The sequence below is a fragment of the Centroberyx affinis genome, unplaced genomic scaffold (assembly GCF_046629955.1).
Source record: "Centroberyx affinis isolate AG114_WGS23_722 - 3 ecotype Tasmania unplaced genomic scaffold, CSIRO-AGI_Caff_v1 ptg003542l_1, whole genome shotgun sequence".
In the NCBI taxonomy this organism is placed as follows: Eukaryota; Metazoa; Chordata; class Actinopteri; order Beryciformes; family Berycidae; genus Centroberyx; species Centroberyx affinis.
The window spans coordinates 51,928-123,663 of NW_027281482.1; the positions used below are offsets into that span (position 1 = coordinate 51,928).

The 71,736-nt window shown below is 41.5% G+C and overlaps 4 protein-coding genes, 1 long non-coding RNA gene and 1 other non-coding gene across 9 annotated transcripts in view; 5 read left to right on the top strand and 1 right to left on the bottom strand.

Moving 5' to 3' along the window:
• Positions 1-15,093: 15,093 nt before the first annotated feature.
• LOC139661526 (cilia-and flagella-associated protein 96-like) lies at positions 15,094-23,701 on the top strand. Its single transcript, XM_071539982.1, has 7 exons — positions 15,094-15,193; positions 17,275-17,494; positions 18,651-18,788; positions 19,538-19,613; positions 20,263-20,448; positions 21,661-21,827; positions 23,647-23,701. The coding sequence occupies exons 1-7, from the start codon at positions 15,094-15,096 to the stop codon at positions 23,699-23,701; spliced, it is 942 nt and encodes a 313-aa protein (XP_071396083.1).
• A 2,594-nt stretch (positions 23,702-26,295) lies between these two features.
• LOC139661525 (uncharacterized) lies at positions 26,296-29,847 on the top strand. The gene is made up of 5 exons (XR_011696596.1): positions 26,296-26,349; positions 27,438-27,528; positions 28,466-28,526; positions 28,722-29,298; positions 29,629-29,847. It is a non-coding gene; the product is annotated as an uncharacterized lncRNA (long non-coding RNA).
• Positions 27,703-27,904, top strand: LOC139661532 (small nucleolar RNA SNORA74). The gene has a single exon (XR_011696597.1). It is a non-coding gene; the product is annotated as a small nucleolar RNA SNORA74 (small nucleolar RNA).
• A 3,269-nt stretch (positions 29,848-33,116) lies between the features above and the next one.
• On the top strand, positions 33,117-55,050 carry LOC139661527 (NLR family CARD domain-containing protein 3-like). Its single transcript, XM_071539983.1, has 13 exons — positions 33,117-33,141; positions 33,250-33,358; positions 33,459-33,569; positions 33,665-33,775; positions 35,623-35,736; positions 35,981-36,059; positions 36,204-36,444; positions 36,853-38,656; positions 38,773-38,946; positions 44,638-44,811; positions 45,269-45,441; positions 46,546-46,593; positions 54,524-55,050. Exons 1-13 carry the CDS (start codon positions 33,117-33,119, stop codon positions 55,048-55,050), a joined length of 3,690 nt encoding a protein of 1,229 aa, XP_071396084.1.
• An 8,553-nt stretch (positions 55,051-63,603) lies between these two features.
• Positions 63,604-70,500, top strand: LOC139661531 (voltage-gated hydrogen channel 1-like). 4 transcript variants are annotated; one of them, XM_071539986.1, is made up of 7 exons: positions 63,604-63,655; positions 65,171-65,221; positions 66,338-66,565; positions 67,492-67,596; positions 67,700-67,931; positions 69,456-69,568; positions 69,886-70,500. In XM_071539986.1, exons 3-7 carry the CDS (start codon positions 66,392-66,394, stop codon positions 69,940-69,942), a joined length of 681 nt encoding a protein of 226 aa, XP_071396087.1. In that variant the 5' UTR covers positions 63,604-63,655; positions 65,171-65,221; positions 66,338-66,391; the 3' UTR covers positions 69,943-70,500. The 4 variants fall into 4 exon arrangements, with proteins under 4 accessions (XP_071396087.1, XP_071396090.1, XP_071396088.1 ...); XM_071539989.1 differs by having other exon boundaries at positions 66,343-66,565; XM_071539987.1 differs by having other exon boundaries at positions 63,640-63,655; positions 65,171-65,209.
• A 561-nt stretch (positions 70,501-71,061) lies between these two features.
• The window catches only part of LOC139661529 (tectonic-1-like), a 10,415-nt gene continuing 9,740 nt past the window's right edge, over positions 71,062-71,736 (bottom strand). The window contains exons 12-13 of the mRNA XM_071539984.1: positions 71,346-71,477; positions 71,062-71,208 (exon numbers count right to left, since the gene is read on the bottom strand). Coding sequence (XP_071396085.1) covers positions 71,062-71,208; positions 71,346-71,477 — 279 coding nt within the window. The remainder of the gene's footprint in view (positions 71,209-71,345; positions 71,478-71,736) is intronic.

Below are 71,736 nucleotides of genomic sequence, written 5' to 3' on the forward strand. Positions count from 1 at the left end.
GAGCTGTACTTTCTAACTACCTGCCAACTGTACCAAGACATCAAAGACACATCACCTCCCACAGATTACAAACATGACTAATAACAAGTAATAACAAAACTTCCATATCTGCTGGGTGAAGTGCAGCAATGTGGAAACCCCTCAGACTGTCAATCACCTGTCAATCATCTGTGTATTCCTGCACTATCTGCACCGTGCTGATCTCTGTACATAGACATACTGTACATACAAACAGAACAGATACCTTTTAAATACATTTGTAAACAAAACAAAAAAATTGTTGCAGTGTTTACACAGTTCTCACTTATTTGTATTTATATTTTTTAACTGCAATGTCCACATTTTTCTATTTTAAGTTATCTTTACTTATCTGTGTGTATATATATATATATATATATTTTTTTTTTTTAACAGCAAAATCTCAATTTTTCTGTTTGTATTTTTAAGTTAATTTTACCTACTCTTATTTATATATTTAATTGCAACGTTGCAATGTTACACAGCTCTGTTTACACATTTCTTTATTCTAGTATATCTTTAATTGTACGTACATTTTTTGTTTTTATTTCACACTTTTCTCCTATGACCACCGTATTTCCACAATTGAAAGCCGGTACTCCACTAATTTAGCGGTGCAAGTCACTGAATTTTCTACAACACGGTCCTGCAAATATTTAACAATAGAAGCCTTGTGTTAACAAATGAAGGGATTCTGTCCAGAAACGCTAGAGGGCTTTTAATTTGAAACGGAAACAGAAAGTGTTTGGTAAAAAAAAAAATATATATTTTTTTTCCATGTCTGTGACATTCTACAGATATAGACATTGAAACTGTACTGAAAGGTGTAATGTTGCTGGTATGATGTCAATATGACTACCAACAGATCATTTTCCCTGTCTATTTTTGCTGAGAACCGCGCGCGTCACGTGGAAGAAATAGGCGAGACGCCGAATCTTCTTGTTATTAGTCATGTTTGTAATCTGTGGGAGGTGATGTGTCTGATGTCTTGGCAGTTGGCAGGTAGTTAGAAAGTGCGCACTTTCGGTTTAGGCTAAAGCTAGAGAACGGCTCAATATCTGTAAAACTGATCCCCCGACACTTTATGGTCTGGTCTGTATGGAATGTAAGCTGCTGTCTGTACCATTTAAATGCCAATAAAGAAAATAAACATGGTCACACTGTATGCTTTATTATCCAATTACACCCACTTCACTTTACAGGAGCCTGCATGTCCCAGAGGAAGGTTAAGCTTTGGCATAGAGCTGATTAGATCTGCCCCCAGTAACTGAATTTAATTCCAATAAGCAACCAGTATCATGTTCAATTTCGCACGTTTGTAACAAACCAATTTTCATGAAAATCGGTTCAGAATTAAGCGAGTTACCGTCGATTTTGTAGAGAAGTCTGCATCTCTCAATACACATTGCATTTGTTTATTAGCGGAGTGGCGACATACAGCAGTGGCTGTGCTCAATGTGGGCGGAGTCAAACGTTTGACTCCGCACATATATGACTGCACATATTATTATTTTCCAGGTGAGTCAAGTGTCACCAAGCACCTACATGTACACTGTAATAAGTGCTACATCCATCATATAGGTTTAATATACTTTAAATAGTTGTGATCTACTTTATTTTATTTGTTTTATCCTAAAAAGTATCAATATACTTTCCCTTTACTTAAAATGTGTCAGTATATATACACAACAATATATTTTAAATAAAACTATCACAATTTATGACTTGAGAGGTCCCGTTCGGCAGCTAACGTTAGCTAAGCAAATCTGTAGCTAGCTGCCCTGCACATATGACAAGCTACGTTAGCTGCCTGGTGCTCTGTCACCGTATTTAACGCAACCTAACATTACACTTGAGGAAAACAGAAACCCGAAGCGAAGCCTGTAAAATCTAATGTAGGCTAAGCCAAGCCGATTTAAGTGAGATTCAATACAGACAGGCTACAGACATGCTAGCTAAAGTATGCCTTATTAGCTAAGTTAGCTATCACGTTTCAGTCAGAGTGAATTTTATGCACTTGTGCTGTTCATTATGTCTGCCATCTCGCTTCCCTTGTTTTGCCTCCAAGCAGGAAACTTGGTGTGTGGCCGTACACAAAATTAGAACCATAAACGGTTAGATAAAACCCCTAGACAAAAGACGCTAATGCTAACGGTAGTTAATGCTAACGGTAGTTAATGCTAACGCTAGCTAATGTCAACTTACTGTAAGTTAGCTGTAGTTGACTGTCTGATATCGAGTGTTGTGGGTTTTGGGCAGGCAATAGTTGTTTTTTGGCTGGACCGCAACAGCGGGGCCAGCCCTACAAACGCGAATGTCTGTCACTGACTGACTGACTGACTGAGTGACTGAGTGATCAAGTTACACCATTGGTCGGCCGTGGCACATCATAGGAGCCAGAAATTTCAGTTTCGTTTTCTCCGCCGTCTAGTTTCTCCGCTGAGATCAGGAGCCCGTTTCTCCCACACAGTAAGCAGGCTGACCAATATCATGCATGTAAGCTGAAGCTAAAGTAGAATCTATACAATTATATCATCTCACCATTTATGTCGATGCATATGCGTGAACTCAGTCCACCTGAAGCCCCTCTGTTCTGAGAGAGACACAAACAAGCATGGAGGTTTCATCACGCCGAGGGCTTATTTCCGACCTTCCCGAAGTTTCCCGGGGCCACGGTTCCGGCCGGTGGCACACTCATACACGGTCCAGCCATATACTAGGTTTTGACCTAGTTTTCTCAAAAATCTAATCCAAATATAGACACAGTAAGTTTTTTTTTTTTTTCCTCTCCACATGCCCGTGGTAGCACGAGTTGAGAACCACAGCTTTAAAGAATGCTTGGTCTATTATACTGCAACTGAATGAATAGTTGAAATACAGAGGGTGTATAGTTTGTGCTGGTGTCATCAGGCAGTGAATTTTGAACAGGTTTTACTTTTTGATAGGATCCATCTGCCTCTGTGGAGAAAAGGAGAGAAGTGCTCCTGAGATGCCTGATCGAGTGGGGGAGAGAAAGAAGAACTCATCAGTGACCACCAAGTATGTGTTAGGCTTAAAGCTACGTATCTATCTGTCTGATCAACAGTCTAACTGGTCCCCTGTTTTTGATCAGTATTTTTAAGTGAATGTCTTAATGTGTTGATATTGTGATGATATTATAGGGATGATTATCATTGCTCTCAAAAGATATTTACACACTGTAGATTAGTGATGAACAGTCATTAGTAATGTGATGACCAAGCAGGTAGAGGCAAAGAACAGAAAATCGCATCCCTTTATTGTAATGCAGCCTTTAAAACCAGGAAAAGACAACACTTATGCCAGATAACGATAGTACAATACCCACACTCCATGCCATTGTCATGGCAAAGTAAGATTGGCCAACACAGCAGGCATACTTACAGATGCTGTTTGCCAATGCTATAGTACTTAGGTCCATGGCTTGGAATTCCAGATTGGAGCACTGGAAACCAACTTGAAAATTGACTTGGGTGTGTAGCTTACAGGTGACTGGGACACTGGTAATGGGGTCTTCAATTTTGGTGACTCAGACTTGAAAGCAAAGGAATTGAAACTAAACTTAAGATCCAGTGATCCAAGAACATAACTGCAATTTGGTGTTGTTAACATTACACTGACAGTAAGTGCTATATGAGATTGATTTTGACATATGCTGTCAACTAGTGTAACTGTAATGAAGTATCCGTCACCTTTAGCAACAATGGTATACAATTTTGATTTTGTGTCTGATCTATCTTATTACCTGTCTGATCTGTTTATCTCATTACCTGTTTCTCTGACCAAACTCTTTATTCTTCTTTGTCTCCACCAATAGAGTCGTGATGAAACCGAGGTGCACGCCAAGCTCAGCAGTTGCCTGATGAAAATGTACGTGTGCCATCAGCCCGATGCCATTGGCGTCATCAAAGAAGGACATCCAGTGGTCAGAGGTCTGACCAACCTGTCAAAAGCATGCTGCCTTCTCTTTGGACTTACCTATGCCCTGGAACTTAAGTATCTACCAAAACTGGCGTGTTACATGTGTTGAAAATAATTTGTCTTTTGGCAAGTTACTCATGTAATAGAATTTCAGTTGGCATTTTCCTTTTGTGTTCATTCTAATGTGCCTTAAATGAAAATGGACTTAACTGTGTTCTGTACCATCATTGTCATTACCTCATGAGGTAGATATTCAGTATTGTGTGTAGGGCTGGGTATCGTTCAAACATTTTCGATACCAGTACCGGTACCGATACCTTGACTTCGATACCGGTTCCTGAACGATACTTTTTTCGGTACTTTACTCTCTCTGTAATAATAAAAATGTAATTTCAGTTGTAAAAAATAAGTCCAAATTTCTCAATTTCAACGTTGTTATTTATTTAGAAAATTTTACACACCACACAAAATAAAACCCCTCCCTCCCCCTTTAACAATGAACGTGGTCACTGCCCTGTGGCACTCACTGACTCTCTGGCGGGGTAACGACGTCTTCTGCACCAGGGTGAAGGGTGTAACCTCTGCGGCTCTCAATGTGACACGAGGGCGGGTTGAGAGTGGGACAGGGTGACCTGTCGATGAGCGCAAGAGTGTAAACAACACAACTCACGAGCTGATGATAGTGACAACGCTAGTAAAAACGCTAAGCTAACGTCAGCCAAGACAATGAAAAAAGCCCAGTTATCTCCAACAACAACTTATCCAACTAGCTAATTAATTACCTGAACATGTCGATGAAGTTGTCGATGCCTCACTTAAAGTTTCCTCGTCCGTGGAGGGTTCAACTTCTTCGGCGCTGGCTGCAGGCGGGCTGCTAACGTTAGCTGCAGCTGCTGCGGGGGACTTGGCTAGACTAGGCTATCAAATACAGTAGGCTACACTCTTCAGCTTTTAGAAATATTTGGTGTTTGACCAGGCGTTTCCTCAGGTTAGACATGTTCTTAGGGCTGGGCGATATGGACCAAAAATCATATCTCGGTATTTTTAGGCTGAATGGCGATACACGATATATGTCTCGGTATTTTCTACGAAGTGGGCTAGTTGTAAGTCAAAGCCACATGTGAGATGTCACAAGCACTTTCATTAAAACAAGACTGTGATCAAAATAAAATGCAAAGACAGGGTTTCCTTCCCTGTTTTAGAACAGTCTGGTAAGTTCAGAAAATGACATCACTTTATTGTAATGCAGCCTTTAAAACCAGGAAAAGACACTTATGCCATATCACGATATTACGATATCCAAAATCTAAGACGATATCTAGTCTCATATCACGATATCGATATAATATCGATATATCGCCCAGCCCTACGTGTTCCCATGGCCAGCTTTGCATTTCGCATCACAAACATTGCAGCGAGCGTTGTCTGCGTCAAGTTTTGAAAAGCGTAACCACACTTGGGGCCGCTTTCGGCTCGCCATCGCCCTGACAACAAGCAACAAGCTGCAGGGGTGACGTAATCTCGCTCTCAGAGTCTCGCTCTCTCTCTTTCTCTCTACTCTCTCACCCAGATGCGCTCTCAGGTACCGAAATTTGACACCGATTGATTTTACGTGAATCGGTACTCGGTAGTACCGACGTAATTCGGTCGGTGCCATAAAAGTATCGAAGTTCGGTACCCAGCCGTAATTGTGTGCGCAATTCAGCAGTTATGGTCTGTTTTGCAATCTATGGCACCGTTAGAAGTGAAACCTTTGAAACAGTGGGTTGTGAAGAGTTAATATAATATAATATAAATGTTATAATCTTAAATCTGTCTTTCCATCTTGTTCTTCTTAATTTGAAATTGTTATTGTTATTGACAGGAAAGTCTATTTATGTAAAGTTAATCAAAACGTAGTGCTTGGGATATAGAAATTATAACAACAAAACCTTTAGAGAAATTAATGTAGCATAATTTATTCACCAGAGGTTGTAGCCTGGACTCAATTTAATGGAGTTCATTCACATGTGTGATTAGGTTAATTTTACTATTTTACATTTTATCTGCAAGTAACCTGTACTCATTTTTAATTAAGTTCAATATCATGTGCAAGTGAGTTACCTTTACCAAGAAAATTAAGTTTCTAACTAACTAAGTAATATCAGTAGTATTAGTTAACTCAACCTGATTTTACTGGGTTCATGTTAAGTAATGTTACAGTGTTCATTCTACTTGAAAAAGCCTTGAAGTTGACTCAACTCCAAAAGTCCAATGCAACCACTTACCTTACTTTTTATAAGTTAAAGATAAAGAAAGGCATTACTTTTTAGAGTGTATCCATAGTAATGTAGGTACGCTAACCATCGGACGCCTGGCGGGGGGGGGGGGGGGTGATGTCCTCTCCCAGAAAACAAATGTAATTTAAAACAAATTTCCTGCATTTCTCACCCCACCACCTAACCTCTTGGATTAAGTCAAGAAACAGCCAAACTGAGTACAATTAGCTGATAATTAGCCTGATCAGCCACCGTCAGTAATCAATACAAACACACATTATTAATCCATTAATCAAACCAATAACTAACAGCAGTCAACGTCAGACAACCTTATCACACTTAAGCAGTTACCTAGTGTTTCTATAGTGGCAACAAAATGTAAAAAAAAAAAAAAATTAGCCTACATTAGCAGTTTGAATTGAACTGAAACTCCCTGCGCTCTCCGGGGAAAACATCATGCCAAACTCCTTTTAAGAAATATGACATATTACCAATTCATTACGTGTCCGTAAAAACACATACCTCCAGAAACACAAGATAAAAGGCATCATATGTAGACAGTCTTCTTGTCAATTCGGCATCAATATAATCCATAAAGATAAACTGTATTTCCGTACAAACTTTACATTTTGGATTTTGTCAACTGGCTACCAGCCTCCGTTGGTTAGCTGCGCTATTTTAATGGGAGAAGACCGTGGGAATGAGAGGCAAACGGTTTCAAAAATTAGATTTCTCACTGAAATAAGTGATGGTTGGAGGATCAGAAACACGCCGAATTAAACACCGACTCATAACACTGTTAATTCACTGTCTATCATGTGTGTGTGACGATATTTGAGGAGTTTTTTCGGCCGTTACCAAAGTAACTACCCGGTTTGCTGCTTGCTGTTTGGTGCTGGAGAGAGCGCACCTACCTTCCGATAACATTGAACATGCTTGATTGACTGGCAAAATTAGCTGACGTTGACTCGCAAATCGGTTCGGCATTTCGGCGACAGTACAATCCTACTTTTGGCTAGTTTAAAGTTTGGCTGGAGTCAGTGGGCCAAGCAGGTTCATTCAACATACGCTAGCCTGACTTTTCCTGTGTTCCATTTTCAGTCAATGATCACAGTTAAGCTAAATGGCATGTTTCTTACCTTTGTAACAGACTTCTGTGTGGATTCATTGACAGACTGTGATTGACAGCCAAAGCATGCTGTGGCAAACGATCAGCAACGAGTTCGACTGAACCAACTCAAAGGGCGGTCCAAAAATGTGTGATTTTTTTATTAGTACTTGTTTTTGTCAGTTGCTGAAAATAGTAAAATGATCATTGATATAGGCTGCTTAAATATAATCACCTGACTGCGGGGACTGTATGATGATACGTTTATTTTTAAAAAGACAAAAAGTGGGGTAGCAAAACCATAACTTTGCTCCAACTAATTGAATAATGGGGATGCATTTGCTCCACTTGCGCCATTGCTCAGGCGCCTATGGGGGTGAGTAGATAATGACTGAATTTTCATTTTTGGGTGAACTATTCCTTTAAACTCTAAACTCTTCACTTAAACTTTAAACTCTGGGTCAGTTAACTGACTGCGAACCTAACCTGCTCGCTGGCAGGTTTTCTTCAACAAACTCTGAGGTTCTCTGTCTCCGTCTTACAGAGCCAGACACGCGGTTTCATTTCCTCATTCATTCAATCCGTATCAAAGCGCATTCATTAGCGGAGTTCTACTGTATGTCAGAATCAAAATCCTGGTTGGATATTAGTTTGTTACTCAAGGACTATCTAAAGTTACCGCTCTTATGCGCATCAGTCATTTCTTTGAACAGCGGTTTTTGCCTTCACATTCAAATATCAGCCCACACAGCGTGAATTCACCCTCAGCTCAGAATAAAACCTCTGCGCGTGGAAGTTCTTTTTTTTGTTTTTTTTTTTTTTTATAACACTGCACACAAGACCGCTGACAGTTTGTTAGACCAGGGGCCTGTACTACGAAGCAGGATTTGGGGTTAGCGAGGTAACCTCAGGTTTAACCCTGGGTTTTCAGTCTCACGAAGGTGGTTCACTTCTTACCGGGGTAGATCACCATGGCAACTTATGCTGCACGGCTAACCTGCTCCGGAGCAGGTTAGGTTCAGGGTGTCGGATCCAAATATATGAAAGGCCTTCTGACCAATCAGCTCTCTGGAAACAGGGAGTCACCATTCCTACTGGATCCCGATATGGACAAATATACAGATCGAAATCACAATAAAAAACGGAAAACTGTTAGGCTATTTTCGAATTAACATACAGTAAAGTGCTGTTAGCAGGGCGACGTGTTTACAGACCAGTAGAATGACGTTGTTTTCCATGATAACTTATTCGGAGATATAGCAGGTAGGCTACTTAATTCACAATATTATTAATGGAAGTTACTGTTGCATATATTAATTGCGCTGACTTTATTTAATTGGGTTCCCGACAGTGTTTGGTTCAGTGTCGGCTATTTCATATTCCATTACCAGCCCCGAAGACTTTATGAATAGAAAATCTTTTTACAGCCTCAGTGTGCCACAAACTATTTTATCAATGAAAAATATTCCCACTGTGTCCTAATGACGGGGCAGTTCCTCCAGTAATCCTCTCTAGCCTTGGAAGCAGAAACAACTTTTACTTTTCGCGGTTATGTTTTGTAATGCTGACAGCTATTCATTATAAGAATTTGTTCTTCTTGAGAGAAGAACCCAATGTTAGTTGCTATCCATTTCTTTCCGATTGAAAATGTCAGCAGGAAATATTAGGGCTTATATCCTCCTATAATTAGGTCTATTCTCTATGGCTTTTATTGTTTGATTAGCCTATTTTATTATTTTCGCCTATTTTTATACTATTATTTTATAGTTTTGCGCTTATAGGCCTATTCTATGTCCTTTTCCCCGCTGAATCATATTACTTTTGCTGTGCAACAATCTAATTTCCCCACGGGGATCAATAGTTTCATCTTATCTTATCCGAATTGTCTGATCTAGATCTGTCCATGTTGCATGTGATTGGCTATTCGTTACAAACCCCGCCTCTTTCATGTGCACGCGCCCATAGCTGGATAGGTAAATCCTGGGTTGACAGAGCCAGTTGATAACCAGCTACGTGAGACCGGTTATCAGGATCGTCAATGTTAGGTTTAGTGAAGCCGGCTAACTCAAAGACACCCTGACTTTGTTGAACTTGCTTCGTAGTATAGGCCCCAGATCCTACACTGAAATGTTTATTGCACATAATGTGTAATCTCAGTTTAAATTTACAAAATCGGTATGAGGCTTTAGACACGTAGGATCAAGGAATAATTATCTCTATCACTCATGATGTGATTGGTCACACTGATGGAACATCATTCCTATAGCCTAATATTGGTGATTATATGTTAATATTGCTGAGTGAGCAGGATCGTGGTGCGGCTGCAGAATGTAGTTTGAAAGTGAGTTTTTTTAAACAGGGTGCATAGTCTTAACGTGTTTTAACAGCATTTCAGTGACAATGTTTGAATTTACTACATTTGTTGAAGTAGCTGAAATAAAGTCACTGAATGCTGTTGGGCCAAGATACAAATAGATGTCTAAAAATTTTAAATATACTGTATTTTAACCTCGACGCCTTTTCAATTGCAAATTTTTAATAATGTGTTTGATACTGGATCAGATTGTGAGCGTACAATCATGTCTCTATGTCTTTGATCTATATATTTTTTTAAATCTTTAACTAGATTTTTCATCTTCAGTTGCTGACCCCTGTGTTTTGTCCCCGTCAGATTAAAGCTGACTAAATATATTTAAAATGTAATGTAGGCTATATGTAATGTAGGCCTAATACACAGTCAGATTCCACCACTTTATCATCCATTAAGGAAATGTAAGTCTGGTAAAAAAAAAAAAAAAAAATGAATCAATGGACAACACTGAATAATACTTTATTGTGTTAACTTATTGACACTTTTCCCCACTCTGACTCAGGCAAGATAAATGTGCACCGTCCGCATACACATGCATTAATATCTCTACGTCCACTGGATTAAAATGGAGGCTCTGCCTTTTATTTACCTGTTGCCATGGTGAATCGTAGTATCAGAGCTCCATTGATGATGGCTTTTTATTGTCGTCAACCGAAAACCTCCTCTCAGGAGTTCAGGGTTAGAGTTTGTTGAACCTGCTTTCCTGATATGACTACGTTTCTACATGACCCGTCATATCCACGCCTCCCACTCGTGTTCTATGTAAGCAGCCGTGTATTTTTTGAGGTTGCAAATCAGGGGCGTCCAGACTTACAAAAATGTCAGCTTTTTCAACCTGTCTCCTCCCCTCTTAGAGGGTAGCTCATGACATAGAGAAACTGTTCAACAGTAAAAGCAAAATGACTAAACACTAAGACTAAGAAAGAAAAAACAGCTTTGGATGATTTAGCCAAAAGAGAAGACACTGTGATAAAACGTGCCGATAAAGGAGGTTCTTATGGCAAAAAAACAAAATACATAACAACAACTTGAAGACCATACATACTACAAGAAACTAAGAACTAATCCTATAGAAGATACGGAAAGCGAACTGAACAACTTATTAAATGAAGCAAAAGATAATACCTGGATTGATGAAGCAGAATGCAATTTGCTATTTTCCTCTAACTCTACATTGCCATGCTTCTATATGCTACCTAAAGTACATAAAGATCTACTCAACCCCCCGGGCAGACCCATAATCTCTGGGAATGGATCTTTGACAGAACCTATCTCTAAATATATAGACTTCTTCATTAAACCTTTTGTGTCCCACCTTCCCTCATTTATACAAGACACTACTCATATCCTAAATAAACTTAATAACCTAGATGACCTCACTAATTGCTATCTGGTTACAATGGATGCAGAAGCCTTATATACCAACATAGACCACACTGAAGGCCTGCATGCACTCTCTCATTATTTAAGTCAACATCCAACAGGAAGCATGCCACCTACTGGGTTTCTACAAAAATTAACTGAATGGACTCTGAAGAACAATGTCTTCTTGTTTCAAGATGAACTATATCAACAAAGGAAAGGCACAGCCGTGGGAGCTTGCTATGCACCAAGCCTTGGGTCTATGGGAGGAGTTTATATACTCATGTCAAATTCTATGGTAGATATATAAATGACCTTATCTTCATTTTTTCAGGCAAAGAACAAGAACTGCAAGAATTCCATACATATCTAAATACTACCAATAAGAATTTTAAATTGAGTCTACAGTATGATTTCAACCGGATAGATTTTTTTGGATTTGACCGTATTTAAAGATGACGATGGGCGACTACATACCACAGTTTTTCGCAAAGAGACTGATAGAAACACATTACTTCGGGCTGAAAGTTTTCATCCTCAGAAATTGAAAAACTATGAAAGCCGAGAACGGCCGTGCTTGCAATTATTTTTTTAATGCGTTATCTCAAGATCACGAGTTACTTATTTTGTTATCTCGAGATAACAAACCTCGTTTTCTCGAGATAACGGGTTCATTTATCTCGTTAGCTCGTGAAAACAAAAGGCAGATTTCTCGAGATAACGAGATAATTTCACGAGATAATTATGGAGAACTCGAAAATGAGTGTCTGGTTCATTTGATCACACCTGGCAGCCTTCAAGATCACTGTCATGACTGTCGGGGAGGATTCATAACTGAAGTCAAGGCATAAATGTGTGGTTTTGTTTGCTGCAGTTATGGGTTTCAGCTTAATTCAGTTGCTACAGTTGTCAAGACGCCATCTTACATGCTGGCATGGCACTCCTGATCTCTGATGAGTAATAATAGGAAACAACATTTTGTTGGCTGGACCGCAACAGCGGGGCCAGCCCTACAAACGCGAATGGCACATCATAGGATCACAGAGCCAGAAATTTCAGTTTCGTTTTCTCCGCCGTCTAGTTTCTCCGCTGAGATCAGGAGCCCATTTCTCCCACACAGTAAGCAGGCTGACCAATATCATGCATGTAAGCTGAAGCTAAAGTAGAATCTATACAATTATATCATATCACCGTTTATGTCGATGCATATGCGCGAGCTCAGTCCACCTGAAGTGCTCTGTTCTGAGAGAGACACAAACAAGCATGGAGGTTTCATCACGCCGAGGGCTTATTGCCGACCTTCCCGAAGTTCCCCGGGGCCACGGTTCCGGCCGGTGCCACTAGCTGGGCGCCGCTTTGTTCCCGATGGTCCGGACGAGATTTCGGCCGGGGTCCCGACGACGATGCGCCCCCCGGTGTCCGGCGAACAGCGTTTTCAGCACCGACGGGTAACAGAGCGCCTGGCGCTTGGATCGGCAGGATCGGCAGGATCAATGCGGGCCGTGGGCGCGGTGGAGACAACAGCGGTGGAGAGAGAGACGGGACGCGCTGGAACGATCAGTATGGATGTATGGACTATTATTCTGTATTAGCAGTCTACAGCGGAGTTAGTTACACCATTGGTCGGCCGTGGCATGTGACACACTCATACACGGTCCAGCCATATACTAGGTTTTGACCTAGTCTTGTTTTTGTCATGATAACGGGTTGATTATGTCGTTATCTCGAGATAACAAAGCTTGTTTTGTCGAGATAACGAGATAATTCACTTGTGATCTCGAGATAACGGCATTAAAAAGAAAAATTGCAAGCATGGCCGTACTTGGCTTCCTTAAAAAACAATATCCCTTACGGACAGTTCCAGCGCCTTAAAAGGATCTGTGACCAAGAGTCAGAATTTGAAGATAAGGCAAAAGACATGCGTAACAGGTTTCATAATAGAGGATATGAAACAAATACCATTAATGAAGCCTACAATAAAGCAAAACACGTTAAAAGACAAGATCTCTTTAAGCAGAACCTAAAGGAACCAGATGAACAGCAAAAACTATACTTTGTGACACAATATAATACTAAAGCGAACAAAATCAAACGGATCATCAATTATAATTGGGAAATCATAGAAAGTGCCAATGTCCCTTATCTGTAACTTGTATATGTATATTCTCTCTCTCTCTCTCTCTCTCTCTCTGTCTCTCTCTCTCTCTCTCTCTCTCTCTGTGTGTGTGTGTACTTTGCAGCCCCCTTTATCTACAGGTGTGAACTTTCTCCAGTTTAGATGGAATTTTTCCTAAGGATTTTTCTGATATTTTGAATAATGGTTGTGAGATGTTTTTTGTGAACTGCAGCTCTATTTGCTTTATTTGCTTTACACATTTTAACAGATGAGTGTCAGTGAATATCCACCCACTTTTCTGCTGCTGATTGAGCCACACCTGGTGCCAATTTTGTTATCACTAGGTAGCTCTATATAAGTAAGCCCTTCTACTTGGCTCTATATGCCCCAATCTCGGAACCCATCGTCTATCGGTCTGACGACGATTAGACTCTGGGGGCGACGGCCAATATTTTGGGGTTTCCGGTGTAGCCAGAGGACATCCGGGCCAAGACTTCCTCTTCCATGCGCCGGTCATTGTTTACAGTCCGATTAGCAACTTGAGACGCGAGAATGGAGTCGGAGTTGAGAGACGACATCTACGACCGGTAGTTTTTTAGGTCCAGACGACATTTCGGCTAATCTCTATAACAGATATATACCGGGCATCTGGCAACCCTCATGAAATATAAAAATTGTAACCTTAAGTATAACCGTCCTTGAGGTAGTCTTTCACCAGGAAATAAAACACTACTACTACTGTTTCTACTAGAATTACTACTGCTGCTACTACCCAACTACTACAAATAGTAGCCCAAAAGCAACACATTTTACGCTTTTATTTTGAAGGTAAAACCGCCTCACTTCCAGTATTTATCTTTCTAACTCTGGCTAACTTGACAGTTTGTCCACGCCCACTTCTCCAAGGTAACCATCAGTATACACAGACAGAGAATATACAGTATTCCCCACAGCCTTAGAATAAGATAGATAGATAGATAGAACCACACTATAATGAAATAGTAATCTAGAAGTACAACCTCCAACAAGTCCTTTACTGCTACACCTCGACCACAGGTATGCTACTGGATAGAACTTTGTGTGTGTGTGTGTGTGGGGGGGGGGGGGGGGGGTTAATTTAATATTTTCCTATAAATGATATTTTGATTTCCTTTCATCTTGTTTTAATGCAATGCCTTGCTTCGCATTCATACTGTAAAACACATTCACACTGGGAGCTGTACAGTCACAGTGAAAAAGTGGTTACCTGTGGTTAGCGTTCTTTTTTGTGTGGGTGGGGGGGGGTTCATTTCCTATTAATGGTAATTTGATTTCCTTTCATCTTGTTTTAATGCAATGCCTTGCTTTGCATTCATACTATAGAACACATTCACACTGGTCAATGAAAAGCATTGTGACTCACAAGTCACAGTGCTTTTTCATTTTGTGTTTCCATTATTTTGTCCACATCCTGTAAAAAGTCCTAGATCGCAGAACGCTCTGCTCTGACTGTTAAAAACATCAACTTCTGCCTTCTGCTCACTGTTTGGCAGCACTTACCTGCAGTGGTTAGCGTTACTTCATCGTATTTTCTTTAGAGCAACAAAAATATGTCCCATGCAGTCCCTAGCAAAATGAAGAACAGTTTAATTTCACTAGAAGTTAGCACAAGGAGAGATATTGTATAGCAGGACTATTTTAATATATAAATCGTTACCAGGTGATCTAAATACTAAAATCTTTTCAATTCCTTCCTTGGGATGGAATTTCATGAAATGGAGGTCCGTGTGGATTCTAATGTGGATCTAACTGGGGGGTCATTGACGTGAAAAAGTGTTGGGAACCCCTGATCTAGACTTACGTGTTCATATTTAGCTTCCACTTTGTTGCTGTCTTCTGGCTACTGCAGTCTATCCTCAGGTGTGTGTGTATGTGAGTGAAGATGCCAGCAGGAGAGGGGAAGAGTGACATGGACCGTCTAGGTGTCTTTAAAGAGATGGGCTACATCTCCATAGGAGACAAGTACATCCCAGCCACCTACCGTAAGTACACTAAATAGGCCGATCTGCCTGCCTGCTCACCTGTCTTGCTGTAAAGTACACTCCTCCAGCTACTGTTAAAGGAATAGTTCACCCAAAAATTAAAGTTCTGTCATCATCTACTCACCCTCATGCCAGTTGAAACACAGGTGAAGTTTGTCCATATAACACACAGGGAGGTTGCCAGCACAACTCCATAGCAGCCTTCTCCAAAACAACTGAAGTCAGTGGGGACCAGTTCTTCAGAGTTCCAAAAAGACCTACAGTATATTTACACCATCATTTAGTGCAAATCTTCAAAAACTACAGCTGATTGATTTGCAACAAATAATGGTGTATTGGTCTTTCTATTCACAGTGTGATTGTTTGGCTGTTTGTTTTGGAACTCTAAAGAACTGGTCCCCATTGACTTCAGTTGTTTTGGAGAAGGCTGCTACCAAGTTGTGCTGGCAACCTCCCTGTGTGTTATATGGACTAACAAATTTCACCTGTGTTTCATTTGGCATGAGGGTGAGTAGATGATGACAGAACTTTAATTTTTGGGTGAGCTATTCTTAAGTTACAATGGCAATCCTAAGTGTGACTCATTTAATGTCACAAATTGTTAGTGTGTGAACACGGTGCTAAAGAAAGCTGGGAATCCACCAATGTTGGCAGTCCAAGGTAATAAAAATCAAAATTACCAGTTACATTCACACTAATACAATCAACCGTACTGAATGATGACTAATGAAAAACGAGTAGCCTAATGTCTGCTGCAGTTCTCTTATGGTCGATTCAAAATTTGTTCCTAAAAATTACGAATGTGGGCGTTCCAACGAGTTAAACCTGTGAATGCTTCCAAGTTGTAGCAGTGAGACTTCCCATTCTTTCACATCTTCTGTTATGACATAAATGTGACATAAAACTGTCTGGCCTGTTCCCCATAGAGTTAAATGTGACTTTCTGTTTGTGTGTAAATGCAGCTTGAAGGTGCATTTGAAGGTGTGCCGTGTATCATTTTAACATCAATCATTACTACATTCATTTTGAGAGCAAACGGAGAAACAAATGAGGCCATCGGCAAGAAGATTGTCCGTCGATATATATACATTCATTTTGCGCTATGTGACAGTAAAAATGAAATATTGCACCTTTAAGCAATTTTCTGTCCCTGTGTAAATCCATCTAGATTGCTCTTACGAAACCGGTCTCCAGTTCGTAAGCAAGAACTTTCTAAGGGCGTTTTCACACCTATAATTCGTTTGCTCTGGTCCGAATCAGTTGATGAGTTTGTAAACTTGGAGTGTTTTCCCCTTGGTTCGGTTTCTTTTCACACAGAGAAAAATCCAAGCGAACCAAAATGCATCGATACAAACCACGTGAGAACGTTCACTCCTTATTGGTCAGATGTGTCTGGGGCGGGAGCAAGAAAGTAAATACAGGAAGACGGTCCTGTGTTCTGGACTAGTGCACATTGCTATGCAACATGGAGCAACAGAGTTGGCATTTGCTCATAACTGTTGCAATTATATACCAGGCAAAACTGTACCAGCAGAATGCCGAATGCACTTCGAGGAAACGTCTTGAAAATGCTATAGCGGCTATACCTGCTCTACCTGCTATACCCGCTATACCTGCTCTACCTGCTGTACCTGGCTACAGGAGCCGTTTAGCTCAAACTTGCGGAGTAAATTGAGTACACCTGGTAGTTGGGTCGGATCGAGGTCGGATCACGTTCCCACCACAAACGAACCGCTCCAGAGTTCGTTTGGGACCGGACCGAGACCACCTCCTCTGAAAGGTCTTGGTGCGGTTGTTTTGGTCCACACTCGAGTGCGATTACTGTGTTCACACCTGCCCAAACGAATCACACCAAGGGGGAAAACGAACCACAGTCCGGTTTAACCGGACTAAAAGTGCAGGTGTGAAAACGCCCTAAGACTGCCTAGACCATGCTAGAAAAATTTAATCGATACTTGGTTTGTGAACATTGCTGTTGTGTCCCATAGCCAGAAACAAGATTAGAAAGTTTGTCCCACCTCCTGAATTGGAAATATTGTTTGAAATGATTTAAGTAAGTGAACTTCCCCTTTCAAATCCAGGTCCGTTCAATGAGTCGGCCCATCGTAGCCGTCAGATGCAGGCGGGCGTGGCTAAACAGGGGTGCGCCCTGCAGAGCGGCTTGTTTGACCCCACGTTCAGACGGATCTTCGAACGCGAGGCGCTGAGCGACCCGCTGAGACTGGCCCGGCAGAACCGCATCCAACAGGCCAAGAAGAACATGGGCAAGGCCTTCGTACCCTGCAATGGAACCAAGAAGTCGTGAGGGAACACACACACACACACACACACACACACACCAGAGAGAACACACAGACATACGCATGAACCGTAATGAACACACAAGAACAATGCACAACAGACTATACTAGCGTTAGCCCAATATGATATAATATATGAAATAACTCAAAAGGGTTTCATTGATCACATGACAGAGATTCAGATTGTGATAATTTTGTTGCAATGGACCTTTTTCACGGCAGCCATTTTGATGTGTCATAGCAGGTAAACACAGGTGTAACTCATAACATTAATTATGGTTCCATTCCATTTAGGTGTTCTACGGCCATTCCAATTAGCCAGAGTGCACAATACCAGGGCCCTGGCACTGTAACACCTAAATGGAATGGAACCATCATTAATGTTATTAGTTACACCTGTGTTTACCCTGCTATGACACGTCAAAATGGCTGCTGTGAAAAGGGTCTACTGACCTTATTCACATGGCGGCCATTTTGAACACTCTTGGAAACTACCTTAAAGAGCAAGCTACAGCCCAGCTCTGTCTTACTGTTGTGTACCAAGCTGTAAACATACAATATATCATTTCACTGATTTCCCACTGAAAAAACATTAGAAACATATGAATCCGGAATGTGGAGTGAATCTGAATTTAGTAATCCCACTACACTAGTGTGCCAGTGTTTCAGAGACATGCTTTTCTAGCCATTGCAATGAAGGAATGTCAGTACATTGACATGATCTGGATTGACTTAGACTATGGATACAGTAGCAGTGGGGTGTTTGAGCTTTTGCTATAATTAAAATCTCATTAGAATGATTTTCAGTAAGGAGTTTTAGTGTGTCATGATGGTCTAAATGTTGTTTCAGAGGCTTTCCATCCTGACAAGAATATAAATCTGAGGGAAACACTGAATGCTTGTTTTTTGGCATGAAAATGTTGTATTTAAATATATTGAATATTGGCACAAAGTATTGGCAACTTCACTCCAAAAATCAGTATTGGCCTTCACAAACCCCTATCGGTCAAAGCCTCGTCTATACTTTCTTGTGACGGAACCAAGAAACCATGTGGTACTTTAGCCCCATATGCATGTACATGTATTGTATAGACATACTCTCTCTTCGTTCCTCTCTATACTTGTCTTTCTCTCTGTTGGTCTCTACCTCTCTTCAGTTCTGGTTCAGGTAGTTACTATGGGACTCTATCCGGGCCGGTCGAGGCCATGAGCACCTTGACGATCCCCCGGAAAACCAAGGCATCCTCGGGACGCAACATCGTCACGTCCCCTCCCAAGAAAGGCAGTGGTTACAGGTCTATGGCAAGCACTCTTACAGCAGTGGTTCACTACCACTCAACAAGCATGTTTTTCACTTTTTTTTTCTACTTTCCATTTTCAGGCTTTTCGCTAGAATGATTACAGCCTGTACTGTCAGAAAATAAGGTACAGAGTTGTACCTTTTGTCGCTTATTTTCTTTTGTACCTTATATTCTGACAGTGTGAAACTGTGAGGTTTTTTTAAAATGATCTTATGACTGCTGGAAGATCACAGCCTCCCAGGTTGAAGATGTTCTTTGACTTTAATTCTCCCTCCAATGACTATCCAAATCTCTACGTTTTTCTGGAAATTTTCAAAATGAATGTGTGATTTCTCCACCAGTTCTCCACCAGTCACAATCCCAGTCAGAATGAAGCTATTGTGTACAAGCAGAGGAATCAGTGTTGGAATACACAAGAGTGCACATTTTAGTTGACAAAAATCAGTTATTACTCTCATCTTGACATTTGTTTGATAGATTTGTTTGAAATATTTGAGATTGTTGGTGACGTCACTGAAAAGGGACTTCACCGTTCATTGCCTAGAATATTTATATTTAAAAAATAGGAATTAATGCTTATTTTATCGTCACTAGTAAGTAATTTCATTGTTACTAGTCATGATTAAATATTACTCAATCATATTTATAACTATCTCAAAGATACTATTGCTAACTCATGATAGTGACAGTCAGGAAATGTCATAATGCTTTAGCTGAAGGAAGTAACATGTTATTTCCTGCAGCTTTCCCAATGTAACGCTGTCCAAAATGGAGCTGTATGCCTCAGACCCCTATGAGAGAGCCAAGGAACAACTTAAGGTAACGCTTAAAGCCACAGGAGAGTTATCTGTAATTTCTCTTTAGTTGTGTTGTTTTGTCAGAGGCAGTATTATATTGAAGAGCCAGGGCACTCCATCAGTTTTGAATGGGAAAATCCGTAATGCTAAAGATAGCAGCACCAACATGGTAAGACCATGGCCAATCGACGCACCTTTGTGTGCATATCATAAAGAAAATCCCCCAATCACGCAGCTGCAGAACTGTTATTTATGTCAACCAATGCAAGTGGGGGGCCAACAGCGCCCATACAACTTTGACAATAATTTGAAACAATATAATATAATATATAACAGTGTCCTTGGAACAAAGTTTCACACTCCATGTTATATTCGTCAGTGTTCCTAAATATGAAAGAGACAGCAGCATCTCCATTCAGCAACTGGGCAGGAACTGTCCATATACAGTATATTAAAGTATGTTTGGCTGAAGGTAGTTATGACCTCCAACAGCTGACGCTTGACGTCAGGCTTCTACAACCAGGACCACATCGGATGGACACAATTTCCTACATGAAGGGCACAAGATGCTAACGTGTGTGCAGTGAGCCCTCATATTGATTGCAAAAAACTCTGAAACTCTGTGTGTGTGTGTGTGTGTGTGTGTGTGTGTGTGTGTGTGTGTGTCACAGAGGGAAGTAGTGACCCACCGCTCCAAGCTAAAGGGTGGTCCCTTCAAGCTCAACCTCCACCCCAGAGACTTTTTCCATGGCAACCCATACCGTAGTGACAAGCCACTCCCACCAGCACAGAAGCCACTTCCGCCAACACAGAAACAATTCCCAGTCCCCTTCAAACCTTCCTCCCCCAGTAAACAGGTGACTATCTCTCTAGTTATGTATGTATGAATGTATGAGGGTTAGACCGATATGGGTCCAATATAGTTTTTGGACTTTTGGAAGATTAAAAGTCTTTATGTATCTATGTATGTATGTGTAACCCAAAGAGTCTAGCTCTGTGCCCCCTAGTCGGCAGGCACCTCTCCCACACACCCGGTTGGAGTTAGTTTCTGCGTTGTGTGGTGATGGATGAGTGTCTTGCAGGAGAGAAACAGAGTCGCGGTTCTAATTTTATTTTCTTGTCATGGACTCTTCTGTATCAGTCATCAGGTACGGCAACCTTGTAGTAAAAAACGGATTTTTAGAACTTGCAGGTTACTTGCAAAATAAGATGCTTCTTTCAGTAGTTCTTCCATTAAAATAAAATCATATACAGCCTTCTAGATATAATAATACACAATTACAATTTTTTCGGCATTGATAAATCAATCAGCTGCTCGCACCGGCATCCATATCTAACCAAACACATTCAACAACAAAACGGTATGAACAAATAAAGTGGGTGGGTTATTTTAGCTCTGATATTCAATATTTTATTCTGCCATTTAACACTGCTTACCTTGCAGGATAGTAAAAAACAGATTTGAGAACTACGGTGTCCTGCAAGGAACTTAATTGAGAATCACAGCGTACTGCACAGTACAAAAGAAAAACATAAGACAAGAGCACCACCTAGCGGTTTGGTTTAGGCAACTGCCTTACATATGTATTCCGACTCCCAAACTGTTTCATGGCTCTCCCAATTCCAAACTAGGGCTGGGAAATATATCGATATTATATCGATATCGTGATATGACACTAGATATTGTCTTAGATTTTGGATATCGTAATATCGTGATATGGCATAAGTGTTGTCTTTTCCTGGTTTTAAAGGCTGCATTACAGTAAAGTGATGGAATTTTCTGAACTTACCAGACTGTTCTAGCTGTTCTATTATTTGCCTTTACCCACTTAGTCATTATGTCCACACTACTGATGATTATTTATCAAAAATCTCATTGTGTAAATATTTTTGTTAAAGCACAAATTGTCATCCCTACAATATTGTCGCAATATCGATATTGAGGTATTTGGTCAAAAATATTGTGATATTTGATTTTGTCCATATTGCCCAGCCCTATTCCAAACTAATGAAAACCCTGATGATGACTCATGTATATGTATGTTTATGTGTTATGTGCCTTGTGTCAGATTGGGGGAATGAAAGCAGGGACATTTGACGTTTATCCCTCCCATTCTGCTGATCCATACGTTGCTCGGCGTTCCAAGCCAACCAAGCAAGAGGCTCGGGTCTTCCGTCCAGCTCCTGGTCCTAAGAGCACACCTATCAAAAGCATCATCAACCTCAATGTTAACAGGTTTCATCCCCTTCTCTCTTATCCTCACTTTCTTCTTGCCCTCTCTTGTAACGCACCCTCTGGTTGCCATATTGGAGGTCCTCACCTTTTTGCATTTCGAAACTCACAACTGAATAGACATGATTGGTTTCTGTGCTGTTTTAGACTGGTAACTTCATCATGATTTTGTGTTAAACAAGGTCAGCTGTTTAACTAGTGAGTATTTGGTCAGCTAACCATCGCTATCTTGTTGTAAATATCTAATTAGCACAGTAGCTAATGTATCAAGTAGAAGCTAGCATTAGTAGTGGCTATAACCGTAAGTCAATATTAAGATTGGTTGCTTAGCGCAGTGGTTCCCAATGTGGGGTCCGGGGACCACCAGGGGTCCTTGAGGGGGTTCCAGGGGGTCCCCAGAAAATTGATGAATTGTTTGTTTCATTTACAAAAAGTTAACACAATTGGAGAATGTAGAAGAATGACTGTTTTGATCATAGTTTCACTGTTATCTCTCTACCTACAATACAGATAGTCATGGAATTCTGGACAAAATGTATATCCAACAACAAAAATATTTGCAAATTTGGGTCTGAGAGACAAAATCTCATCAAATGGGGCTCCGTGGCCCTGATATGGACTAAATTAGGGTCCTTGATATGAAAAAGGTTGAGAACCACTGGCTTAGTGTGCTGGCTAGTTAGCTTGCCAGCAGAGCCAGAAACCAACACTGTAGGTCAACAGTTTGTTCAGGTTAACATAGCCCCATGGACACAAGATGGCGCTGTTGAGTATTGACTTACTTCTCGAGTCCCAATGTGGTCTGCTTTTTTCCCGGTAGCAAAACTCGATGAGATGCCATGCAGCAGAAAGCGGCTGCTCGAATTCCAATTCTAACATGATGCCTTACTCCGTGGACATACGCAACACTGATATATCCAAAAACTAACTTACCCAAAAGCACAGTTTTGTTTAAAAGTAACCTTTGAAAGTCCTGCGAAAGGCCCACTGGCCAGAGAGACTGCCAGTACTTCTAATGTACTTTGAAAAGTTTCATCACATGTAAATAAAAAGTTACTTGGCTGTAGGCTTACATTTTCTGTGTGTGGCTTGAGGAGAGTCATGCATGCGCAGATGGGCCTAATCTGGAATTTTGTGGAGACTTTCAAAGGTTACTAAACAAAATCACACTTTCAGGTGCTTACATTTTGGATATACGTATGTGTATGGCCACAGAGTAAGGCATCGTGTCATGGAATTTGCAGACGCTTTCTGCAGCACGCCGTCTCATCAAGTTTTGCTAGAGGGAAAACAGCAGCCCAAGGTGAGACTCCAGATGTACAAGTCAATACTCAACAGCGCTATCTCAAGTCCATGGGGCTAAGGCTAGCTGACTCTTCTCAAGCTACAGCTCAGAGTATTTTGGAGTAGAGACTAGGGCTAAAGGCAAGTGTCACAGTAACCTACATTAGGAGACAAATCCACCTTATCGCACTATTCACTTTTACTTAGAATGTTACTGAATGGATCTACAGCCACACCACAACAAGCTTTTTCAGCTAGCTCTGTTTTTCTAGCCTGGTTGTTATGTATTTAGCCAAATCTCCAATGGACCTTCATGCCAACGGCATACGTGGTTGTTAGGAGATTTGTGACCTATCTTCAAAGCCTCTATTCCAACAAAAGCAATTTCAAAGTCATATTGATAGACTAGATTTACACAGGAGCAAAAAACATCAGATTTTGAGCTAGCTTTGGGTTCTGACCTTCTCTCTGCTGACTTAACCTTTATTGCACATTCCTCTTATCTAAATCCTGTCTCTGCTGTGTTTTTTGGTTTCAGGGTGGTGCACTCTGCAAATTACACTTCCTCCATCCCAGCTGTCATGAGCCTCTGATTACAATATCCATACTGCACCACCACTGGCTGACTATTACCCATAGAGCTGGCTAGTCACATGGTAAACAGTGGCGTGTCCAGGCCATTTTGACTGGGGTGGCCGAGGTGGGGCACGCAAGCAAGGGTGGCACTGAGTGCGGCATTTAGGAAGGATGTAGGCAGGTCCCAGGTCAGAATTCTGAATTCCAAGTCAGAATTCTGACTTTAAACTCAGAATTCTGACTTTATTCTCAGAACTCTGAGATTAATCTCAGAATTTAAATACATTTTTCACATGTGGCCCTAATCCTCTTCTATACAAGGCCCAGGTTGAAAACAACCAGAATTATCAGGCATCACTGTCAACTGTATGCATGTAAAAAAAAATGTATGCTACTAATATTACTTCTTGGTCTTTATCTTCAGGTGCATGCTGCATTCTGTTTGGCATAGTTGACATTGACATAGTGTTTTTTTCACATTGATCCCTAATTTTGTCTTCTCTTTGCTCCCCTTGGCGTGTTTCTTGGAACTCAAGGATTGTAGTTTTGGAAAAAGAAATTAACTGGCTTGATGTAGGTTTCAACACAGAGGTTGAAACATTCACAACCATTGATGATGGCAATCACGTAATGGAGCATTGCTTCACCACAGCCTGTTTGATCCAGATCGGCCGTAATCAACAATAGAATGAAGTTGGACGGGGGGTTAACATGGGGAACCATGGTACCATGTGACTAGCCAGCTCTGTACCACCAGCCAACTACTTCACTGCGGGACCACCAGCTGTCATGACATTCTGACTACAGCAGACCAAATGATGAATGGGCACCCAACAGATAAAATGCTTTCAAAAACATTTACTCCAACAGTATGCAGATGATACAGCTCTTGTCATCATCAGTGGCTTACATCTGACTCCTCAGAGAGAGAGAGAGAACCTTTTTCTGTCAGATGGTTTCTTGTGTGAATGTGTAATGTTCTGGACATACAGTACAGAACTATTGTAAGATGTTTCCTTGTGAGATTTCAGAGTAATTGTTCAAGGAAGAGCTCAATCAAAGTCAAACAGAGTTATTTTAGTCTTCGTTCCAACCTCAAGGCACTGCTGCAAACCTAATCCTCCAAAACACACATTTTTTACTTTACGTTACTTATTGGTTAGGCACTAGCTTTGAGAATGTATATTTTAATGATGTTACCTCTACATTTAGATCATGATTCTCAAGGACAGTTGAAACTTGAATATTATAACTTTGGCCTGGTCAGAAGCTCAGTGTGTACATTAGGTGTTGCGTGAAGAATGTATTGGCAGGTATATTTTCGCTTGTGATTGTACAAAAGGCAGTCAAACAGATGAGACAAGATATGACTACATCTAGTTTGCATTGGTTCTGATGGGAAGGAGGCAACTAACGGAAGGAAGTTGCATCTTGTTGAAAGAAGTTATATCGTATTGACACATGACTTCACACAAATGAAATGAAAAGCAAGAAATAAGCAGAAAAGCTTAGAATGAGATTGACAATGAAATCTATTAAAATACATCCCATCCCTTATACCTTTGGTTAGAGAGTCTTTTTATTTGGGTTGATTTCTCCTTAAAGAATTCTTATTTTATCTATTGAGGTTAAACATATACTGCAGTATAAGAAAAAAAAAGTGTTGTACCCCTGAAATTGTTCAATTTCCCAATACTTACAGATATCACAAACAAAATATTAATAGCTAAAAATAGAGGCTTAAAAAATTTTGCTTCAGCTTTTTTTTTTTTTTTTTAGACAAAAGGTATTGGATTTCAAAACCCGTCCTGGTCAAGGATTTATTGTGGTTTCCTGAAATGTCTGAAGATATGAAGACATTAGGATATACAATGTGGATGTAAAACAAATAGCCTATGTAAACCATTATATAACTAGCTGTATTTAATAAAGTGCAATGAAGGACCATCAACCCAAACTGGTGACGGCTTCTTGTGTATTCTTTTATGTTTATGTTCTTCTAGATCAGTGGTGCTATTTTTTCCTTTTTGTGATGGCCCACTACTGCTGAATGAACAGAGTTGGGATCCATGTCCATCTCAACAGATGATCAGCAGTGATATTTGGTTGCCTTGACATTGCTCAGACACTGCTCAGCTGGATAAACTTTAAAAGAAGAAAATGGAGCAACGGAGGTATTCAGTGTGTTTCTTGTAAAACAAATCTCAACATAAAAGTCATCTGTTACACACATACAGACATCAATGCACCTTTTCCCAGACTTAGAAGAATGAACAAACCCGCACTGAGAGAGATATTAGTTATGTAAATACATGGGTATAGTGAAGATATTTTTTTTACAGTCAATGGTGAGATAGTATTCCGGGAAAAAAACGAAGTAGGCTAGGTTAAGGAAAGGCAGCAAGTGCTCGTGGAAGTCACTGTACAAAGGGAGTCTCGTTCCAAAATTTCAAATCCAGGGGGCGCTCATAATCCAGTGTTTTCAAACCATTGAATGGGCACATAGTGGTAGGTCTGCTCGTAGGACCATCTTTGGTAAATCTTCCTTCCCACAATGCACCGCGGTAGATGTGTTCTATAAACCCGCGCGGGACTTCCGTTCTTCCTCTGTCTGCAGAAATGTACTTGGAAATGTGGTCGTCTAACTGTGAGCTCGCGAAACTGGGTAAGAATTTCAGCAGTTGGTTAAATGAAATGTTTATTTTACAGCGCGAATGAATATGTCATTGCATGAAATATTACCAAATGTGAGAAACATCACTAACTAACCTAACACACGGTTGGCCTTAATACATTCCGTTCCCTCTTTTATGAAGAGTAACGTTATCCAGAGTCTGTTCCAAAACGTGGCAATTCGATTTTGCCTCGTTTATCGGCAACAACTATTTAGTGTAACACAACTAAAGACTTGTAACGAATCGCCAGGGTCTGCTCGTAAATTCGGCATAGAAGTTATCCACCAAGCAGAACGTAATTTTAACAAAATGTCAAATTTCGGAGTTTGTTAACACTGCTCTCTACTCCCCTCCCCCCATTCGGGTTAGGTTAGCGTTAACCTAGCTTCTTGAGCTAGCAGCAGTGTGTTACTACAGTGATTCTCAACCTTTTTCATATCAAGGATCCCTAATTTAGTCCAAATTAGGGCCACGGACCCCAATTTGTCTCAAGCCCAAATTTGATTATTTCAAAATAGTCATTCTTCTACATTCTCTAATAGTGTTAACTTCTTGTAAATGAGGTTTAACAACTCATCAATTTGCTGGGGACCCCCTGGAACACCCACAAGGACCCCTGGTGGTCCCCGGACCCCACGTTGAGAACCACTGTTACTAGATCTCAAAACTGGCGATGAAATATGGCGGATACATGGTGCTATCGAACAGATAGCTGGTAGCAGCCATTACTACTTGACAGCATGGCCTAATTACAGCGGCCGTCAATGATGAATAGTGTATGAACATTGTCCTTAACATCTAAATGATTGAGTCCTGCATTTTGTTAATAATTTTAAGTCTGTGGACACAGGAACGGTTGTAATGGTACTTGAAAATTGAATGCACATAGAGATAGATTTACGAAGTATATGCTATAGATGCCTTTTATTCTACCTTGGAGGTAGTTCAATAACAGTTGACAAAATTGGAAGTCTACATGTCCCCCAACCTTTAGATTTGCATCAGCTCACTATCCTTCATATTGTTCCAGCTTGGCCCTCATCAGTTTGTATTGATGTAATTTTTATGCCCCTAACAGAAATGCTGGTCTCCCTTTGGAACAAGCCTCATGGCAAAGCAGCAACTATGGGATTGAGATGACAACCTCCTGCCTTGTCTTTGGACAAAAGGTAATAGATGTGCTCTCATATGAACATTGTTTGGCCATTTGGTGGTTGCCATGTTTAGTCCTCAACCTTCCAACTATGTTGGGGTTCGGCTGATAAGTTTGAAGCTTCCAAGTGCTACCATACTGCACACAAACACACTCATGCCTAATATTTAGTATTTGCGCCAGAATGGTTCCCAGCTCTAAGTCAGCTGTCCAGGCGGTGTGTGTCTGGCTCAGTGTTACAGTGCTGGTAGAGGAAGGCTCTGTATGTGCGTTCGGTTCTGCAGGCTCTGTTCTAGAGTCTGCCGCTACTGAGCAGCTGCGGAGCTCGGCCCAGTGAGAGTGGACTGTCCTGATCAACCTAGCAGGGCAGGCCTAGTGCAGGGCCGCACACTCCCATACTAACACTGACTAGGGCTGAACAATTAATCAAAATTTTATCAATTGCAATATGGCCTACTGCAATTTTCAAATCGCAGGAGGCGCAATATTTGTTAAAGGCGAAATGTGTCAAAATACCATTTTAAATGAAATTGTCGTACTGCAGAGATGTCCTGGCCTACACATCATATTCTACAGACTTAAGAAAACATCTTTGTTTGATAGAGATCCCTGCAAAATCACACCATAATCATTTTAATATTTTCTTCAGTGAAAATGAGAATAATGATGTAAAGATTATCATTCCCTCTAATATCGCAAATCATATCGCAATTGCAATATCAGTCAAAAATAATCACAATTAGATGTTTTTTCAAAATCGTTCAGCCCTAACACTCACACTTGGCTTTCAGTGAGCCACCCTAGATGTTATGGTGTTGGATAAGTTGCATCCTAGAATAATTCAAAAAAGAGCAGCAATTCAGAATTGAGTGACGGCTTGCGTTGTAAACTAAGCTTTAGCCTGGTACTGTGTAGAAAGCAAACCACAGTAACTTTGTCTCATTGTGTTCCAGGCGAAGCTTCTGATGACCAACTCACTATGGGTTTGACAACCACACTGAAGGTCCACTCAAGGTGAGTCTGGGAGAGGCAATCCCCCCCCCCTCCCCATGATACTGTCTTATGTGCTGTGATGATTGTATATATAACACATCATGCTGACAAAAAACCATGGTGAGCCTTAAACACCTGAGCATAGTACTCTATACTAGTGCTTGTCATCAGTAGGTGTAGTGTTGATTTACCTGATGTCTCCTCATTTCCCTACAGGAGCGATGTGGACCCACTGCCTGAGGAGGGGAGGTGGGGGTGATGAACCAGCCCCCAAAGAGCCTGTAGTGTTTGCCATAGGGTCTGGATGAGATTTGCTTTACTTGGGTGTAGAAATTGACTTCTGTGTCACTGTCACAATTGCCCAGATTTCTGTAATTACTTGAAGGAAGAATCTTCTCCAAGGAAAATTTAACTGAAGCTTTGAACGGCATTTATCAGTAAGAGTGGGGTATGCAGGTATGTCAGAGGTTATCAAGTGGGCTCCTCTACAGATTTGTCAATGAATGACACTTCCAGAAGGATCAATAGTAAATAGTTTGGTCCCAGAACCTGCCTAAATTCATAAACCAATGCTGGATGTGTACTTGGACCACAACATCTCATCCACTAAATTCACAAGCTTGCCCCTAGTCTGTGATGAAGTAAAGGGGCAGTTAACCATGCAGTCTTGAAACGTTCAATAGTTTTGAAAAATAACCATGTATTGCAACACTGAGAACGCATTACAAAAACAAGTAAAGCATCTCATCAAGAGCCTATAGTCAACACCTGCAACCAACTACAACTGACATGGGTATGTATGGAGTGGTATATCATCAATTTAGATACAAGTGATGTACAGTATATGCAGTGTGTAGGAACTGTTTGTAAACCCAATCCTGTACTGCCATGGCAGAGGCCTCGTCTCTGTTGTGGACTCATTGTGTTGGGAGAACAATTGCAGGACTTTTGGCACAGGTTCAGTAGAAACCATCTACCAGGGCCTGACTAAAGATCTGAAACACTCTACTTGTAATAGAAAGATCTTAGTAAAACTTAAATTTGAAGGGTTTTTTATTTTTAAATTTTTTTTTTGGCCGTTTTGCACATGCTGCCTGATGGTAACACTGTGCTCTGTTTCCAGTGTGTTCGGAGGGGCGATCCACCCTGGTCCTGGATAACTGGCTGGAAGTCACTGCAACTTCTGTCTTCATCCACTGGCCAATGTTTTTTTTTTTTTTTTTTTTTTCAGTGTTAATGTTGATTATCTGCTAAGATAAATTAAGTTAAATTGTCTTATGTGGGTAACAAGGTGTGATTGTTCTGTGATAATGTAAACGCTTCAATAAATTGCAACAATTCTGAGCACAATCATGGTTACTTTGCCCTATATGTAATGTAATGTTTATTTTGTTTTATTTTGAGTGACAATGCCGTAGACTGTCAGGATGGTGTAAAAGCACACAATTTGGTTTTCAGTTTAGAAAACCCTTTGATGGGAAGCTGTTTCAAAAAATTGTCGTGTTTATTCTTATTCTTGAGCACTGATTTATGGCAATTTGAGTTGCAATGAAACCTAGGCATATTTGAATTTATAACACGTGATTGCTGTTAAAGAGCTCTGGAACCCTTGTAGTGAAATATTGGGTGGTGGAGCCAACGCCTCAAAACGCCAGCCAGCTATAAGTCACTGGCTTTCAAAGGTTGCAGCATTTAGACCTGCAGTTGGGGACCTTTTGCCCAGAATTCCTGTGATATCTTTAGAGACAACTTATGCTTGTATGCATCTTATGTAATTGTCTATTGTATTGAAGGCGTACAGGTTTAAACCTCTGTAAGCCTGTTTTTAATTCATGCTTTGGGATTTAAATATCTTAATTTTGATGGGTTTTTTTATTGACTGTAAAGCACATTTTAACTAAGTCAATGTGTTACAAAATAGTTTATTTTTATTGAAGTTACTATGATTTTTAGTAGTAGTTCTTCAGTAGGTCCTTTCAGACAGATCATTTATGTAGATCTTAGATGTACAGTAGACAGTGGATCACAATGCTCATACCCCCCACCCCTCTCATAGTAGGCTAGTTTAATTCAGACTCAAACTGCTTGTCATTTAGGATGATAAAAATCAGCAAAAGCAGGATTTATTCGCACTGCCTTTACTTATTCTACTAGACAGAACACCTAGCAGTGACTTTCACCTAGCAGTCATTCACTTTTCCCTTGCTCAATGTGCGCCATCTAGTGGACACATAGAAGAACTACATCAACTGATCTGGGATTTCTCTGCCACAGACGGTTTGTGGCTGGTCTACAGGTTAGAATGGTTTGATGACATACTGATTTTTCTGCACTAAAATACTTAAGTTATGAGGACGTGAGCGCACCCTCGGCTCAAATGTTCACAGACACCCAGGACGCAGCGTCCTCTGTCAACATTTCCTCTACAGATGAAGCTGAAAATCTCTGATGTGATCTGGATGTGAGCTCACCAGGTAACGACTCTACCATGGACCATTATGGAAATGAATAGGGCCCTACATTGTGTTGCATAACTGGGATGAGACGATGCTGCTAAAGTAGGCCTACTTCCAAATGTGCTTTCGATGTTTGCAGATCTAAATATTCATTAGAATTCATTCTACAGATCATTTTCAACATTGTCTGACATTGAGGAAAAAAAATAACATTGTCTAAGCAGGTTTTACCTTAGTTTTAGTGGTAACCAAAATCAGTGCAGGTTAGCCTGCGGTCTCGTGCCTACGGCCGAATCACAGCCATGCTCCTACAGTTAACGGTAGCACACCTGTGCAGCGGAGTGATACATATAGTAAAAAGTGCCAGTGCCGTTATACTGTACATCAGCACTGGGACCTTTTAATATATGTATCACTCCGATGTGTTCTACTATAACCTTGATTAGGCTACACAAAACCCTAAGTTCAATCGCACCTGGTAGCGATCAGCGCAAATATGGATACATTTGACCTTAATTATGAACGGTCGTCAGAGGTGGACGATGGGGAAGAAAGTAAGCTCAATTTGACTTTGCAAACCTCAAAGTAGCTAGTCGGGAACAGTTTATGTGTTGCTTGGCAACACTAGTGGAATCCTGAGGGAACTGTGTTTGTTGTCTCAATCACTATTACTTGATGAATAGCTTTGTTAAACTGCCAGTTGCACCAGCTGAACGTAAGCTCTATCGTAAGTTAGGGTGTAAAGTCTACACTGTTACGTTGAAACTAGTTAGTTTAACACTAGGCTGTGTCTTTGTTTAGTTGCACCATGAGACTAATGTACATCTTAACTAGTAGAGCATAAACGGACCACTAACCAAAAACATTGTCGCAGACAGTGGCGTTTTCCCCTGCCGCACCGTTAATATAGAACCCGTTAATATAGAACCTCCTTGGGCCGCACCTAGAGCTAAAATCAACGACTGTCATCTAACCATGACTACGCGATAGCAACAGAAAAAGATTAGAAACCTTGGAAATTTGCAAACGTCTACAAACACATCAACAAATAGGTACGTTATCGAGTATAAAGTAGGCTGTAAGGATTAATGTTAGTTTGCCTCCTATACCCTATACCAGTCATCTAGCCTAGTAAGGCCTAGCCTACAACTAGGCTAGAATTAATATAGACAACAAGTGTTATCAAGCGGTTTAACCGTTATTTTCAACGGAGCAAATGTTAGGCATTTCCCCCTCATTAACCATTATTAATGACTAAATAAAGTTGTAGATTTGTTATTCGTCAGTTCAGTACGGAAGAGGATTAGGGCCACATGTGAAAAATGTATTTATAATTTATTTGAGTTCTGACTTTATTCTCAGAATTCTGACTTTAAACTCAGAATTCTGACTTTAAACTCAGAATTCTGACATTAAACTCAGAATTCTGACTTTAAACTCAGAATGTGGCCCTAATCCTCTTTCGTAGGTTCAGTGATCTAAACTCATGTCCAAGATATACTGTAAGTCAGTGGTTCCTCCTGTCCCCCGCAGTGTTGTCGCTCTCCATACTACCTGAATGTCTGGAGCATCTCTCCTTAGCAAGTGAAGTGAACTGAAGTGGAGCAATATATACATCGGGAATGTAGCTTTGTTACATCATCTGTGAGACTGAAATGTTCGGATTATTGAAATATGCATGACAGACACGTGGAAACTTTATGAAATTGCTGTATAAAGTACGTATTCTGCATAGATGAATACAAATAATCACCCCAAGTGTCTATAATACTGGCTAACACCCAAGTCTGAACGCTCCACTGGGGAAGCCTATAAAATGTTGCCTAATTTTAGTATTGCCAATACTAAAATGCTGACTCACTCAACCTTCTTTTGCATAGTCCATATGTCTCAATTGTCCCAAAGACTTAAAAATCATTCTAGATGAACCTGATCAATGTATTTTATGTAAAGGGCAGGTGGTCTGAGTATTAGGTACACTCTGTATATGTGACATGGTACAGAATCACAGCCCTTGAAATAATAAATCCTGCCATGGAAACCTTGTTGTCATGGATCATCAGCCCAGTGTGTTTGTGTAAAGGTGTACGCTCTAGTCTGTCTGAGGAGAGAGAGGAGGCGGTCTCTACCTCTAAAACCACTGTGTCTGGGGAACATGACAGCCAGACCAAAGCTAAGAGGTAAGATGAGGATCTCGTGACTGTTCTCCATCTCAGAGCTCAGCAGTGAAATCATTTCAGCATCATTATTCAGAGTAAAAGCTCTGTCTCTGTTGTGTTGAAGCCCAGTCCAGCAGGAGAGACCAGACTCTCCTGTACCCAGCTGTGTGTCCATGAAGAGTGACTGGTCTATGGAGCCGCCTCTAACATTTAAAGATAAACATCCTTCTGAAAAAAAGTAAGTCATTATTTTATCTGTATGTTAGGATTATAAGTGAAATTGCCTTCTTCATAAGGACACAGATACCTTCACTATGTTCATAATATGTTTCTCTCAGGATCCAGCAGGAGAGACCAGACTCCCCTGTACCCAGCTGTGTGTCCATGAAGAGCGATGACTCTATGGACAAACCTATACATTTTAAAGATAAACATCCTTCTGAAAATATGTTAGTCATTATGGTCTTAGCATGTTATCATTACCAAGTAAGTAAGATTTCATACAAGAACACAGATATCTTCACTGTGTTCATGTTTCTATCAGGATCCAGCAGGAGAGACCAGACTCCCCTGAACCCAGCTGTGTGTCCATGAAGAGTGACCGGTCTATGGAGCCACCTATAACATTTAAAGATAAACATCCTTCTGAAAATAAGTAAGTCATTATTTTCTCTGTATGTTAGGATTAATAAAAAAAACTGAAATTGTCTTCTTCATAAGGACGTGATACTACATAATAAACATCGAACAAAAAGTTTGGAAATTTGTGTTTGGTAGATTATTTCTCTGTTGTAACAATGCTTCTTGGCAATACATTTTATACCGTTGGAAAGCCTGTTTATTTCCCTTTTAAATGGTGCCTCATTTGTAAGGAACATGCATTTGTGGGATGAGCAGCACAGCTGAGTATGTGGGTTGCGCTCATGAAAAATTTGTCAAATCTTCTCTGCCAATGCCAAACAGCTTATTCTGCTGTTGCTATTGACTCTTGTTTTGAGCTTCCGGTACCCCCAGGTGCTGACAATCAGGTACCTGATTGGCACCTGATTGGCAGCACCTGTGAGCATGGGCCCTGCTACAGTGGTCAATTGGTGTCTGCTCCAAGAATCGGCATGCCACGTTTGTCTGATCTCGATAAGGCCTGTGTGATAGGGCGACTTCAAGCTGGTGTTCCACAAAAGCAAGTTGCGGCATTATTTGGAGTGAGCCATAGTACCATCTCCAAACTGAAGGCCAAGTTCCATGAAACGGGGGATGTCAGAGACAGACCGCGAAGTGGGCGTCCCAAGAAGACGACACCCCAAGAAGACCGGTTCCTCACCCTTTCAGCACTTAGGAACCGTAGGCTGTCTTCTACAGATTTGCAGTCAAGGTTTGCAGGACGATATGGCACACGGCTCTCGGCCCAGACAATCCGGAACAGACTGCAGCCAATCTCCGGGCTCATGGGGCTGCCAGGAGGCCTGCCATGACTGCCCTTCACCGTCAGGCCCGTTTGCGCTGGTGTCGGCAACACCTGCACTGGAACCTGAACATGTGGAGGAACGCTATGTTCAGCGATGAGTCCAGATTCTGCCTACGGAAGTTGGATCGTAGGGTCAAAGTGTGGAGAAGACGGGGAGAACGCTATGCTGATTGCTGCACCGACACAGTAACACCTTTTGGTGGAGGCGGTGTGATGGTGTGGGGCGGCATCTCCATCACTGGAAAAATGAGGCTTGTCATCATCGGAGGCAATCTCAATGCAGAGAGATATCGAGATGAGATTCCGCAACCGGTGGCGATCCCATATCTCCACAGTCTGGGACCGAACTCCATCCTCCAAGATGACAACGCTCGCCCCCACAGAGCGGGGTTTATCAGAGACTACCTCCAGAATTTGGGAGTAGAGAGAATGGAATGGCCTGCCAACAGTCCTGACCTCAACCCAATTGAACACTTATGGGATCGGCTTGGGCGTGCTGTTCGTGCTAGAGTGACCGACACAACCACGTCGGCTGACTTGCGACAAATCCCGGTTGAGGAGTGGAATGCCATCCCACAGCAGTGTGTGACCAGGCTGGTGACCAGCATGAGGAGGAGGTGCCAGGCTGTTGTGGCTGTGTATGGTTCTTCCACACGCTACTGAGGCTCCTGACTGTTTGTTAAATGAATAAATTGTAAAATTGTCAATATGTCTTGTTTCTTCCTTGTTACTGATAGACTTCAATCATCCAATCCACCAAACAACACCAAACAAGAGTCAATAGCAACAGCAGAATAAGCTGTTTGGCATTGGCAGAGAAGATTTGGCAAATTTTACATGAGCGCAACCCACATACTCAGCTGTGCTGCTCATCCCACAAATGCATGTTCCTTACAAATGAGGCACCATTTAAAAGGGAAATAAACAGGCTTTCCAACTGTATAAAATGTATTGCCAAGAAGCATTGTTACAACAGAGAAATAATCTACCAAACACAAATCTCAGAACTTTTTGTTCAATGTTTATGTTTCTATCAGGATCCAGCAGGATAGACCAGACTCCCCTGAACCCAGCTGTGTGTCCATGAAGAGTGACCAGCCTATGTTGGACCTTATTGACTTCAAAGATGGACACCACTCAATTGAGCAAAGGCAATTTAATAAAAGTGATGATAAAAACAGATGAGTTTGCTGTAATCAGATTCACAGTCATCAGCTATAGAACTGGTCTGGTCCTTCCTCTTTCAAAACACCATATTCAATAATCAGGGCAGCAATTACAGTGGAGTTCATCTTGTGTTCCCATCCAGGGTTCCTCATGACAGAACACAACACCTTTAACAACCTGTGTATGCGTGTGTGAGACATATGACCTAACACATAACGTTTTCTCCAGAGGCCACCAGGAGAGGTCAGGGGTTCCCAGTGGTCAGTCTGCCCAGGAGCATCAAACAGATCTGGACTCCATATTTATGGTGTGTAACAACATCACCTTTTACTTCAGCTACAAACTGAAAAACAACCATTCTGGCCATAATATCTCCATGCTATCAGTGGGCTTTCAATCTCTGCAAGATTAATTTGATTTTGTGGCCAATTCATATATTACTCTGTTCCAGCTGCTTGAGGAGAACATTGTTGCCTTTGTGAAGAACGAGCTGAAAGGGTTTAAGAGCGTTCTGAGTCCAGATTACCCAGACTGCTTAGAGAGGCAGGAGGAGCAGGAGGAGGATGAGGAGGTGATGGACGGTCCTGAGGAGGAAGAGCAGAGGAGGAGCAGCAGAGAGGCTTTTCTGAAAATGACACTGTACTTCCTGAGGAGAATGAAGCAGGAGGAGCTGGCTGACTCTCTGCAGAGCAGTAAGAGGCTTTTAACAGGTTTAACATGATAGAAAGGGGAGCTGGTGGAAAATGGAAATGTTTGCATTTCTAACGTCTGCTGTAAGTACAGACATTTCTAAAACAAGATCTCTTCAATTCCAGATTGGAAGGTAAATGAGCATAATTCTCATGGATAATCTGGTTAAATTATTAATTTGTTAATGTTTGTGTAAAATACTGAACACAGTGGTTTACATTAAAAAAACAACACCCAAAGCCTTTCACATTTAGCTGCACACACAGTCAAACGTTTTTTCCACCCACCAGTAATAAGCTAAATAGACACCATGTTGTTGTGAAATGGACACATTTACCAGGAAATATTCGCATTTCTCACATTTAATGTAACAGCCATTTATTGATGTTATTTGTTGTTTGTTCATTCAGAAACTCTTGATGCAGTGTGCCAACATAACCTCAAATCTAATCTGAAGGAGAAGTTTCAGTGTGTGTTTGAGGGGATTGCTAAAGCCGGAAACCCAACACTTCTGAATCAGATCTACACAGCGCTCTACATCACAGAGGGAGGGAGTGGAGAGGTCAACGATGAACATGAGGTCAGACAGATTGAAACAGCATCCAGGCAACCAGTGAGACCAGAAACAACAATCAAATGTGAAGACATCTTTAAACCCTTACCTGGAAGAGATAAACCAACCAGAACATTGATGACAAAGGGAGTGGCTGGCATTGGGAAAACAGTCTTAACACAGAAGTTCACTCTGGACTGGGCTGAAGACAAAGCCAACCAGGATATACAGTTCACATTTCCATTCACTTTCCGAGAGCTGAATCTGCTGAAAGGGAAAAAGTACAGCTTGGTGGAACTTCTTCATCACTTCTTTATTGAGACCAAAGAAACAGGAATCTGCAGGTTTGACAAGTTCCAGGTTGTGTTCATCTTTGACGGTCTGGATGAGTGTCGACTTCCTCTAGACTTCCAGAACAACGAGATCCTGACTGATGTTACAGAGTCTACCTCAGTGGATGTGCTGCTGACAAACCTCATCAAGGGGAAACTGCTTCCCTCCGCTCGCCTCTGGATAACCACACGACCTGCAGCAGCCAATCAGATCCCTCCTGAGTGCGTTGACGTGGTGACAGAGGTGAGAGGCTTCACTGACCCACAGAAGGAGGAGTACTTCAGGAAGAGATTCAGTGATCAGGAGCTGGCCAGAAGAATAATCTCTCACATCAAGACTTCACGAAGCCTCCACATCATGTGCCACATCCCAGTCTTCTGCTGGATCACTGCTACAGTTCTGGAGCATCTGTTGAGGACAGATGAGAGAGGAGACCTGCCCAAGACCCTGACTGAGATGTACATCCACTTCCTGGTGGTTCAGTCCATCCAGGGGAATGTCAAGTATCATGGGAGAGCTGAGACACATCCATTCTGGACTACAGAGACTAGGAAGATGATCCTGTCTCTGGGAAAACTGGCTTTTGAGCAGCTGGAGAAAGGCAACCTGATCTTCTATGAAGCCGACCTGACAGAGTGTGGCATTGATATCAGAGCAGCCTCAGTGTACTCAGGAGTGGTCACACAGATCTTTAAAGAGGAGTGTGGGCTGTACCAGGACAAGGTCTTCTGCTTTGTTCATCTGAGCATTCAGGAGTTTCTGGCTGCTGTTTATGTATTTCTGACATTCATCAACACAGATGTCAATCCACTGTCAGAGCCACAGTCACCAACCTGGTGGTCTACACTATTAAGTGACAAATCTAAACTAACACGCTTCTACCAGAGTGCTGTGGACAAGGCCTTACAGAGTCCAAATGGACACCTGGACCTATTCCTTCGCTTCCTCCTGGGCCTTTCACTGCAGACCAATCAGACCGTCCTACAAGACCTGCTGAACCTGACAGGAAGTAGCTCACAGAACAATCAGAAAACAGTGCAGTACATCCAGGAGAAGATCAGGGAGAATCCCTCTCCAAAGAGAAGCATCAATCTGTTCCACTGTCTGAATGAGCTGAATGACCGCTCTCTAGTGGAGGAGATCCAACAGTACCTGAGATCAGGAAGTCTCTCCAGAGCCAGACTCTCCCCTGCTCAGTGGTCGGCTCTGGCCTTCATGTTACTGTCATCAGAAGAAGAGCTGGACGTGTTTGACCTGAAGAAATACTCTGCTTCAGAGGAGGCTCTTCTGAGGCTGCTGCCTGTGGTCAAAGCCTCCAATAGATCTTTGTAGGTTCATATATGACTGGATATATTAAATATATAATGTGATTTTTTTCTACAGAAGAGAAAAAAATATATATTTTCAACGTTATTGTTTGTGTTCATCACTAATTTTTCTTCAGGCTGAGTGGCTGTCAGCTGTCAGAGATAAGCTGTAAAGCTCTGGCCTCAGTTCTCAGCTCCCAGTCCTCCAGTCTGAGAGAGCTGGACCTGAGTAACAACGACCTACAGGATTCAGGAGTGAAGCTGCTCTCTGCTGGACTGGGGAGTCCACACTGTAGACTGGAAACTCTCAAGTAAGATCCTTTTTTTATTTCACACATTTCTCCAAACTAAGGTCCATATTTCTCAGGTCAGGATTCCTGAGGGTAACCCTGCAAGTATGTATATATCAGGATTTCAGAGCTATTATGCATTTTTATTATTTTATTCAAAAGAAAATCTTGGAATTTGACCAGCTAGGATTTTAACTATTTCTAAGAGGAGATCATATATCCTCAAGTTTAGCATCCCCCCACTGGTTACCAGTTAGAATTAATATTAAATATTAATTAATATTAAATTTCACTGAGCACATTTAAAGCATGGCTAGTTTTTGCCCTAAGTGACACTGCAGAGCTCTTTGTTCCCTATGAGCCTGACTGTCCCTCAGTCTAGACTCAACACTAAAGGTGATTTCACTTTTGTCATCAGGGCCCCTACTCTATGGAATGCTTTCCAGAGGGGTTTAAGCTAGCAAATTCACTATCATCTTTTAAAACAATTGGAAAAAAACACACATTTATTGACTTACTTTTGTGTAATGTTTTTCTCTTTACCCTTTCTATGTTTTGATTTGATGTAATTATTGTTAAACCACCATTTTTCCCAATTTCCTAGTTTCCTAATTTATATATTTGCTTTATATATTTGCTATTCCTTTTTTATGGCTTTCTGTAAAGTATATCATAGCATAGCATATGCCATTTTGGTAGATTATTTATCTTAATCACCTTACAGTACCATGTGTGCATATACTGTTGGGTGACCACAGAGGGAGTCCAACCAGCATCCCTGGCATTGTTAGTGCTACATTCAGCTCAGTGACCTACAGCACCATGCAAAACACACTGTAAACTCTGCTTTTAAATAAGGGTGACATAAATAAAGTTCAATAACAGTAATATGAAAGCAGTGCCCAACAAAACACAATCATGACATTAAACCTGCAATAACCAATTTCAGACCTTATAACCAATCCTGAAACTAATGTTGGGCTTTGATAGGGGCAGGTTTGGTTATTAGCAATTAATAATTAATAATTATGGAATTATTAATTATTCATAAAATTACTGACGGGAGTCAATATTACAGGGCACCACCCTGGAATCAGGGACCAATAACCATACCTTTAATTCAGTCTCAAAATGGCTGTTCACCCCCAAATGACAGTGTTTGAGTACCACTGTACATTTATGAGTGAACAGTGAAGGGTGAATTCGTACACAGGCCCTCACAACCAGCAGTTACCACAACACATATGCATAAGAAATCACAGACAACTTCTCTTTCAATGTATAACAGTGTTTATTTACTTTAGTAATATCAATTAATAATCAATAACACTTCAGTTAATCAATCACTATTACACAACTACAACTATGGATCTAAACTAGCAAGCATAAAAGACATAAACAGTATAATGGCATGTAGGGAGTTGTATGTGTGTGTGTGTAAAAGGAAGAAGAGAGAGAGCAAGATGGCGGACGTGACCACGTGGGTGGGACGTCTCGCGAGAGTTCAAGATGGCGGCCGTGACCGCACAGTTTGAACAAAGAGGAGTTTTAGAATCAAGATGGGGTTGGAATTAGGCAGCTAAAACCAACACCCTCTACTCCTCAGGTGTGTGTGTTAGTAAAAGAGAGAGAGAGAGAGAGAGAATAATAATAATAATAATAATACATTAGTCTTGTATAGCGCTTTTCTAAGTACTCAAAGACGCTTCACAAACAGGGTAAAATCATTTAATAAGTGCATTTAAAAATAAGAAAATAGTAAAAACAAGAATAAAAGTAGGTGGTTAAAACTAGAGGAATCATGAGGTGGACGGACGGGAGAGAGAGGGAAGGAGGTTAGCAGGTGAAAGCGAGCTTGAAGAGGTGGGTTTTGAGGGCCTGTTTGAAGGATGGTAGGGTGTTAGCCTGACGGATGTGGTTGGGGAGGGCGTTCCAGAGGGAGGGTGCGGCAACTGAAAAGGCCCTGTCACCCCAGGTCCGGAGCTTGGTCCTGGTGGTCTTTAGGGTGGTTGTGGCCGCAGACCTGAGGCATCGGGTGGGGGTGTGTCGGGGGACGAGGTCGGAGAGGTAGGGAGGGGCCAGGTTGTTTATGGCTTTGTAGGTGATGAGTAGTATTTTAAAGTCAATCCTGTATTTAACCGGGAGCCAGTGGAGGTTGTGAAGGACAGGGGTGATGTGATCTCGGCGGTGGGTGGAGGTAAGCAGGCGGGCAGCAGAGTTCTGGACGTATTGTAGTTTATTGAGGATTTTTTTGGATAAGCCGTAGAGGATGCTATTGCAGTAGTCGAGTCTGGAAGTTATGAGGGCATGGATAAGTGTTTCGGCAGCGGCAAAGGACAGGGAGGGCCGGAGGCGGGCAATGTTCCTGAGGTGGAAGAAGGCAGTTTTTGTGACCTAGTTGACGTGAGGTAGGAAGGAGAGGGTGGGGTCAAGGATGATTCCGAGGTTGCGGACCTGGGTGGAGGGGGTGACAATGGAGCCGTCGATGTTGAGCGAGAAGGTGTGGGCGGAGCGGGTGAGGGAGTGTGGGCCAATGATGAGGACTTCAGATTTGTTGCAGTTGAGTTTGAGAAAGTTCTGTTGCATCCATGATTTAATGAATAGAGGGGAGCACTCGCCGTCTAAAGCACCAATAACAGCCTTTTACCGCCCAGAAACTCGGGGTACAACTGGGAAGTAGTACACCGGGTTACTGGTCTTTGAGCTAGTAAAATGCAGTATATTGGCTCTCAACGTGGCGATAAACACAATTGCACGTCCTGCGACATGCAATGACACACATTCAGCTTCAAAACATTACAATCAAATCAAGCAGCAAGCTTAATGATAGGTTTCACAGCATAATATGGACACGGTGGTCCAATGCGCTTCCCAATACGCACAACAGTAGCTTCTGATCAGTAAAGCTTAAATAACACACCTATACTAGTCTCTGCCCAGAACCAAAGCCTCTTACTTGGGGAAATCACTCTCGAGTGATTTGGTGTGTGTTTTCGTCGGGTTGAGCCGGTGGGGTTCTCCAGGCGGGTCGGCGCGGCGGGACCGTTATTTCTCCTCGCACGGAGCAACGGTCAGATGGCTTTCCTCGTAGGCAGCGAAGGATTTCAGCCAGGAGTCGACTTGGTAGACTAACGTATCCTTACGTTATCTTGGAGGGAAGGAGTGTCCTCAGCTGTAGTCTCTTCCAGTCCACTTCTGCAGGTCGGCTGCGCGCACTGGTTACTCATACAGATGCGCGCAAGGAGTTAGATTGCCGGATACACAAACAGCTAATCTAATCCTTCTGGATCCAAATAGTGTTATGGCGAACACTAAACAGTCTGGGCTCGTCCAGCGAGTTGAAGACTGTGCCTCGGCTTAAACAAAAGAACAGTTCGAACGTTAAAATGTACCACCTTGTATAGCAACGGAGTCGCAAGAAGGGGAGCGATGCGGAAAGGTAGCTCCTGGAATTTATATCCTCCGTGACGTCATGGGGGATCCCGGGGCTCGCCCGAGTCTCGTCCAATGAGAGACCGGAGTTTGAATTCCTGCCAGTTCACACCTAGGTGTGAACTTCAGGGCCAGTTGGAATTTTTGGCGCTGCTTTTCCTTGTCTGAGATCAAGCCCAGCGGGTGGGCTAGAGTTTAGGCTTTTGGTTTTCTTGTTAGGCCGCAGATGCTGGCCCTATTGTTTTAATTAGTTTTCTTTTGTTTCACCTTATGGCGTGGCCCAACACTAACGTGTGCTATGTGGAGATTTTCCTTGAGACATACTTATATAAACCGATATCCACACACCCATTCAGTACTTTTTCATTTTTTAAAACTAGCTCGTCTCCTCCCTCACTGTTTTTGCCTGGATCCAGACCTTTGAATCCGCCCACTCCACCAAGTTGACTGATTCTGGTCTGGCATCATGACATGAAACAGCTGTTTCTCGGTTGAAAAATGATCGGTCCAATGAGCGCCGGGGGGGAATAACGATTAGCCAATCAGCGCCACGGGCGGGACTAACGCTGTTGTCAAAATCAAAATCCCCCTCCCCCACGGAAATCGGTTAGAGTGGAGGCAATGTCAGACTGAAGATGGAAATGGAGTGGAACGAGTTGACACTTCTGCCTGATATCAGGCAATCGCTGTTTAAAAGCGGCCCTCTTGCCCTCCCATTCCTGAAAAAAATTCTCATGATGGCGGAATTGATGAAGCAACTTGTTAAACTAGTAAATATGCTACCTACCTCTTCACTTGTCATTGTGGGACATGTAACCTTCAGTGGGAGAAAAATCTGTCAAAGCGAGACTGGTAACCAGCGACACTTCTCTGTAGGTACGTTTAGCTTAGCTATTAGACTTTATGCACGGTTTGTCCTTCCGGGCTTTCATAGTCCAGTAGCTTTGCTGTGCTTTATTTACAAATGTATTGCGGTTTCTGTCACCCTCTAGTGGTTGGAAAATCGCTTAGTGCAGATTTAACAGGAAAGAAATTTAAAGAAATTTAATCCAAAATTGCTACTCAGATGTTGTACTACTCTTGATTTATCCTTACATTAAATATTGCAACGTCATTTGGGCTAGCACCCATCCTACCAAGCTGAATAGTATCTATCTCCTTCAAAAATGTTGCATTCAAATTAGGGCTGAACAATTAATCGAAATGTTATCAAAATTGCAATATGGCCTACTGCAATTTTCAAATCGGCGAAATGTGTGTCAAAATACCATTTTAAATTAAATATTGTCATGCTGCAGAGATGTCCTGGCCTACACATCATATTCTACAGACTTAAGAAAACATCTTTGTTTGGTACAGATCCCCGCAAAAATCACAAAATAATCATTTTAATACGTTTTTCAATGAAAATGAGAATAATGATGTAAAAATTATCATTCCCTCTAATATCGCAAATCATATCGCAATTGCAATATCAGTCAAAATAATCGCAATTAGAGATTTTTTCAAAATTGATCAGCCCTAGTTCAAATCATTTCACATGCAACTTACTTAGCTCACTCGCAACCTCTCTTTAAGAAATGATCTATACTCTTTCAAGTAAACTTCCTCCTCACAGCAGTTTGTCTTCAAAGCAATTTATCATCAGCTTCCCTCTACGTTCAATAGTTTCTTCAGAAGAAGTGAGGAAAATCATAGTTACAATACAAAATGTAAGAGACAACTTTTGTTGCCCCTTACTTGAACATCCATGTCCCAGTTTAGTCTTCATTTTAGAGGAGCCAAAGTCATCAACACAATCATCATGCTTATTGAGATGATCATACTGCTGTCTCTTTTTTGGTATAATTATTTACTTCATTTTAATTAATCTTTTCTTTTTTTCTCTCTTTTTTTCTGCTTTCTGTCTTTATTCCTTAACTCTTCTTTTCCTTTTCTTTTTGGTTCTTTTAATATTCTTTTACTTATCTTCTACTTTTCCCCCTATTTATTTAACAGTACTACTTTACCTATTGATTTGTCTATATTGTTTTGTTCCTTTTAACTCTTCTTTGGGTTTCATTACACTATATTGTAATTGTGTATGATTGTTATTAAGGGAGACACTCCACAAGCCCTTTGGGGTTTCTTTGGTCTTCCTTGCACATGCTCTTTATGATGTTGGTATACATTATAGATATTTAGTTTGAATTACTCTTTTGTGCTAAAAAAAAAAAAAAAGAAAAAGGAAAAAAAACATAAAAGAGAATAACATTTTCATATCTTTTCATGTCCATTAAGGCTGAGCAGCTGTCAGCTGTCAGAGAGAAGCTGTGAAGCTTTGGCCTCAGTTCTCAGCTTCCAGTCCTCTAGTCTGAGAGAGCTGGACCTGAGTAACAACGACCTGTGGGTTTCAGGAGTGAAGCTGCTCTCTGCTGGACTGGGGAGTCCACACTCTAAACTGGAAACTCTCAGGTCAGGATTCATCAACCTGTTCAACACACGACCAGTTAAATCCTGCTTTACATGCAAGTTAATGTCAGTGAATAAATACCTAACCTGTGTAGGATGTTTCTGCTCACGTGATTCTCAAACCAGTTGTGATACCAACATTTAGCACTACTTTCACGGCCCTGTGAACTGTTTTCCCTGATTAGGTTTAATTATTTCATCTCCTTGCTGTCTCTGTTGTTGAGACATAAAATACCAGAAAGGACTTATAAGATTCAGCCACAAATTCAGCTGAGAACTCTCAAACTGGACCAAATGAAAACCCAAAGCAGATCACATTATTAACTATTTGTATTTGTGATGGTCACAGTTTTCACTAGCATTAGACTGCATTATCAAATAAATTTCAGAGTAGTGTCCTAAGGAAATCTAACATGTACCTGTAGCATACCTTGTTATATGTGTGCGTGTGTGTGTGCAGGCTATCAGGCTGTCTGCTCACAGAGGAAGGCTGTGCTTCTCTGGCCTCAGCTCTGAGCTCCAACCCCTCCCATCTGAGAGAGCTGGACCTGAGCTACAATCATCCAAGAGACTCAGGAGTGAAGCTGCTCTCTGCTGGACTGGAGGATCCACACTGGAGACTGGACACTCTCGTTTGCAGGCATTTTCTCAGTCAGACTGAGAAGCTGAGGAATATTGTTTAAAGCTCCTATGTGTAGAATTTGTATATGATTATATCATCCTCCAATTAATTTTGATACCATAAATGTTTGTCAATATAAAAATGAGACCACCGCAGAGAAAATTTAGTCTATGTGTTGCTTTCAGTCTGTTCATTCTCTGTGTCCGGGGGTACGAACTGGCTCGAAAGTACTGACTAACGGCCGAAAGTCAAACCAAACCCGGAACACAACAGAAGCAGTTTGAATGCAGACTAGTTGCTTAGATTGAACAGCGTGAAGCTAATCAATATGGCAGATAGTGGTAACATGGAAGACAGGACTCTAACTGCTGGACCCTCTGCAACAAAACAAAGGTAAACAAAGATAAAAGGCAGTTTTTGTAATGCTGTTAATATGCATTTCAAATGAAAGGTCAGGATCACGCATAACACCAAGATTCTTAATGAAGGGACTCTGTGGTACTTTTAAACCATTTGGACCTTTTTTGGACCAAAAATTATCATCTCTGTCTTATTAGCATTCAAGAGAAGGACATTTGATGTCATTCAGCCTTTGACTGCAGATAAGCATGTCTAAGTTTTGTATTTGTAATTGATTTTTAGGTTCAATGGAGAGTTGAGTATCATCTGCGTAGGAATGAAAACCTATTCCATATTTATGGATTCTATTGCTGAGAGGCAGCATGTAAATGGAAAATAGAATTGGGCCAAGGATGGAACCCTGTGGTACACCATAATTGACCTTAACATAATCTGAAGTGCTGTTGTTGTGGAGAACAAAATGAAATCTGTTAGATAGATATGATCTGAACCATGAAAGAGCAGAACCACTGATGCAAACATAATCCTCTAGATGATGCAAAAGTACATCATGGTCGACAGTGTCGAACGCCGCACTAAGGTCGAGAAGCACCAGAATCGAGGTCAGACCAGAATCGGCAGCAAGCGCCAGTTTAATGTTTAATGGTGGATATGAGTGATGTCGTCTGGAAAAATCATTCATAGAGAAGATTATTTATTGCCCATGCTTCCATCATCAAAGAGAATGTGCTGGTCTGACTTTGTTTATCCCCCCAGTGTGGACCATGGTGGAGTGCAGATGTTGAAACCAGGTCTGAGGAAGTGTAAGTATGTATTTAGTTTTATTAATGAAAACAAAGCAGCACACACATGTGTTCTGCAGTTCTAAGCTGCTTTTTAGAGATGCACCGATTGATCGGCTGGTGACCGGAATCGGCCGGTTTTCAGCTGATCGGCCATGACCGGTGACCGGCAGATCAGTCTCATATATCCGATTCTGTGCCGGTCAAATTTAAGACAACGGTAAAAACTCCGCTGTAATAGTCCATACATCCATACTGATCTCCATTCCAGCATGTCCCATCTCCTCTCTCACCGCTGTTCTTTTCACCGCGCTCACGGGTCGCACTGATCCTCCCGATCCTGACGAAAAACCTGTTCGCTGGGCACCCGGTGACTCGAGTCACATGACTTGGACTCGAGTCACAGTTTTAATTGCTTGAGACTTGACTTGATGCATGAAGAGAAGACTTGAGCATTGACTTGACTTGGATTCTGCTGACTTGGGACTTGACTTTGACTTGTAATTTGATGACTTGAAAAGGTTTCTAAACTCTTGACAAAAGATCTTGGCCCGGCTCTACTAAAGGTTTGCACCAGTGCAAATCACATTGCGGGTGCTAAAACCTTGTTCTCGGATTTACTAAGACAGCGCACAGCGCATTTTGCGCCTGAAATCATGGGTGCGCTTTTTTTGTGGTTTGATCTAATTGCATAAGCATTTGTGGGTGTTCCAAGGATGAAGTGCAAAATTAAGGAAGGGTTTTATGGAAATTGGCGGAGGACGTGATTAATCAAGAGGCGGTGGCTGTTAACACCTGTTGATTGCGCACAGAAATTAAGACCTAGGAAAAGCATGTCTTATCATTTTGTGCACAGCATGGCTCCGAGACTGGCTCTGGAACCGGCTCCAAGATCAAAGTGGCAGTCATCTATACATCATAACATGTAGCCATTAGATCGCATCCCTATTATAATTCCAATCAGGTTTAAACAAGTATGCTGATTTAAAAATACACCATTTACGTGTCATTGGCAGAGTAGCAGAATGCTCACTCAATATGCAGACTATTACCTAAATATACAAAAAGGAAAACACATGCTCGCACGCTCTTCTCTGGATTTGCTGACACTTATTAAGAGCCAATATCTGAGCGGCATAGCCTTGATGAATACAATGCAACTAAAACGTGTGCAGAATAACCTCTCTGTGGAGAGGTGTGTGTGCAGCTTCATACCTTCACCAGGTCTCCATCCCTCCCACACTGGCACCTAAGTCTCAGTCAGGCTCCTGCTGCTCCTCCAAGGGAGTTAAGGCTCCTCTTTGGCTTTATTTATGGTAAGGATTTTTGCTCACCTCCTCATATCATACCAGCGTGTTTTATTGGGCACCTTGTGGTGCCCAACTGCATTCACTGTATTTGTTATGTCATTGCAGAGTGACTTTTTATGCGCTGGTAAAACATCTCTTCTTTGCAGCTCTTTGGGGTTTTCTCTGCCACCAACACTTGCACTTGCAACATTTGCGCTTCTTTTGCCCATCATTATGTTGCCCCAAATAGACAATTGTGCGCATTGTTTTGGCCCTTATATTTGCACAATCGCAATTATAATAAATTTTCTGCGCATTTGCGTGCACTACTTTACTAAATACCATGCGCTGGCTGTACAAATTTCACCCGTTGCTTTTGCGCTGCGCCTGGAATTGCGACATGTTAGTAGAGCCGGGCCCTTGTGTTTGTGTAAATGACTTAGATTGAAAGTGATGAGATTTGTTCCAGCAGACTACTGAATTTAAATTCTGTTTTCTGAATTTGTATGGAATGATTGAATTTATTGAAGTTGAAACTGATTATAGAAATCAAACTCATGATGCTCTTACCAAGTTTTTATTCTATTAAAACCATATTGCATTGAAAAGTCCTAGATATTTAGTTTTCTTTAAGATATTAAATTGAGACTGGACTCCTGATTAGTTCTGACTTGACTTGCTGTTCTACATTTAGACTTGAGACTTGACATTAATGACATAGACTTGACTTGGTAATCTACATGTAGACTTGAGACTTGACTTGAGACTGACTTGGGACTCGAGCAAAGCTGACTTGGTCACACCTCTGCTAAAAACGGTACGTGGGAAGTCAGAAAGTAATGGGAGTAGAGCAAACGCATTGTTGATTTCCCAAGTTCAACAGCTTCTTCTCTCCACTAAATTATACAAGCATGATGACGTTTCTCTGCTATAATTATGAACCAATGAGTGAGGAGCATTAATTTACGACAATTAAGATTATGCATGAAGCGTTTTGTGAATGTGGGTTACCAACCAACCGACTAAAAGTTACAAAATAATAGTAATACAGAATTGTATACATTTATCAGTACACAGGATATGATGTTACTATCCCTTAATCCAAAGTGAGCATATATAGAGGCCCAATTCATATATACTACCATACAAATGATGAGTACCATCAAAAATATATATTTTTATATATATTCAGAACATTAAGTTACACACTACATCTGACCCCTACCAAGTCACACACTATAAAGTTACACCCTACACTTGTCCAAGCAGAGAGCAGCAGACACCCAGCCAACTCAGCAGTCCGCATATCCACATTGTATCTGCTTAGGCTAAGCTAAGTCTGACTGGCACTGCTGGCTTGACTGGCATCTTCATCTGGATGCCAGGGCCCGCTCAGCTTTAAGTATGGCTACAAACTAGTTTGCACACAACTTACAAAAGCCTATGCTAATGTACAAAAATCCTACAAGGCTAATGCTGGCACAAAGCAATATTTTGTAAACACTTACTTAGGCCTCACCTACCAGTTAGGTTATCTAACTCATTACCTACTAGCAAACAAATTCTAACTCACTAATGTTCAGTTATGCTACCATGCTAATGCTAACACAAGGCTAATTCAGTTGGGCTATCTACCTAGAAGGGGCACGTTCAAAACTTGCACCGTTTTGCTACGGTGCAAAAAGTTTTCTGGTCGAACGGTATATTTGTTCCCAAAGCTGTGTAATCTGACAAACCCAGAAGCTCTCACAACACAAAGCCAGAGCATCGCACAAGCTTCTGGGGGCAAGGGATAGAAATCCTGTACAGGAACTGAGGGGAGGTCTTAGTCAGTCAATGCCCCTATATTTCTGCTATTGTTGCAGTGAATAGTCACAGACAAGAAGCATGAGAGAGAGTTTAACAAGCAGAGATCCTGTACAGGCCCACGGCGCGTACCAGTAAAATACCACAATGTAATAATGTTAGGTCTACCTACCGTTAAAGTTTGTAGGGCAGCAGAAGACATTATCAGGTTACTGTTTACGAATCCCGTTACTAACAGGCAAGTGTGAAGCAAATTGTGGAATTTTAAGTTTCACTTTTGTTTTCACAATTGGAGTCGGTGCTACTGGTCCACTGTGCATCTTCAAATGACAGATATGATGTGATGCGCACAAGGCGCATTAGAGATCGATTTAGGTCCATTTCTACATATACACGGACCACCTTTTTATGTTGTGATGGTGTTGGTGTAAACTTCTTTTTTTTTGGATGCAAATGAGCCATGCCAACTAATGCAGACTTCCGCATGCTTCCTACATTTCTATTCCCAGGCCCTCAACCATGATTCATGGTTTTCAATGTCAACGGATTTCAGGTCAATGCCCCCTCCGTACAGAATTTGGATACGTTGCTACCAGACCTGTGATATATTATCAAGGGTCTGAGAGCAAGACTATGTTCAACGCACTACCGTTTACTTTTAAACTTTCTGCTTGCTATGTGTTGAAGTTATTGTGCCCCAATGAGGCTATCTAACTCACTAATGTTCATGCAACCAAGCTAATGCTAACACAAAGGCTAAAGGGAAAATTATACTTCAGCGTCAAATTGTTGCCGTAGCAACGGCATAGGTGCATATGGCGGTGGGAGCATTTATGGTTCTGTGTCGGTGATTGTATGCATGGACCACCAAAACACTAGACAGTGGCGTGCTTTGTTAACAAAGAAGTAATAACAGAAGAAGTAGTAGTGTTTACATTCTCTGAAGCATGTGTTCTGGGATATTTCTCACCATGAATTCAGTGACATCTTGTAATCTTTATAATTTGGGGAAGAAGTGTCCTACATCCCAACCTAAGCTACTTTGTGCCCCAGTTAGCATGTTTCCTCCTCATCCACAATCACTCACTAGCTCCCATGGCTGCTTCTGACATAGTCTTCACTGCCTGCTTTAAACTCTGTCCACGGATGCTAATTCACCATTGAGTGCTAACGTTGATCTGCCTAGAAAAATCCTCTGCAGCCTACTTCCAAAGGACACAATCTTACCTTCCAGCAGACCTTAGATCGGGCCCAAAAAAACAAGCCCGACCCTACCCTGAGCCCGTCCCATTGGCTGCATTTATGAGCCCGAGCCCGGTTTAAAACTGAAATTTTCTTTGTAAGTTGGCTGTTTATAAGTAAACTAATTCTGAGTTGTTTGAATGACAAAAATCTGTTCAGAATTACGAACGGGATCTTAATGAATAGCGCAACACGGAAGCGAAACTTGTTTCAGTCGGTTCAACAAACCCGAGCAGCCTTTGCACATGCCTGTACATATATATATATATATATATATATATATATATATATCTCCAGGGCCTACATATAACATTAACAACATTATCACACCAAATAGCTTACTCCCCAGTTATAAAAAAAAAGATGTTATATCTGACCATGAGACTGGCCCGGGCCTGAGGAATGGAGGGGAAATTCCTACCGGCCCTACCGGCCTGGCCCCAACCCCTGGGCCGGTCTCGGGTTCGGGCAGAGAATCAAACCTCTGCCTTCCAGCCTCGCTGCTCCAAATGCAGCTGCTAAATCAGAATGCTTGAGCATTTTCCTCTCATGAGCTTCATCTAGTGCATCTTCCCATGGCACTGTGAGCTCCACAAAATACACAATCCGCGGTAACTCTGACCACAACACCAAGTCTGGCCTTAAGTTTGAGCTGACGATTTCCTTGGGGATTACAAGCTGTTTCCCTAAATCCACTGCCATTTGCCAGCCTCAACCCGTCCCTAGGTGTCCTACAACAAGCCTGCCTAAAATGGCTTCCCTCCTGATCTTTTCTCCCTCACTGACAAACTTAGGGCCCTATTTAAACGATCCATGGCGCATGGTCTAAAGCACGTGGCGCAAGTGCATTTAGGGCGTGTCCAAATCCAAATTGCTAGTTAAACGACGCACAATGTGGGCGCAAAGTAAGGCGCAAGGCGCAAAGGGGTTGTACTAAGTCCCTTAATTAATCATAGGTGTGTTTTGGGCGTAACATGAACTCAACCAGAGTGTGATCTCCCATTCCCTTTAAGAGCCAGGTGCGCTTGCACCTTGGCGCATTGCTATTTAAATGGCGGATTCGGCAAGTTGGAGAAACAAACGTTTTTCTGCTGAGGAAACGGATCTGCTCGTGCGTGATGGCGATGTGTGTGTGCGTCGGATAGGCCTATGTTGTGTGTCGGGTGAAGGTAAGATGCCTTTGCAGTTTATTTTCATGACTTTTTGTTGGGCTGTGCTTTTTACATATTTACTGTGTTGTTTTTCTTGGTTGTAGGTTGCGTATTTAGCAATTGGCAATGTGTGATGATGGTTAACGGGACATGTACGTTGTGCATTTGGCACTGCGTAATGGTGAGAGGGACACAGTTTTTGGCATTTGGCATTGCGTAATGGTGAAAGCATATGGCAATTTGGCAACAAAATGCATGTCAGGAACAAAGTAAAGTGCAAATTTTCATAGTAGGCTAGATGATCCTATTTTTCTATTTTGCATGGTAACGTGGAGAGAGAGAGAGAGAGAGAGACGCATCTTACTATCTGAATAATGTGCCCTTTAAATAGCAGGAAAATACTGCGCCAGACTTTAGACCAGGTTTTTGTTGGTCAATGGCACAATCACTTTCCGCTGCCTCAAGATAGCAATGCACCAACAAATGCGCCTGACCACACCTCATTTTAAGACCAACACGCCCATGGGTGCAAAGATGGGTGCAAGTACATTTGCTATTTAAACAACGTGGGTGCTGGGCGTGAAAATGACAACTGCATCGGTTGGAAACTAGCAATGACACTTGCGCTGCGCTTTGCGCCAGGTGTAAGATAGGGCCCTTAATCTTAATACTCCCCTTCCTATCAGGCAAGAATTTATCTCTAACTGCTTACTCTCAACTGCTGCTGCTAGGCACCTAAGCACTTGATTATGGCTCCAGGTGTATCTTCCCTGAGACAAACTTGTTTTACAACCTGAAATATAGGTGAAGCTATGCCAGGATCCTCACCTACCTGTTGGCTAAGATTTTGGGGAGAAGTTCACAGATCATAAGTAGCACCTATGATGAATCTAATGCAGTTTACCTCCATACCCCATAGTTCTCACCAGCTGAGTTTCTTCCTCTCTATGCTCTCCCACCATTTTTTTTATCTACAACCATTTCTCCCTTCCCTGATGAAGTTGCCTTGCTCCATAAAGGTTGGCCTAAGTCCCCCCGCCCTTGTTGCCCCTGCCCTACAATATCCCTGTCTTAGTTCTGACTGCACCTGTTGGACTGCCTTTCTTGGGTTCCATTTCCGCCCTGCTAATACAGGAGGGGCTGCACTCCTGACTGTTGGATTCTTAGATTCTGTCAATGTCATCTCCAATCTTACCTTTGCACATTTAAACTCCTCTGCTAGGCTAGATATAGGTAGTTCCACAATCCCTGTCCCATACAAAGCTACAGTACTAAGACAGCGTGGAACTCCACACCATTTCCTGACATATGAGTTGACCAGCCTCTCTAAAGTCTCCACCTTTGATAATGGCATCTTATATACAAGGGCCACATTAGCCGAGGCAATAGGCCAAACTGCACACAACAACTTTAGATTGCCTTATCTCCTGAACCTGCTCCTGTCACTCAGATTTTTGTCTCTACAACTAACTATAGTATAAATTGTTTCTGCATAAATTACTCAGATGGCTGACACAATGGGCCTCATGCAGGAAGCGATATACGAACAAATTTTCTCTCATTTTTGTTCGTATCCACGATTTGTTCTTATTTTGTTAGTACCCATTGATTTCTGGGATTCACCAATGTTTTCTTATTTTTGCTCTTCTCTTAGGTAAGAGAAATTTTTACGAGTTTTCGAGAGCACTCTTACCAAGAAAAGAAAAAAATATCTTGTTTCCACAGTCCACAAACAGTGTCCAACGCAAGGAAACATAAGTTTTAAATTTGAGGAACATAAAACGCATGAATATCATATAATCAAATTTAGATTATTATATGTTTTAGAGTAATTATGATTGGATTATTAAATTCGTGGGCTAAAGAAATATTATTGGTCCATTGATCCCAATTAAGACTATAAAAACCCTTGTATGATATTGCGTGCATTCAGCTTCTGAATGGCTTACATACTGCTCTTAGATGCTTTGGCCATCCAGGTCTTACGCAGAGAACGCCTTTTTAGAGATGGCACAGATCTATCTAATGAGACGGATGAATGGCTGCTGAGCCGTTTCAGATTGCCAAAAGCATCTCTCCAATTCTTGGCCATGTGCCTGAGTATTTGCACACGGCACAACACCTGCCCTTATATGGTGTTTAGGGAGCGTTACCTATGCTAATAACAAACAATCGGCCACGCGCCTCCAATTTATGATCAAGTGGGATTCATCATTCAGCACACCTGGGTAAGAGCAGATTTGGATGGTTAAGAACGTATGGTGCATCTGGAGTTGACTTCTCTTATTTTTTTCTCTTAACAGAAAATTAAGATAAAATATGAGAAATTTAAGAGAATGTTGCTGCATGAGGCCCAATGTATCATCATGAAAGTGTTAATTGTCAAACTGTTAATAAATCAACAAATAATAAACAAAACAGTTCTATTAGATAAAAAGCATTGTGTCTTGTTCTCTCCATCAGATGCCTGTGAACTCACACTGGACCCAAACACAGCAAACAGAGACCTCTTCCTGTCTGAAGACAACAGAAAGGTGACATTTGTGGGAGAGGAGCAACCATATCCTGATCACCCAGAGAGATTAGACTTCTGCTCTCAGCTTCTTTGTAGAAATGGTCTGACTGGTCGCTGTTACTGGAAGGTAAAGTGTAAAGGAGATGTTTATATAGGCGTGACTTACAGAGGAATCAGGAGAGGAGACAGTGATGACTGCAGGCTTGGAGAGAATGACACGTCCTGGAGTCTGTTGTGCTGTAATTGTAGTTACTCTGCCTTTCACAATAACAGAGAAACAGCCATACATGCCTCCTTCTCTGTCTCTGACAGAGTAGTAGTGTTTCTGGACTGGCCTGCTGGTACTCTGTCCTTCTACACAGTCTTCTATAGCACACTGATCCACCTCCACACATTCCACTCCACATTCACTGAACCCGTCTACCCTGAGTTTAGGCTTGTGTTTGGTTCCTCAGTGTCTCTGTGCCAGATGTAGGAGGGAGAGAGAAACACTCACACTGCTGACCGAAGACAGCTGCTGAAATGATAGGCCCAATCCCAATGTCCACACTCACAGACTCCCGGACTTTGACGCGCATTCTCAACAAGTCCGCGAGGGTTCAGGGCTGCCCCACTGTGAAACTTTATAAGCCCTTTATGCAGACTCTCAGCAAGTCTGCATTTCTGTAGACTTTGCTTGAGAGAATTACCCACAGTTCATAGCGTTTGTGACTTTAATATTCATGTATATGGAAAATGTCTGCTAATACACCCGATACAAAAGGAAAAATACATAATTAAGGAAAAATAGCCACAAAAAAAACAATTAACAAGAACTTAGAGAGAAACAGGCATGAAAGGATCAAACTACATGCAAGATACAGTTAAAAGAGAAAACACTGCAACATTAAAACAGAATAAACAGCTCATTTGAGAAAAAAGAAAGTTACGTTTTCCTAAACGTTTAATTAGGATGTTAGATGCTGCTAATATAAGCAGCATGTAATATAGCCTTTATGTGCTTATTTCTGCTCATTAAGCTTTATTAAAAGTACCGTTTGCTTTCGTTTGCTTTCAACGTACCTCCTACGTTTTTTTTTTAACATATTTTACATATTGTAATGATGTAGTGCAGGTTAACCTCTAGTAGAATGAAGAGTATTTTCTACATACATTAGCACAGTATAAACTTTGCAAGGTTACAAAACATATACTGAACGAGGTCAGGGGACCCCTGGGTGATGTGTAACTGGTTAGGGTGAGGAGGATGTGACACAGGCTGGCGGTCACAGTCAGATGACCGGTGGAAGTATAAGAAGAGACACTGAGGCTGAGGTTGCGGGTATAGGAGGGTGCAGGTTTTAATAAGGGTAGAGCAACATGATTTAGATATGACTGCTGGCTGTTGAGCAGCCGTTGTGGCAGTGTGCTGCAGAAGGGGGTGAGAGGAAACAGGCATTAGACAAAGCAGATAGGCTGTACGGGTAATGTTGAATAAACAGCCAATAGGAAATAAATGATAAGATATTAAACTAATGTAATATATATAGGAGGGAATGGATTAAACTAATAATTCCACTGACAGACTACCAGTCATGTATAAGGGGGACTAGATATACAGTCAATGGCAAAAGGTCCCTTGCAGTCCAGACAAACAGCCATCATACAAACTACACAAGCCACAGGCCAATAATAGACAAAATGCCGAAGCATGAACTAAACATGAGGCCACATAAAACAAGGTTCATGGCCTTTAACTCGACCAGCAACAATCTTAACTTAAAGTAAAGGTTCAAAGTATATTAGAATTTGCATAACTGAGGTGATAACTGTACTCACGTTTCATTCTTCACGCACGCTAGTCAGGAGTTCAGGAAAGAGACAGCCATGTGGCTTGGCTTTGTTCGACCAATCTGTTTGTCTGTGTGGACTGCAATTTGTAGGGCCAGTAGTTCTCAATCAGAGCTAATCCAGTGCAGAAGGTGTCTCTCAGCCCCAGGGGCGTGGCCGAGAGAGAGAGAGAGAGAGAGAGAGAGAGAGAGAGAGAGAGAGAGAGAGAGAGAGAGAGAGAGCGCTGGGCCTTTTGACATATACCTAGGGCTATTTAACATTAATTCATCAACATTTTTCTTATCTATCTAAACAAAGAGTAAATTACAAATTGATTAATTGACTGTGTTCCATTCTACAGTAGTTAAATGGACATTGTTTGATCTTCTTTTCAAGCAAGTATAGTTTCAAACATAATTTGTTGACTTCAATATGTAATTACATTTCCTTAAAATAAATAAATATATTGTTGTATACTGTTGTTCGTCATGACATCGTAATGGAGGGAAAAGTGATCTATGATTTACATTGCCTAAGTTGATCCAAGCCAACCCGTTACTGTAATATTGTAATACATTACTGTAACTGAGTGTAGCATTTTTGTGTACTTGTACTTTCTGGATTTTTTTTTTTTCTAAGTCAGTCATTTTACTTTTTCTGAAGTACATTTTTGCTTAAGTATAGTTCTTAGCTGCATTTTAAATCACATCCATTACAGAGTATGCATTTTGTGGGCTCTCCATCAGCATCAGAAACTGGACCATCGTAAACTGGCCAATTGTGGAGCCGTTCACAGTGAATGGTCAGTCAGCAAAGAGAAGAGTAATCTGGATTTACTTTGTGTCATTTATTTTGTAATTTCTAATTTATCTAAATAAAAGAATCTAGTTTGAACTCTGTCCTCTCTTCCTTTAGAATTGCATGGAAAAGATCACATATAACAAAGTTACTTTTCTAAAAAGTAACACTTTTCCTGAGTACATTTTAAATAAGCTACTTTTTACTTAGTAATAGATTTTGACAAAGGAAATTTTCTTACTAGTTGAGTCCAATTTCAGCAAGGTAACAGTACTTCTACTTGAGTAGGGTATTTTAGTACTCTTTCCACACCTGATAAAAGCTACAAGTGGCTTATTGTGAAAAAAAATTGTGGCTTAATGAAAAAAACGTATGTATAGAGCCATCTCTCATTGGAATAGTTTGCCATACTTTATTACTCAAGCAACGAGTAAAGAAAGCTTTAAAAAGCAACTAAAGAGGTTATTCTTGGGTACAGGCCTGCAAAATAAATATAAAAAAAACAACAACTTTGGTTTTGTTAAATTTGTTGGTAGCTCAAAGTATTTGGTAAACATGGTCATAGATACTGCTTATTATATAGTATGTATGCGTGTATGTGTGTATGCATATATATATGTATACATATAGAGAGAGATATGGCCTATAGAGAGAGAGTTTCACGTGGTTTTGTTGAAACTGTATTTGGTTTTTGTAATGTTTATACTGTTTTAATTGGGGTGGGGTGGACCAGATTATTGCTGTAATTGTATTAATGTATGCATGCATGAAAGCATGTGTATGCATTTATGTTCTTAACGTGGACCCCAGGAAGAGTAGCTGTTACCTAACTAATGGGGATCCAAATAAACAGTAGACAATTGTAGGTTATTAGGCTTTGAATATTGGCTCCAAGTAGTGATGTAATGTTTGCAAGACCGTTATGGCTCATGGCTAGTGGTTCTTTGTATTTTGCATGGATCAGCTGAAACAGTGCTGATGAGTGGATGACTTGTTCAGAAGGAAAATGACATTTGACAACAAAGCTCTTCTCTTCTATTTCCATGAGCAGGCAGCAGATACAGATATACCTCCAAGATTGCTCTGCCATATCAATACAGTTGAAAATAGTCTCAAATTAAAGCTAGCAATCTCTACTCTTCAAATTCATGCTGTTTGTCTCATTTCACATCCCAAGTGAATCCAGAGCCTGAGCCAAAACACCACTATCCCAAAATGCTTCAGTTGAAAAAAAAAAATGCTTGAGTGTTCCACCTAATAATGGAACAACTTCCTGTTATCTCATCACAAATACCTCATATGTGTTACTGACTGTAGCAGCCTTGCATGGAAATGTTATGAAATATGCAAACTGGAATGTCACCTAGGCCATGGTCATTTGTAATTGTCTAATGAAGGCCTTTTCATCACAGTGCCTTAGTTAAAGTTACTTAAAGACTGTATCATGTTTGAATTGGAATCAAATATGGGCCAGCTCTCTCTTGAGGTCAATGGGACTACCTGATTAAATAAAGAATAAGTGAAAAAAGAAAGAAAGAAAGAAAGAAAGAAAGAAAAGAGCTCTGACTTGGAAAGCAATCATTTCATTAGTTGATACAGACAAGGTAAGTCACTTCAATAAGTCACTTTACAGTAAGTTTTTGCCAACTTGAAAAATACTTTGAAACTCAACTGTTTTTTTGGGGTTTTTTTTTTACTGTCAATGATCATTTATTTTTTGTCACTGAGTCCTGAAACGCTCTCCTCCTCACCCTTATAATCTTCTCCAATCGTATCACACAGATGCATGAATTAAAACAGATTACCTGTACCCAGTAGAGCAAACGGTGACCCCCAACTGATCTCAGTGCTGTGATGTTGCCTCAACCCTCGGGACCCCAAGCAATACAAAGTGCTGCAGATGTTACACTACTTAACTGTGTGCTGGAATGCGTTGAGTGCTGTGTATTGTTTCCAGTGTAGCAGAAGTAGTTCTTATTCTCACTTTATTTTGCCTTACAAGCTTGCATTTGTTTCATTTTCTACTGAAAGATACTGAAACCAGTGACTGAGTTGATTTTTCTATATGGCTCATGGATTGATTTCTGTCATTTGGTGATCACCTGTCTCAACACAAACAGGGCTGTGTCACATTGATGCTGATACTACTTGCTATTGTCTGTCTTTGTTTATTAAACTGACTGTATGGGACCCTAAAGTTGAAGGTATAGTTATAACCATACCACACATTAAGAACTGAGCTAAGTTCATTCATAAAATTAAGCATTTGTATAAAAACAAATGACAAATTGAACAAACAGCAGTGGTGGAAAGTAACTAATTACATTTACGCAATTACTGTACTTAAGTACAATTTTGAGGTACTTGTACTTTACTTGAGTATTTCCATTTTATGCTACTTTGTACTTATACTCACTACATTTGAGGGAAATATTGTACTTTTTACTCCATTACATTTATTTCACAGCTATAGTTACTTTTCAGATCAATATTTTATATTTAAAACATTTGATCATCTTTATAAAATAACTATAAAATAGCATTGTTATAGATTAGACTACCCAAAAGTATAGCTTCACGTTGACAACTTTAAAATGCTGCTTACATGTACATGTATGTCAATAAATCAGTATTAATATTCCAATAATTTATGAAAAATATAACTCTAAATGGGGACAGTTTGCATAATGAGTATGTTTACTTTGATACTCTAAGTACATTTTGCTGCCAATACTTATTAACTTCTACTTAAGATTTTGAATGCAGCACTTTTACTTGTAATGGAGTATCTTTACATTGTTGTATTGCTACTTTTACTTAAGTAAAAGACCTCAGTACTTCTTCCACCACTGACAATGTCACGGGGAGGTGTGGTGAGGACCCAAATGCAGGACAGCGAGGCAGGTTGTGATCAAACCCCAGGACTGGGTGTTTAATTGAACAGATAGCAGGTGACACAGGAAATCCAAAAACACGAGCTCTACACAAACATAACACAATACAGAACAATGAACCGACAAAGACTGACTGGGGAAACAAGACTAATATACACATGGGGTGATTACAAATGAGGTACAGGAGCTGGGGGAGAGAGGGAGCCACACCCACACTACACACTGACAGACAAACCAGGAGGCAGAGACACAAGGGAGGCAGGGAACACAGAAAGAAACACACAGGCAGGTCATGGCCAAACCATGACAGTACCCCCCCCCCCCCTTAAGGGACAGCTACCAGACGTCCCACCAGGCTGGCCAGGAACACCGAGCAGGGTGGGTGGAGGGGGTCCGGAGGAGGGATTCAGGGACAAGTGGCCTGGGAACAGAAGGATGGACACGGCTGGAGGTCAGGGAATGCAGCCGACACCAGAAGATTTGGCTGCGGGTTGGGACAGGCTGCGAGATCAGCTTCCGGCGTCAGGAGGACTGGAGTCCGGCAGCGGGAGTGCGGGACCGGAGGCCGGAGACAGGAAAGCAGGACCGGAAGCTGGAGACTGGAGTACAGGATCGGAGGCCGGAGACTGGAGTACAGGATCGGAGGCCGGAGACTGGAGTACAGGATCGGAGGCCGGAGACTGGAGTACAGGACCGGAGTCCGGCAACGGCTGGAGTGCAGGACCGGAGTCCGGCAGAGGCTGGAGCGCAGGACCGGACACTGGAGGCTGGAGCGCAGGACCGGACACTGGAGGCTGGAGCGCAGGACCGGACACTGGAGGCTGGAGCGCAGGACCGGAGTCCGGTGGCTGCTGTCGGAGACGGCTGATGGGGAATGGCAGGGCGTCGGCGGATGCGGCCCACAACTGGGGATCTGGCTGCAGAGCAGGCTGTGTCAGCTGGGAGCCCGGCAGGTGAGCCGGTTAAGTCAGGAAACCAGGGGGTTGCTGAAACACAGCCAGAGCTGACTGCAGCAGAACAGGAACAGAAATTTGCTGCACCTCTGGCTCAGTGGATTGCTGCAAGATGGGAACAGGAGACAGCTGCAGCCCAGGAACAGAAGGCTCTTGCAGCACAGGAACAAGAGATTGCTGCGGCCCAACAGGAACAAGTGATTGCCGCGGCTCAGCGGGAACAGGGAGCTTCCGCAGCGCAGGAACAGGTAACTGCCGCAGCTCGGCGACAGGGCGCTTTTGTGGCGCAGGAACAGGGACCAGCCGAGGCGCAGAAACAGGTGACTGTCGCAGCTCGGCGACAGGAAGCTTCCGTGGCGCAGGAAGCTGGGATTGCCGCGACCCGGCAGGAACGGGAGATTGCCGCAGTGCAGGAACAGGAGACCACCGCGGCTCGGCTACGGGGAGCTTCCGCAGCGCAGGAAGCTGAGAGTGCTGTAACCCAGCACGAACAGGAGACCGCCATGGCCCGACAGGAACAGGGACTGGAGATTGCCGTGGCCCGACAGGAACAGGAGATTGCCGCGGCTCAGGAACAGGGACTGACTGGACCCCAGTAGTGGCGCTGGGTAGCGGAGACTCTGTGGCGCAGGACTGCCGAGTGAGCCAGTGGCGTCGGGAGCCACGGGGACCTCGCCGCCTCTTGGTGCCTCCACGGGTCCCCGTGAAAAAGGCAAGACGAGTCCCCTCAAAGGATGACCGCTGGGCATCAGGGCGGCTCCCCAGATGATCCTTGGTAGAAACCAGGGGTTCCGGGAAAGCCGGGTCAGGACAGGCAGGTTTTAGGCTCAAAACCCTGAGCCTAACCGACTGGAGTGCTGGCTGGTAGCTAGCAGGCCCAAAGCTAGCAGACTGGAGGCTAGCAAACTGGGGCTTGGGCTGGTAGCTAGGCTGCTGCTGGGGCTTGGGCTGGTAGCTAGGCTGCTGCTGGGGCTTGGGCTGGTAGCTAGGCTGCTGCTGCGGCCTAGGCTTGGGCTGGTAGCTAGGCTGCTGGCTAGCTGACAAGGCTGCTTGCTGGGCAAAATATGTGAACAGAGAGATCATCTCAACGCCAGTTGCAGAGGGAGGAGACCTGTCTGCTGGGTCCATGTTGGCTAGTTCGTACTGTTATGGGGTAGGTTTGAGAACGCTGGGAAGACAGAAGCAGGCAGGGAAAGGGGCTGAAACCCCCCGGAGCTTTCTTCCACTGCCGGGATGAGAGGGTAGGCTTGAGAGCGCTGGGGATACAGACAAACTGGCAGGGAAAGGGGCTGAAACCCCCCGGAGCTTTCTTCCACTGCCGGGACACGAGAGGGTAGGCTTGAGAGCGCTGGGGATCCAGACAAACTGGCAGGGAAAGGGGCTGAAACCCCCCGGAGCTTTCTTCCACTGCCGGGACGAGAGGGTAGGGTTGAGAGCGCAGGTCAAACAGACAAGCAGGGCTCACCAGGTGAAGGCAGGCTGTGTGGTAGCTGGGTGCTGTCCGCTGGGTCCAGTCTTGGTCGGTTCATTCTGTCACGGGGAGGTGTGGTGAGGACCCAAATGCAGGACAGCGAGGCAGGTTGTGATCAAACCCCAGGACTGGGTGTTTAATTGAACAGATAGCAGGTGACACAGCCCACTACTTCATTTCTGACTCCGATAGATTTCCCAGTCAGTGAGTACTAGACTAGCCAGCCATTGGGACCCAGTTGGGACCAAAAATTAGGCCTGTTTCTGGTGAATTCATAAATCAGTGTAAATCTCAGGATGAGAATAGCCTACATGTATTCATTTAGGTTCCAGGGTGAAAGGATTAAGGATTCCCCCATGCTATAAATGCATACTTGCTTGGAGTTTTGGACAAAATGCTCACATCAAATAAAACTGTCTCAAAGCCACTATTAGCCTATGTCAGGCAGACGGGACCGTAAGAGAAAAAAGGACAATTGACAGTTTCATGCAAAAACGCATGCATGCCACTTTCCATCATACACAGATTTCCCATAAGCTTCAGTTCTGATAGGCCTACTATCAGCAGATAAACACATGACAGGATGCAGAACCAGGCATGTGTTGAATTTCCCAAGTTCCTCGGGAAATTCTAATTTGGGGGCAGTCCCCGCTAATTTGTATTGAAACGTCTTCCAGTTTAATGTTGCCTTGCTCATTACGCCTCGAGACCTTTTCTTGAGTTTAAGTAGCCACTCTTCATTTCGGCGAGCATAAAAGCACGTATAGGAACGTCTTTAAATAAAATCTCAACTTTTAGAAATAATTTACACAGCGCGATACAGACCACTACGTGTATTTTGGTGGAAATGAGAGGTTAAACTTTTAATAATGGAAGTGTTGCCTGGTGTACTGTATGCCGAAATGAAAAGTGAATCCTAATAATTCCTCAGAGGTTTTAATTAATGTTCTACGTTGTGTGCACATTTCCCGATAAGAAAGGCAACATTAAATGGACAGATTTCTGAAAGGAGGTTGGCCAGACGTTCTCTCCATGACAGAACGCAACGTATCGCGGCTAGTTTGAAGGCAGAGGCGGAGTTTGGGTTTTTTTTTTTTTTGTAGAAAAACAGTCAGTGTATTATCAACGTCTTGGATGCAAAAGTGGAGAATAAAGGTAAGCCACTGCACCCGTTAGTTACTCACGGTCACTTGTATGCAGCCATAGACGCAAATTAAATGAAGAAGCTTCATTCTGACTGGTTCATAGTCGCCAGCTGTGAACACAATCGAAAACCAGATAACGTTAGTGTTAGAAATGCTTGGTAGGCATAAAAATCAGAGGTGTGTGTGTTATCACGAGTTCACATTGTGATGTCCACGTTACTAGTACTTTGGACAAAATAACCAGACTCTTGCATTAATTTCTATATCAATAACTGTTAGGAAAAGTTTATGGGTAAAGTTATCCCCCGATAACGTTCCGTTGTGTCGTTTTGCTGTACACCAAACTGCGTTAAAAAAAAATCGGTCAGTGTAATGTTTCTGCCCATTGGACCAACATAAACACTCGGTAGAACATAACATAAGGTGTTTTGAGAATCAGCAGAATCCACTTTTCAAATCGGCATATATTTTATACACCGAGCAATTCTTATTTCACTATTATTTTAACTTTAAAATAGGTTCGCTTGTTAATTGGCACGACTTTCCACCAAATACACCGTGGAGGGAGGTAGCGAGCAGTATAAACAAATGTTAAAAGTTGACATTTTGTTGCAATAAAATTACGCTTGGTGCATATGATGTAGGCCACACTTAGAATTACATCCTAACGATTCTTATAAGCTCACAAGCTATGTTCTATCACTTAGGGAAATTTACCGATAAGCAAGGCTTCATTAAATTGCAAAACTTTTGAATATAGTTTGGCGTGGCGTTCTCTTTGCGTTCTAGAGAACGGAACGTATCGGGGAGTGACCTCCTTCAAATAAAACGCCTATCCTGCCAACAAATATTAAGTGTGTGACCTGCATTTAAGTGTTGTGTTCACACAGAAATCACACTGAAATGAAAAATGTCATTTTTGCCTATTTAGCTCATGCTATCATCACCTATTTGACAATTTATGCCAAAAATGTCAATTTTATGATATGTTTTTATGTTAAAATCTCAGTACTTTTACTTCTTCTTTACTTGAAGTGATTTCATCATCAGTTTTCCAATGGTGACTTTATTATGTACTGAGGCCTAGATAAAAACTCTAGCCAATGAAACAATCACAGATTTTTGAACAATCCCCTCCCATCAAACAAATTATCTCACCTGATACCCCCCCCACCCCCCACATATCCTGTTTCAACAGGAAATACATCAGGAAGCAAGGTGCTCTCAAAATGCAGTTTCATTGTGACTTTTAACTGTTCAGAAAGAGAGGGGGCATTTGGTCGGTTTCATCAGGGGGATGGATGGTGATGATGATGGAGGTGGATGTCATGTAACTCTGATTGGGGACTCTGAGCCGTCAAGGAGGAGGCCAAAGACAGCTTCCCTTTTGCCGCCAGAGTGTGTTGGTTTGGTTTCTCAACACTTCAAGATTTTGAAAACCTAAAAAGGAGAAGTAAACACAGATTGTACAACGCATGGAGAAATCTCTAGAGATGCTGACATGCCACGTCATTCTGAATTGCAGAGCTAAATGAAGCGCAGAACACAGTAAACAGGGCTGCAAGTAAGTTACCAAGTAAGTTACCATGCTTGTAAAGTGCACTTATTATAAAAAAAACTATAGTTACTGTATATATTAAAGGATTTTTTTGTAGAATTCAGAAAATTATTTGTTAGATTTTCCATTTGAAGATTCATATAGAATAACTGTATAAATGTGGAGATGAGAGTTGAACAAATGTTGTAAGATAATGCTGAGACATCGTTTAAAACAAGCCAGCTGGTGAAATGTGGTATTTGTTGTGCTTTTTTCCATTTGTCCAGTGTATAATAGTGCGTCTAATTTAGTCTATTTAGCTTAAATCAAGTTACCATAGTATAGATGAAAATGGCGATGACACAGCAAAAAGGCCACGCCTGCAAAGTGCAGTACAAGTGCGAAGCCCTATTCAATTTCTATGAGCAAAACAATAAATTGACATCTGTGTTCTAATAATTTCTGTGAAATATACAGTATATGGTGTAAATAATTTGTCATTACCTTTTCACGGTTGTCAAACAACAGCAGGATCATTAAAATGTTTTTCCTTGAAAAAATGCAAAAAAAAAAGCTAACATGACTCCTCTCTTGAACGGCAGTTTGCACGGAAGTTTGCTAGCTTGTTAGCATTTTGTGACTTCCAAGAATTATTTTTTTTTATAATGATAATGCAGTTCTTTGATAACTGTGAAAAAGTAACGACAAATTATTCAATTCAATTCACTTTATTTGTCCCCGAGGGGCAATTGCAGAGGCATGTAGAGTAGTACAATTTACAAGAAACTATCAATTAATGAGAAACAAAAAGAAAAAAAACTAAAAACACATAACATACACTCACACATATATATATAATACATTCACATACATTATCAGAACACAGAAAAAGCAACCACAAAAAATGTTGATTTTTTGTTTTGCCCATAGAGATCATATCACTTCTACTGCACTCTGTGGGCGTGGCCCATTTGAAACGTCACACCATTCTTATCTATGGGTATGGATTAAGTGTAGTACTAGACCAAGACTTAGAAAGATAGATAAGGTTTTTCCTGAATAATATTAAAACTTCTTATAATTGTTGTTTAAGGGAACACCTGTCTCATCTTACTATACAGCATTTGAGAATTAAAATTTCAAATTCTCTCTGAGGTAAGCTGAGGGGAAGGTGGGACGCGGCCCATACCTTTTCTAGAGCCTTGTATCATGTCTCGGTACCTGAGGTATTTCACCACCGTGGGCGATGAGCAGCCAGGGACACTGGAAGATGAAGAGCTCCACCAGGCCAGTGAGGACCTGGGTCCGGCCACAGGCCAGTATCCCACAGAGCTGAGCTTCAGGGATTCCCTTCGAAGGCTTTACAGCTCGGACCGATTCCAGGTGATTCACAGCATTCTAAGAATCTAGAATGAGTTCATCAGCCTCTCGCTGGTGGAAGTACAACTGACACTACATTAGACATAAAGACAATATACAAATTTCAATTTCACGATTGCTCTACTTTGAAGTCACTGATGTGGTTGCATGCAACACAAAGCCATGATTTAATTGGAGTAAAGTCACTATTGTGGGTTTTGTGAAAATGCTGTCAAGCTGTTAGGTCAGTGGTTCTCAGTGTGGGGTCCGGGGACCACCAAGGGTCCTTGGGGGGGTTCCAGAGGGTCCCCAGCGAATTGATGAATTGATCAATTTCACCATTATTTCATTTACAAGAAGTTAACACAATTAGAGAATGTAGGAGAATGACTATTTTGATCATAGTGTCACTGTTACAATACAGATAGTCATGGAATTCTGGACAAAATCATATCTAACAATAAAAAATATTCTCAGATTTGGGTCCAAGAGACAAAGTCTCATCAAATGGGGGTCCGTGACTCTAATGTGTACTAAATTAGGGGTCCTTGATATGAAAAAGGTTGAGAATCACTATGTTAGGTGACACCCACATTGAGTGTGTTCTTACTGTTTGCTGATGGATTTCACAGTGCATTGTCTTGTATATCTTATAAATCAGCTTTCAGCTTTCTTTACGTATTCACCACTTCAGCACCTATGTTTTTTCAGTAATTTGTTTCTTTTGTCCCTTTTTATGTATTGGTCTACACTATAATATTTTTTTGACTCCTCCTTGCACATCTTTTCTCTCCTCCTGCACTTCAAACCGCTATGTATTATATTCCGTCTCCCTTCACGGTTTCGTTGCATGTTTTTTTTTTCTTCTTAATATGTGCAATAAACTAATCTAAATCTCAAGCTCCCAATTCTCTAAGTGATTCTATGTGATCCTGTGACTTGGCTTCCAGGTGTTGGTGGTGTGTTTGGTAATCCTGGATGCCTTCTTTGTCCTGGCTGAGCTGCTGATAGATCTGTCAATCATCAAGTTGGAACATGGCCATCTTGCTCCTCAGGTGAGACAAGGACTTCTGCACAAGACCTAATATGTTTCAGGTTGGCCAAAAAAAAAAAGCCTAGTCCTTCTTGTAGACCCCTCAAACGAGTTCCTTCTTCCAGGTGTTCCACTACCTGAGTCTGGCACTTCTCACATTTTTCATGGTGGAGCTGGCCGGTAAGCTTTTCGCCTACCGCCTCGAGTTCTTCCAGCATAAGTTTGAGGTGTTTGATGGGATAGTGGTGGTGGTGTCCTTCGTGCTGGACATTGTCTACATCTCCAATGAGGACGCCTTTGATGGTATGGGCTTCCTCATTCTGCTGCGACTCTGGAGGGTGGCCAGAATTATTAATGGTGGGTACTACTTGTCATTCTGAGTTCCATGCCAACTGTTTATTTTACCTCTAAAACCCAGCCTCTGTAGAAAAATCTCCAATGCAGATATATGTAGGTTTGCAACTAATGATTATGTTGTTATCAATTAACCTGACTTCTAATTGCTGCATGTTATGTAGTCAAGCTTTCGTCCAAACATGGCGTTGGTCATTGGACTCAGTATTTTAGTGAATACAAATGAGTTACAGCAACATCTTGAGGCCGTTTGGGCCATCACTACTTCAATACAAAATGATACATCCAATATAAATATGCAAATCAACAAATTTAGATAGCAGATGCAATTCATGATGTCAAATGAAAAAAACAACAAAATGATCATGGGCCATATTTCTAAAATACCCTATAGGACTGCTGATCTCGGGCTAGGTTGTCTTTTAAGACATTGCAGTATTTCATTGGTTATACTGATAGGTGATCTTACACCTGTACCTAGGGCTGAACGATTTTGAAAAAATATCTAATTGCGATTATTTTGACTGATATTGCAATTGCGATATGATTTGCGATATTAAAGGGAATGATAATTTTTACATCATTATTCTCATTTTCATTGAAAAACGTATTAAAAATCATTATGGTGTGATTTTTGCGGGGATTTGTACCAAACAAAGATGTTTTCTTAAGTCTGCAGAATATGATGTGTAGGCCAGGACATCTCTGCAGCACCACAATATTTCATTTAAAATGCTATTTTGACACACGTCGCCTTAACAAATATTGCGCCTCCTGCGATTTGAAAATTGCAGTAGGCCATATTGCGATTTCGATAAAATTTCGATTAATTGTTCAGCCCTACCTGTACCCCTTTTTTGATTGTGTGTGTTTGGATCCCGAAATGTAAAGTTTATATATGTTTGAGATTTCAAATTTTGGTCTTGTCTAGCATTATCGACTGCTTTCAAGAAGAATGCTAGCAAGCCATTTTCAAATGCTTAAACACAAAAGTCGTCTTTCCCAAAACTGTACAAAATGTGCACACTGAAGAAAATCAGACAAAAATTCAGTATGTCAAGGTAATCTTTAAGCGGACTTTGGATTGAATTTTCCTTTTTAATGAGTGTTACAGGAATAAGCTGACGAAGTTACTAAATCAGCACCATTCACTAATGATTGATTTAGTAGGAGGTAGTTGTATATACTTACTGATTTCTAAAAGGTTAGGCTCCAGTTTGCAGTGGAGATGTGCTTCTCAAAAATAACTAGAAGGGCACTCGGAGAGCGTAGACCTCCGCCAAGGTTCGTGCTATTATTGCTTGTTCGTGAGTCGGATCCGGATCCGCTCCAAAATGTAATGGGTTCTTCCTTGGCCCATGCTACACCCTTCCACCAAGTTTCATGAAAATCGGGCCAGTGGTTTTTCCGTAATCCTGCTAACAGACAAGCAAACAAACAAACACCACCGAAAACATAACCTCTTTGGCGGAGGTAATAAAGATGAGAAGCCAAAGACATCCATACATGTGTTCGGATGTGTCACAGGTATCCTGGTGTCAGTGAAGACCCGCGCCGACCAGAGAGTCCACAAGCTGAAGGAGAGCTACGACCACCTCGTCAGTCGAGTCACCGAGCTGCAAGAGCGCGCCGATAAGATGGTGCTTCCTTACCTCCTACTACCTTGCCTAATATGTGGACATAATGATTTGCATGTAATTAACATATGCATGACATAACGCAACGGGCGCAAAGAGACTTTATGTTTTTTTTTTAGGCAGTTTTCCATTCATATCGCATGGCTAGTGAATAGCATGGCATTCTGTTTTGGTCGTTTTGGTGATAGAGCACTCTTCCCTGCACAAAACCTTAGTGAATCTGAGCCCAAGTATTTCTAAAAAGTACCGCACCAGAGATTCCATCTGAATGCGTGTGTCTGTAAATATTAAAATGTATTTTCTCTCTCCCTCTCTCTTAGGAACAAGAGAACGGGAAACTTCGAGCCCTCCTGCACCAGCATGCCATAGACTTCTAACTTGTGAAGTTCAAAGTTGCGGCGCTAATGATCACTGTGCTTTGTATTATGTACAATAAGATGTACTTCATACACGCCATTCTTAATCATTTTTCAAATTATGAACTATGCATTTCATGATACAGGGTTCATATTACATAACCCTTCCATGATCCATCCATGGCTTATAGCAAAAAACGCAGAATTTTCAAAAACTTTGAATATTGATCATGTACCAGGTCTTTTTCCAGGTTTCCCATGATGTTGGAAACATATTTATTTCAAACATTCAGATGTCATTATTTGGTTGATGACTTCCGTCAAGTATGCAGATACATTTTATGCTACTGGAGGTCACTACATAAAGCTTTATTAGCTCTAAGGCCATGGCCTTGTGTAACATCATTTGCTTGTAATGATATTTCAAAATGTAAAAAAAAAAAAAAATCTATAGACATTCCTTTTACTGATGTGTTGTACATAAAATACAATTATTTTCATCTTGCTTTAATATATATAAAATGTATGTTCTGAAAACATCAGATTTTGCTGAATTTATTTTCTTTTATTAAAAATATTCTCTGAATATTATTTTGTTCTTACAAACGTCCTATATACATTATTTACACTATACACAATAATCGGTAACACTTTACAATAAGGGTCACTAAGTTAAGGGTTAGTTAATGCTTAATAAGCATTAACTAACCCTTAATTAACAGTTAACTAATGTGTCTGGTAATCATTTACTAATGGTGTTCATGTTAACTAAGGTATTAATTTATACATTATTTAATAGTCATCTTTATAATCTTAAATAATGTATACATTAATAACTTAGTTAACATGAACACCATTAGTAAAATACACATTATTTAACTGTTAATTAAGGGTTAGTTAATGCTTATTAAGCATTAACTAACCCTTATTAAGCATTAACTAACCCTTACCTTAGTGACCCTAATTGTAAAGTGTTACCCAATAGGGTAGATGGAGAACACATGGTTGACAACCAATTATCAGGATAAATGCCACTTAACAGTCTGTGATGGTAAATGTTACTCTAATAAGTACAGCAGCATTGGTGAGCACAACCCCATTAGACTGTGGCACAGTGCTTCCTTACTTACGCTTCTTCGGTCACACAAAAGGGAAGAAGAAGTCGAAGGGCAGTTTGGCGTCGATCGTAGGCGTGGCCCTGTAACCAGGAAGAGCAGCGGCAGAAACCGGTATAAAGGTCACCGAGCTGCTGACTGACAGGATACTGCTGCCGCCAGCCATCGAGGCCTGGAGAAAAACAACACACACACATTCACACAGGGCACAAACACTTGGATCCCTTCTTGCATCTATTTTTCTGGAACACAGGGACAGGTTTTAGTTTATAAAATTGCATTGCTTTATTTATGTTCTGCCATCCTTACCAAGTTGCTGGTGTTGGTGTGGATTACTTCTTTGACGCTCACAATCTGAGCTTGGGGATTGACCAGGGATCCGTATTTGGTCCATTCAATTTCCAAATGGAACGACAATGGGATGCTGCAGCTCTGGGCTTCCTGGACAGACCCAAATAACACACATACTGTGGATCCTGGCAGCACTACATAAAGCATATACTTAATGTAGTCTAAGGTAGTAAGCAATATCTAAAAGCCCAATAAAGAGTGGGGTTCAATCAATATTGGTTGTCGAAGGCAGATACTAATATTCTTAGCTGATATTTTGTGACGATATTCAACCTTTAAATGTAATTTTTTTTTTTAAATTTTGACCATTATTATGACCACAAAATTCAAATTATTCAGTGTTTCCCCT

Excerpts from the sequence above, each read along its gene's own strand:
- LOC139661526 (XM_071539982.1), top strand. The coding sequence starts at position 15,094 with ATGCCAGCAGGAGAGGGGAAGAGTGACATGGACCGTCTAGGTGTCTTT. Across the intron at positions 17,495-18,650 it reads TGCAATGGAACCAAGAAGTC|TTCTGGTTCAGGTAGTTACT; the intron begins GTGAGGGAACAC and ends ACCTCTCTTCAG. Across the intron at positions 18,789-19,537 it reads AAGAAAGGCAGTGGTTACAG|CTTTCCCAATGTAACGCTGT; the intron begins GTCTATGGCAAG and ends TATTTCCTGCAG.
- LOC139661527 (XM_071539983.1), top strand. The coding sequence starts at position 33,117 with ATGACAGCCAGACCAAAGCTAAGAG. Across the intron at positions 33,359-33,458 it reads AAACATCCTTCTGAAAAAAA|GATCCAGCAGGAGAGACCAG; the intron begins GTAAGTCATTAT and ends TGTTTCTCTCAG. Across the intron at positions 33,776-35,622 it reads AAACATCCTTCTGAAAATAA|GATCCAGCAGGATAGACCAG; the intron begins GTAAGTCATTAT and ends TGTTTCTATCAG.
- LOC139661531 (XM_071539986.1), top strand. The coding sequence starts at position 66,392 with ATGTCTCGGTACCTGAGGTATTTCACCACCGTGGGCGATGAGCAGCCA. Across the intron at positions 66,566-67,491 it reads ACAGCTCGGACCGATTCCAG|GTGTTGGTGGTGTGTTTGGT; the intron begins GTGATTCACAGC and ends CTTGGCTTCCAG. Across the intron at positions 67,597-67,699 it reads ATGGCCATCTTGCTCCTCAG|GTGTTCCACTACCTGAGTCT; the intron begins GTGAGACAAGGA and ends TCCTTCTTCCAG.